This window comes from Lethenteron reissneri, chromosome 20 (assembly GCF_015708825.2).
Source record: "Lethenteron reissneri isolate LAM-NWPU_2019-01 chromosome 20, ASM1570882v1, whole genome shotgun sequence".
Lineage (NCBI taxonomy): Eukaryota > Metazoa > Chordata > Hyperoartia > Petromyzontiformes > Petromyzontidae > Lethenteron > Lethenteron reissneri.
This window is the reverse complement of record NC_083798.1, coordinates 11552378-11619974: the sequence shown is the minus strand read 5'-3', so window position 1 is coordinate 11619974 and position 67597 is coordinate 11552378. Positions and strand designations below refer to the sequence as shown.

The 67597-nt window shown below is 48.5% G+C and overlaps 1 protein-coding gene across 1 annotated transcript; it reads right to left on the bottom strand.

Annotated features, from left to right (window-relative positions):
• Positions 1–32516: 32516 nt before the first annotated feature.
• Positions 32517–44152, bottom strand: LOC133344758 (Krueppel-like factor 7). Its single transcript, XM_061554893.1, has 4 exons — positions 43699–44152; positions 36912–37620; positions 35405–35528; positions 32517–34834 (listed from the first exon to the last, which is right to left on the bottom strand). Exons 1-4 carry the CDS (start codon positions 43798–43800, stop codon positions 34783–34785), a joined length of 987 nt encoding a protein of 328 aa, XP_061410877.1. The 5' UTR covers positions 43801–44152; the 3' UTR covers positions 32517–34782.
• Between the last annotated feature and the right edge of the window lie 23445 nt (positions 44153–67597).

Here is a 67597-nt window from a genome sequence, read left to right as displayed (position 1 = left end):
GCTGTGAAATGGAGGTAAATCATCCAGAAGCTGACGGTGGTCTGATGGGATTTATCCGGAGGTGAGAGCAAGACACACACGTCCTGTCACATGGGCCGTCGAGACCTGTCGGTGAGTGGAATGAAACTACAGCAACTATTCATAACCACACGAATACTATACTCGCGATTGTTTTGTTAAATCCACTGCTGGATGAAGGCCTCCCCACACTGGATGCTGTTTTAGCATACTTTGCCACGCTGGTATGTGCGGGTTTGTGAAAAGGGCGCCCCAGAACCGGCTCTGCGCGAGATGTCACTCGCCACTGAAGTTAGCCGTGACCGGGAATCAATCAATATCCCTGTCAGCTACTCAATGCGGATTTACACATTGCAACATCCCCCCCCCCCCCGCCGATGCAAAAACTTGGCAGTACCTTCCAGAATGAGAGACTTTTAACTCAGCCAGGCTTCTCTGGGTTAAAATAAGCGGCACGTTAAATGTATGAACTCAAGTCGCCAGGTTTCATGGCGCAGTGCGTTAACCGCTGCGCCACCGCTCTGCCCCCAAAGTGTAAAACCATTTTGGGTCGTTAATGCGACAACATCTCAAGAAGCGCTAACAGACACAGTGGGCATACATACGGGACTTATAGAGCTCGGGAGGGAGTCACAGGCCGAGGGAAATCAGGGAAGGGGTGACACACAAAAGCCGCATGTTGCTGCAGAGTTAAGATATTTTTTATCCACTTTGAGATGTTGTTCTAAATTGGTCGGTGCGCAATACAGAGACGGGATCGTGTCGTTCTAGATTTGTATTTGACATCCGATTAGTAGTTTATGCCCTCGGCGTTCAATGTGTTCTTTTAAAGCTGGTAATCGTCATTGAAACCTAGTGACCACGGGTTTCCCTGAATGCAGTGGCTTTGCAAACCTTACAGTAATTCCTGCTGGGTGACCTGACAACCGAATACATTATATCCGTAACTTTTTAATTATTAAATATGAAATTGTGTTGTATAACCCGATGCTAACTCCACAGGTACATGAATACATAAATGCGGCGCTCCTTTATAAACTACTCCGGGCGCATATAACAACAATTAACTCGTTTGTCGATGTAGTTAAATATTTATTTGGACATCGCCAAACAATCACGCCGTTTAATCAAACGCGACCCTCAAAAATGCAGGAGATACGGACCGTGAAAAAAAAACTTCTAGATTTTTTATTGACATCCGATGAGTTGTTTATGCCCGCAGCGTGCCGCGGTGTTCACAACATGCCAGGATTTTGCAGGGAATTTTTTTTTAAACTGCACCATCCAAAAACATTTCCCTCCAAGCTACGAGTGACTGAGTGTGCGGCTTGGACGGCGATGTGAGCGCAATTCCGCGGCGTGGCCCGGCACGCCTTTGCCTCGTCAAAGACGATGTGGCAGACGAGCGTGCGACTGGCAGTACTTAATGTCCTAAGTTACAACCTAACCCTCATCCTCCAGCACCTCTCCTTTGGTTCGCCCCTCTCTGCTCCCCTCCCACCGACGCGTTCCACCAAAACCGCGCGCACTTCCACTCAACTCCGTCCACAACTGCGAAGACGAAACGATGCAGCAACAACAACAACAGCAGCAGCAACAACAACAGCAGCAACAACAACAGTGGATGTTGTCTGCCGTCTGTCTGTGTGTGTACCCATCCTGCCTACGCGCCTGGCAGCGTGCGGTCGCGGTGCAGCCAGGTCCGCACACGCCACGCGGCCTCGACGAACGCGAAGGAATTCCCAACTCACAAACTCTTCGGCTCTTTCGGTAAAGTCACGTAGATAGAAAAATAATAAAATTAAAATAATAAACAAAAAATTAAGAAAAAAAAAACTCACGACGTTTCGATCGCGACACAAGCGGTCGTCATCAGGTGGAGAGAAAAGTTAGAAAGCCAGAATTCCGAACTCTTTTGCGTTTATACGCATGGAGAATGAAACAACAAAATCACCGTGGCTTCGAAGGTTGTTGTTATTTTTGTTGTTTTGAATGTTTCTTATAAAACATTTTTTAACGAAGTCAACTCGTAACATTTGCGCAAGAACCACGCGATCTCGAATCGGTCCTGTGAGTCGCAACACGGATGAAAGTCTCTCTCGGGCATCGACGTGTGACTTGCACCACGTGCTCATGCAGTGTACACCGCATTTTCTTTCTCAAACGCGTGCTGCTTTGCTGCGTTAACATCAGCAGGTGCAGCGGTGGTGTTGGCTGCTCAGACACACACACACACACACCGAGTAGCCAGTTGTGCTCAAGCGATGGCTATCACAAATACAGGGAAATTAGGATTGAGTAATAGAAATAAAAATACGAGTTGGCCAACGTTGAAGCTGATAGGCATTATCAGGAGTCGGCAAAGAAAACAGAATTTATAGATTACTTGGATCGAGAGAGGTGGGGGTACGTTTGCTAACATCGCTTTACAATGGCAGGAAACTTGGAACTGTTTTTTGTGTGTTTAGTGTGTTGTCCTTCCCCCGCACCTACGATTAGCACGGTTGGCTACGTACGGTGCGAAAGAAGTTCAACATTTCAACGTAATGCTGATTTGTATTTCCTGTTGGTGTTTTACACGATGGCGTGGGGTTGTAAAGCTTCAACGTCTACGCGAAACAGCAAGAGAGAGAGTGAGAGAGCGAGCATGCACTATTCTGCGGTGCTCGCTCTGCCCGAGTGTCAGCCCGTACCATTACAAACACATTCCTCTGTTCAACCGCTGCGTGTCGAGCAGAGGGCCACGCAGGACCCTCCTGAGAAAGAGTCTTGAGTCTCCTGAGTAAACGAGCGTAAGTTAAAATAAAAAAATATATAAAAGTACAAGTGCCAGTGTTCCATCGAAGGTAACGTTTGATTTCAGAGGCGTTGTCCTTGACTCTGTGTTCCTTTTTGCATGCTAATTGCTGCACTCTGGATGTTCTAGCACAGCACAAACAAGAAAATAACAGACTCAAGCCCGCAGGTGCCCAGATCTGCGGATAGTTGGACAGGGGCTCCACTCCCAACGAACGCAGCAGCCGCTCCCGAGAACTGAAATTTCGCATGGGAGTCTCGTTTCGATTATAATGACACCCCTGCCCAAACCCGCGACAGCTCCTGATGCGAAGGTGCCAATTATTGCACCGTCCCCCACCGGTGCACGCACAGCACAACTCATTCTTCCGTCGTCGTCGCAGTCACAAGCCAGAGCCCCCCCCCCCCAAACCCTCATCCACAGTGCGACTCCCAACCACACCAACAGCGCGTTTGGCACCACGCAGAACGCGAGCTCGGCGCTCCGGGGATGCTCCGTGCGCGCCGTATCTGCCTGAGTCCACCCGCGCGCACGCCGCATAACTCATCCACAGTGGGGGGTGGTGGACGGGGCGGGAGGCGCGACTCTGCCACAGATTAGCGGCTCAAAGGAAGAATGTAAACACGTGAAGGTAGTGAGAGCGTGCGGGGGGGGGGGTGTGGGCGAGAGAGGTTTGGTGTTGGTTCGCCGCTGCTTTGCCAATGGAAATCGAAGGGGGGCACCCTCTGTGCCTTTCACAGCGCTGAGGTCACTTCTGGAATGAGCACAGAGAACCTTCTGGTATTTTAGAGTTGTTTTAAAGGGATCTACATTGACGGCGGGGGGGGGGGGGGTGCATTTGTGAGTAAGTCTGCCAGTGGCAGCAATACCTTTAGTATTTTTTTCTGTCATTTTTCGTCGAGGAATTACTCGTTCTGATTCGAAGGAATTTAGAATCTATGGTGGTGATGCTAGTGCACTGTACACAACATAATACATAAGCAGACTATATGCCTCCTTCCCACATCTGCCTCTCCAAATAAAAATCGAAGTACTCTTTTTTTATTCTGGGAGTGATTTTTGTTTAACCAGCATTATTGGGTTAATACAAGCAAACTCTGGACCGCATTCAACATTCAGTGTCCTCATCGGCAGTCAGGCTTGTCTCAAACCAATGCTGGTAAACTTCGGGATGTTTTAATAGGCAAGAACCCCCTCTCCGTTCGACTTATGATTCCTTGACCTTGGTTATGAGGAGGGGAAATCGTGACAATAAAATGTAGCCATCTTTGAACTCTTCTCTTCTCAAGCAATTCCTCAACATTTCGTGAGTTGACAATTGGGGAATCACTATGGGGACCTCATTTGCCAGTAAAAATATGATAATTGGTTCTTTACCCTTCTATCTGGCAACAAAACTGACACCTTTTTGCAAGGAGTCATGTTTGCATAGACCGCAATACCTGCAGTCATAAATACAAACAAAAGACATAACTCTGATAATGTGCACTGTCCTTGAAGTTGATTGGTCCACACCCGAGACAGCTTTCCTTCGCCGAAGGAAAGCTGAAGGAAAGCTGTCTCGGGTGTGGACCAATCAACTTCAAGGACAGTGCACATTATCAGAGTTATGTCTTTTGTTTGTATTTATGACTGCAGGTATTGCGGTCTATGCAAACATGACTCCTTGCAAAAAGGTGTCAGTTTTGTTGCCAGATAGAAGGGTAAAGAACCAATTATCATATTTTTACTGGCAAATGAGGTCCCCATAGTGTAGATGCTTGCCCCGAGCTCTCATACTCTGATGGTGCATTGTCCTTGAGTTGTGCGCCTTTTGGCGTCATCTGGTCCAACCCATATGAGACTAGGCTCGAAGGAAAGCTGTCTCGGGTGTGGACCAATCAACTTCAAGGACAGTGCACATTATCAGAGTTATGTCTTTTGTTTGTATTTATGACTGCAGGTATTGCGGTCTATGCAAACATGACTCCTTGCAAAAAGGTGTCAGTTTTGTTGCCAGATAGAAGGGTAACGAACCAATTATAATTGGGGAATCGTTTTGTAAAATGAAGATCACTCCAGGTACCACGTGGGTAGGAAATTAAGCTTTTGGTTGAAAGGGGGGTGGGCATGTTAATTATGAAATGTCGTGACTAATTTTTTGGGTCATGTGCATAACAACATTTGCACGTGACTGGAGTGCCCCTAATGCCGCCATTCGATGCAATGTTTTGACCAATCGCATGTTACGTAGGCACGTTTACTTGCTAACCGGATAATTGTGTCGCAGATGCTGCATCATGCACATTGTTTGAGAAATGTGTTTTATAACTACAAAACATATTTATATATATGTGTGTCCATCGGCACCTTGAAACGAATGATGACAATTCCATCTTTCTATTGCAGGAGATATTGTTGATTTCTTATAACACGATGTCGTCATGATTAACTTTTTTTGTGAATGAAACATATCAGGTGTTGTCATTGTCAGCCTATAACTTACCCCTATTCATCCATTCATTTCTATCCTAGTGAGACTATGCGGTTCTGTGCGAATACAGAGTCTACGTGGGTCTCTGTGTGAGTCTACGTGTCTCTGCCTGAGTCTGTGGGTCTGTGTGTCTCTGTGTGAGTCTGTGGGTCTCTGTATGAGTCGGTGGATCAGTGTGAGTCTAAGTCTCTGTGTGAGTGTGGTCTCTGTATGTATATGTGTGAGTCTGTGGGTATGTGGGTATCTGTGTGAGTCTGTGGGTTTGTGTGAGTCTGTGTGTCTCTGTATGAGTCTGTGTGTCTCTGTGTGAGTCTGTGGGTCTATGTGTGAGTCTGTGGGTCTGTTTGTCTCTGTGTGAGTCTTTGGGTCTATGTGAGTCTCTGGGTCTCTGTGTGAGCCAGTGGCTTTGTGTGATTCTGTCGGTATCTGTGTGAGTCTGTGTGTCTCTGTGTGAGTCTGTATAGGTATATGTGTGAGTCTGTGGGTCTATGTGTGAGTCTGTGGGTCTGTGTGTCTCTGTGTGAGTCTGTAGGTATCTGTGTGAGCCTGTGTGTCTCTGTATGAGTCTGTTGCGTCTCTGTGTGAGTCTGTGGGTCTATGTGAGTCTCTTGGTCTCTGTGTGAGCCAGTGGCTCTGTGTGAGTCTGTGGGTCTATGTGAGTCTCTGGGTCTCTGTGTGAGTCTGGGTCTCTGTAACCTGCCATTGCTGGGCAGCTACATCCCCCATTTTCTTCCATTGTTCCCTTTCCTTCGTTACTCCTGTCCAGTATTGGTCTCAAAGTGCAAATCGAGAACCACTTAAAACCTCTGCATCAATCGTGTATATCTGGGAAGTCGTTTAGCCTTCAACTAAATCACAGCAGCATTGTCTTCTTCTCCACTCGAACAACTCAACGCAACGCGTACAAATAGCGAGCAGTGCCGACGACGACTCCCAACACAGTTCGTGATTAGTTGCTGTGACATAATTCCCGATGGCACTAATCGGGGCGGAGGGGCGGGCGGGTTGCAGCCTGTGATTCTTGTGATGTCCAGCCGCCGCTGAAAGCGAATGGAACTTGGCTGAACACCACGGCTGCAATAACAACACGGCGCGTGCCTCGCTTGATCCGCGTGTGCCTCACTGATCTGTGCGCTTTTGTCCAAAGCAGAGCCTGCCGACGTCAGCTGGTGCTGCTCATCCATGCGACGATAATTGAAACAGTGTAGGGCGAGTGCGCTGACGTTGGATTTCATATGTTATTTCAGACACACCTGTTTACCCAGGAATGCCTTTGCCGAGTCTCAAGACTCGCGTTCCAGAGGGTTCCACCCAACTTTCGCCGCACAAGACGATGTTGCTCTGTGTATTCCCAACAGAGTAATTGGCAGTTAACGTGTATGTATTTCTAGATTTGAAGTTTTCGTGACTGCAAGGATTATACTCTTTGCTTTTTTCGGTAAAGTCACGTAGGTGAAAACAAAAATAAAATCACGTCGTGATTTAATTTAATTGTTTTATTTTTATTTTATTTTGTTTTCACCTACTTGACTTTACCGAAAAAACCAAAGAGTATAATGTGTATGTACGTTTAACTTTTTTTCGCACCGTACGTAGCGGGGAAATCGGTAGGTGCGGGGAGTGAGCCAGTGGACGGCGTCAGGAGTTAGCCTGGCGAGAAGTCTGAAACGCTCCCGGCGAATGATTCGGAGTGGACAGGCGTGTTCCTCTCTCCGTCCGTCGTGGGTTTATTTTGCAAGTCAACACTTGCAAGTGCCTCTATGCGACATAGATGACATCGTCGTCGTTGTCGGGCGAAACCAACACGCTACCGCACTCAGAAACACTGACTGCTTGTAATGGAGAAACGCACAGGTAAGTAAAAGACAATTGTTGTATTTTTTGAGAAGTGAGAGAGAGGGGGGAAGGGTAAAAAAAATGTGCTCGCAAAAAAATGTACATCTCATCAATTATCGACGTTTTTTCTGGAAGTGCAAAAGCCTCGAGAGAAGCCGCCCTGTATCAGGTCCCAGGGGACTCGCGGCACCTGGGCTGCCGTGTCAAGGCGCATCACGTGTGGCTCACGCCCGGGGCAGGTCGGCATCCCAAACAAAGACACCGGAGGCCGTCCCCACGGCGGCGGCGGCGCGCGGACAAACCAGCAAAGTGTGGCGCCCTCTAAACAACAACAACAACAACCGCCATTCGCCACTAAGTGGTGGTGGCGTCACCATGGCGCTTGTGCCAGGCTATTTGCCCCTTGAGGCCACGTGAAGTGTCGAACGCCCGCTGACAGGAGGTCACGGGGCAGACCCAGCAGGTGCCACGGGTCGACTGACTGAGATGAGTGGCCGATGCACCACCTGTGCCCCCTACTGTGCCAACTTGCTGTGCTTTAGCCACCCGGCGCTCCGCTCGTTGTTGTGAGCGTCGCTCCTCCGCCCTCCGTTATTGTTGGAGGGCGACTGCCTCCAACTGCCCAGTAGCGTCCTTTACAAGCCTCCTCCACAGAGGCCGATCTTGGCACCGCTGGAACCAGTCATCGGCAAGCCCACTCAGCCCCACATCCACCCGTACCACATCACTCCATCTCCTCTCTATCCGGCCGGACAAAAGCTGTTGAGGCATGCGGTGACTGGGCATGCAGGCTACATGGCCCAGCCAACACAGCCTTGCCTGCCGGAGGAGCTCACCAATGGGACTTTGTCCAGATCTTTCAAGGATTTGTGAGCTCCTCACACAATCCAGCCTGGTTAAACCCATGATAGATTGTAGGCAGGCCAGCCTAAATGTTTCTAACCGGCGAAGATGTTCCATTAGGGGGGTCCACGTTCCGCAAGCGTAGAGAAGGGAGGGAATGACTGTGGCCGAGAAGACCTGAAGCTTCGTGCAGAGCGACAGACCAGGTAGCTTCCACACAGCGTTACGCAACCAATGAAAAGATAATGCCGCTCGACTGATTCGGAGTGAGACCTCTGCTGTTAAACCGGAGCTGGTCATAAGCACACTGCCCAGATATGGGAAACTCTCCACTCTCTCCACAACTGCCCCATCACCAATTGGGAGTTGTGGGGGTGGAGTGTCCGATGGTACAAAATACCCTGGCAGGTACTTAGTTTTGGTGGGGCTGATGGTAAGGCTCCACTTCTTAGTGGCAAGCTCCAGGTTTAGCAGCAGCGCCTCCAACTCCTCCTCTGAGTGAGCAGCAATTACCAGATCATCGGCATACATAACATGGTTGAGCAATAGGGAGCCGTCCCTTGACCGCGCCCTGGCATCGATCAGCCTCCCATTATATCTGTACCAGATGGAAATTCCTCCGGTACAGCTATTGAAGGCCTCACGAACTACGTGGTCAAAATAGATGTTAAATAATGTGGGAGCCAGAGGACATCCCTGTCGCACCCCAAGGTGTAAAGGTGTAAAGGTGTACAGCAAATGGCTCTGACTCCCGGCCACGTAGTTTTACCTGGGCCCGCTCACCATCATGAAGGTCCTTAATTATCGTGAGCAGAGGGTCAGGGACTCCAAAAGCACGAAGAACAACCCAGAGCCGAGGCCTACTGATGGTATAATAGGCCTTGACCAGGTTAATAAAGAGGGGGACCACCAGGGCATCCTTCCAGTCCTGCGGAACCCGTCCAGTGGTCCAGACTGTTGTTATGATATCATGTAGGGCAGTCTATGCACAAACGCCACCCTCCCTCAGCATTTCGCTTGGGAGATCATCTCTGCCCGGTGCCATTCCTGGTTTCCGACTCTGGATCGCCTTTAGCACTTCCTCAACAGATGGCACCTCAGCCAACCACTCACAGGGGGTGACTTCTTAAAATATTTGAGGCACCGCAGCCTCTGCAGGGTCATCCCCACTTTGTCCCACAATGTTTCCCATGTCGAGGGATTTCCCCTCCCCCAGGACTTCACAGAAATGATCAGCAAATCTGCAAACCTGTTCCTGGGGGTCAGAGATTGGATTACCGTTTTTCCCCCAAATGATGGTAATAGGTGTGGCGCTGCAGGTTACTTTTTTGATGGCGTTAAATAGGGATTTGTGATCGCGGGCCATTGAGGCAGACTCCATCTCCACAACAACCCGCGACCACCACCCATCCTTGCAGTGCCTCACGGCTCTCCGAACCTCTGAACGAAGGCTGCGGTAAGCCTCCTCATTCTCTGACGTGGGATGCTGTAGACCAGGGGTCCTCAAACTTTTTAAACAGGGGGCCAGTTCACTGTCCCTGAGACCGTTGGAGGGCCGGACTATAGTTAAAAAAACTATGAACAAATTCCTATGCACACTGCATATATCTTATTTTGAAGTGAAGAAACAAAACGGGAACAAATACAATATTTAAAATGAAGAACAAGTAAAGTTAAATCAACAAACTTTCCAGTATTTCAATGGGAACTATGGGCCTGCTTTTGGCTAATGAGATGGTCAATGTCCGGTTCCATATTTGTCACTGCTAGTCGTAACAAGTGATGCAAGTGTGTATCCGTTAGTCTAGATCTGGTTGGAGATTTCAAATGTTTCATTCTGGTACAAGTCTGTTCACAGACATAAGTGCTGCCAAAGATGGTTGCCATTTTGAGTGCATGGTTCCTGAGATGAGGATATGTCTCAGAGGGGAGAGATGCATAGAAATTATGAAGGCTGCTTGACTTGAATGCGTCTTTCAGAGAGTCACAATTCTGCAGTTCAGCCAGTTCCATTTGGTAAATTGTATCCACATTTTCAATGTCAATAGAAAATGGGTTACGGAAAAGCTGTATGTCCTGTTCATGGAGATGAGGCTCTTTAAATCTAAATTGGAACTCCTTTTGCAATTTTTCCAATGAATCCACACATGTTTTGTTTGGGAATGCAACCAATGGTTTTTCTGCTAACAGATTTTGAGTTGTGGGGAGATGGCAGAAGTTTTCCTCCTTCACTTGTTTGATGAGGAGGCCTAATTTTACTTCAAATGCTTTGACATGTGATTGCATATCACAGATGAGCTTCCCCTTTTCTTGAAGTTGCACATTGAAACTGTTGAGTAGCTCTGTTACATCTGTCATAAAGGCAAGGTGCCATTTCCATTCTGCATCATTGAGCTCTGGTACTTCTTTGTTTTTTGAAAGCAGAAAAGCTGTAATCTGTGGAAGTAAGTCATAGAAACGTTTCAAAACTCTCCCTGGACTCAGCCAACGGACTTCTGAGTGGTACAGAACATCTTCATAGTCAACATTTAGCTCAGACAGAAATTCCTGAAATTGTCTGTGGTTTAGTGCATGAGCTCTGATGAAGTTAACACAAGATACCACAATTTTCATAACAGAGTCCCACTTCAGTGATTTACTACACAGCGCTTGTTGGTGGATGAGGCAGTGTATGGCTATTGGATGAGAATGGTTATGTTTGTCCATCTCTTGGTTAATGCGAGCAATTACTCCTTTCTTAGACCCCACCATGCTAGGAGCACCATCAGTTGTCACACTGGCTAGTTTAGCCCAGTTCAGCTCCAAACCATTCACAGTTTGGCAAACCTTTTCATAGATATCCTCTCCTGTAGTTGTTCCTTTGATGCTTTGCAGTGCAGCAAGCTCTTCTGTGACTTCGAAATAGTCATTCGTCCCACGAATAAAAATTAAAAGTTGTGCAGAATCACGAACATCATTGCTTTCGTCGAGTGCCAACGAAAAATAGGAAAGTTTTTTTGTGGAGTTTTGCAAATGCTGATGCAAATTGTCTCCCATTTCTTCAATCCTCCGTGTAATTGTAGGTCCTGAAAGACTCACTGTACTAAATAAATCGGCCTTCTCTGGACACATCTCTTTGGCAACAGAAAGAAGGCATTCTTTAACAAATTCTCCCTCCACGAATGGTCTGCCAGTGCACGCTATTAGCTTGGCAACTTGAAAACTTGCTCGCAGTGATGAAATATTTAGCTGCTTCTGCTTCACAAAAGTATTTTGCTGAGTTGTTAATGTATTTTATCTTTTCTCACTTCTCCGACCAAACAATCATATTTATCTTTATGTTGAGTTTCATAGTGTCGACGTAAATTGTATTCTTTGAACACAGACACTATATTCTGGCATATCAGACACACAGCTCTTTCCTTGTACTGCATGAAAAAGTAATCATAAGTCCACTGTTCTTTGAATATCCTACACTCCGAGTGCATTTTTCTCTTTCTTGACATCATTGTTTCCTAGGGAGTCAAAATTGATATTAGTAAAATACCAATATATATATACAGCGCTACAAAAACAATATACCAGTAATAACTTTGCCCACACAGAGACATACAGACTGCACTGCCCATCAATGTAGTCTGATTGGGGGAAACTCCGCCCCCTCTCCCTCTTCCACCAATGACCGTCCTTCTCATGCAGAAAAAAAGTAACAGACAGGCAGCGGCGGCAAAAACACCCGGCGGGCCGGATAAATGTCCTCGGCGGGCCGCATGTGGCCCGCGGGCCGTAGTTTGAGGACCCCTGCTGTAGACGATTAGAGTGGACCTGTCGCTTTTTCTCAACTATCCTGAACACCTCCTCCGTCAGCCAGAGTCTCTGGGGAGATTTGGACCGCGTACCCAAAGCAGCCATTGCAGCTGCATGAGTCACAGTCCTACACCTCACCCATTTACCCTCGACATCTGGAGGAGTGAGGGACGATGCCAACCCCAGCTGCAACTTTCATCAGCTAGCTGAGACCAGGCCACCTTAGGTTGGACTGGGGTTCTGGGTGTACACCCACCACTGGAGTGGAAGAATGACAGGCGCATCTTACAGATGACAAGTCGATGATCAAAGGGCAGATCAGCTGCACGGTAGGTCCTGGTTTCAAGGACATGGGCCCATATCCGCTGATTCGTCACTATGTAGTCCAGCAGATGTTATTGCTTGGACCCGGCATGCATCCATGATGTTGTGTGGATGTGCCGATGCCTGAACAGCGTGTTGGTAATTACAAGCCCATGGGCTGCACAAAAATCTAGCAACCTCTTACCGTTGTTATTGAGCTGATCTGGCCCATGCCTTCCAATCACTCCAGACCAGGTGCCAGCATCATGACCAACTCAGGCATTGAAGTTACCCAACAAGATGACTTTATCCCAAGGGGCCACTTTAGCCATAGAAGGCATCTGATTCATCGGCCTTGCCTGCATCCCTCCACGGATGTTCGTCTTCGGTGGGGGCATAAATAATCATGAACACCGCTCCTCGCCTCCGGTTGATGGGAAGGCGAGCCCAAAGTAACCTGGGGCTTACAGCTTCGCACACCTCACCGCCACGCTCCCACGCCCCCTTCATTATTTTGTTTAGAAGAAGAGCCACTCCCTGTTGTTTGGTAGTCTCCTGCCCCGAGCAGAGGACTGTCCACCCCTCATGGTGGCAGGAGCCAGAGCCGGTCCACCAGACCTCCTGAATGCCACAGAGATCCAGGCGGTACTGGTCCAGCTCCTGACAGAGGAGTGGCAACCTATCCTCCGCAGTGAGCGTTCGAACATTCCACGTTGCCATCCGTAGTGGCTTTTTTTTTTGGAGGAGCCACGAGGATAAAGATTCAATCTCCTGGCTCCGCCAAATGGGGTTTGGCCAGGAGACGTCATAGACGCTTGTCCACCCAGGGCCTCCTGCACAAGCTTATTAATAAAATATTTTCGACGTGGTTTAGTGGTAATTTATTGAAGGTTGAGGGGTTACCAGACCCTCGCACCCGTCCAGAGCCCCCATTTAGCCACTGTGGTGACTATAGTGCTGGATTATCCAAGTAGCACATTTGCTACGGGCCCCACACTTTCAAGGGGCCCGCGCTAAATGCTTTCAAGCTATCAGTGATTCTGCACTTGCTCTATTGCTATAGTACTATACCGCCTTTAACTTTTATGAACAACTGCGTGTTTAATGTTAGTTATTTGTCGTATTATCTGTCTGTATAGCAAATGAAAAAATACAATTACTTTACTATGCAAGTTAAACATTTGTGTTTTAATATTTATGTGTTTTTTATTTTTTATTTAGGGCCCCTTTATAACATATGCTACAGGCCCCGCACTAGCTTAATTCCAGCACTGACACGGTGTTGAGCTGAGAGGGCACCATATGGGAAACATCATCACCACAGAACAGCTAAACCTCGCTGAGGGCATGCGTCATAATACATTTTCTTAGTCACTGCGTAGGTTGGTCGGGTTAAGTATCATGCCTCGGCCTCAACTGCCCTCGCTGGCCGTGGGTCCACTCCACCCTTGGGCTGGCATAAGCGATGGGACGGCTCAGCGAGCAGCGGGTCTGCGGTACAATCATTGTTGCTCAACACTGGGTAGGCACTATCGTTATAACTCAGGCACTCAAGAGGCACGGTCATGATAACTTGACACTCTGCAGCATGATATACGTATGTAGAATTTTTTTCGCACCGTATGTAGCCAACCGTACTAATCGGAGGTGCATTATTATTGGCACTTGTCCACACAATCATTATTACAACGTTAACCTCCGTTGAGTACACTACGCTGTGTCTGATTGTTTTCGCTGCTGTTCACGTTGTTTTTCAATAGTTGCTCCTTTTTTACACGCTTTCATTTAACTCATTCTGTCTGTTGTCGTTGTTGTTGTATCCTCAAATCTTGTAACTCAATTTTAACCCACTTCCCAATGTGGTGTCGACTGCAAACTTGGTATTATTATGCCATACTGATGACAACACTATATTCTATCATAAAAAATAACAAAGATATATTTTTAAACATAATTTTTACATATTATGTTTCGGCTTGGGTCCAATTGTCCACGGTCAATTGACGTTGGCTGTAATTGGCCACGGTCCCAATACGTTATGGCAAGCTTCGGGGCCACTTCCTGGAGTCATGGAGTACTTCCATTACTAGTACATTTCATAAAAGCGTGTTTAAAAATAAGTTGTTTTAAATATTACTTATTTCCCCCGTGCCTGGAATTTTTAAAACAAATTTCTCTGCTTTCTGTGCTTTTCAATACCTCAGCAGTTGCATTTATCGCGCGCAAACTCTCGCAGTACTTTCCCCACTTTTAAAACTGTCGCTTATAGCGACCATTATGACGAGCGGACGATACAAATCACTCACGAGGATTGGCGCTGCTTGGGGATATATAAAAAAATTTTGTGTCGTTGCCCGTCGGGGTTTTTTTTCTTCCTGCACGAACACACAGACAGAAGACGGCAGACCCCGGCGGAATTGCCATTGCTCGTCGAGAGCAGGGCCACACAATCGCAGCAGCGAATTATTTAACGCAACGCTACAACACCGGGGTCGGGGGGGGGGGAGTTAGGCGCTTGAAACCGACCGCGTGCCGAGTTTTAATTCGACAATTATAATAACGCAGCGTAAAACGAAACAAAAACGGCATTGACGTCGTTTCGCACAAAATCACCCGCGGTGGCAGTCATCCCCTGGGCTTGGCACACTCACACACACACCCGGCCTACCACGTGTGTGTGCGCCAGGTCGCTTGCCACCGCGTGTGGCGAGTTGCCCTCTCGGAGTGACACCATTTCCCGTGGAGCCACACGCGGCAGTAGCAGCAGGAATGATAATCAGCAGCACGCAATTTGTAAAGCGCACAAATATGTCACGCAACATATGCGACCGTGGCTCTCAGGCTCGTAGCCAAGCTCAGTGTCCCTCTAAAGTCAGGCAAGGCAGATGATACGAGTGGCCTTTAAGAAGAGGTGGGGCCTTTTGGGTGTCTCTTGAAATCAGATTCGAAGCTTTCGTGACTGCAGGAATTACTCTTTGGTTCTTTCAGTAAAGTCACGTAGAAATACATGTAATTAGTTAATATTTGCTATTATGGAATTTAATTTCTTACTACGTGACTTTACCGAAAGAACCAAAGAATGTCTCTTGAAAGTCGGGTGCAGATCGAATGCTCCCGCGAATTGAGCGGGGTGGTGGCCGCGTTCCAGACGGCCGTGGGGCTGCCAGTGACGGTGCCTGCTGGGCCACGGTACATCTGTAGAGGAGTGAAATGGGGACGTGACGTCAGGTGTGCCGTTCAGTGTGATAACGTCACGTCTCCTAGAGTACTTAAGGGAGACCCCGTGACGAGAGCGGGGTCACTGTGGGTACGAGTAGAGTAAGCAGGGTGAAGAGGGAACCAGGGGTAGAGAGAGGGATCGAGTGGTGAGTCTGGGGAGAAGCCGGTGGTAGCCGTAGAGGTGCTTCTCTCTCCGGTTGGTGCAGTCGGCTGAGTCCCCCATCCGACACGAGAGAGAGAGACCGGAGCTAGCCGAGCTGGGACCAGACAGAGCAGGGTAAAGTGTGGCGGGACTCAGTGTAGGACCCTAACCCCTGGGAAGTTGTATACCCTGGTGTGTGTCATTTTTATATCCTTGATAAACCTTTGGCGGAAGCCTCTCAACTTACCTGCGTCTCCGAGTGCGTCCGTGGGAACTCCTCAACACATCCACACGGCACCCGCGTGGCGCTATTAAAGCGTGGAAACTCAACGGTGTCAGCGCATTTCTTACAGAGGGCTGCTCAGCAGCAGCAGTAGCAGCAGCAGCAGCTGCGTGGTTTTAAATTCGCCTTATCTGCATTACCCATGGACAGAAACCCACAGGCAAGCCAACTTCCAGCTGTGCGTGCCAGTTCTTACGAAGCCCCACCGCTCAGGGGTGACGTCTGCTGTGGACGCAGGCGCTGATTACGAGCTCAGTGGAAAATACCCCATCGCGAGCGTGTGCCAAGGCAATTGTCTTCACTCAGACTGCGGGCTTTATCTTCATCAAGAGCTGGTGTGCCACCCTGCGATGATTTATTTTTAGTATCATTGAAAAGCAACTTTTGGAAACAAGATCGCTTGTTTTTTTGGATTTCACAACACCACTGTGTACAGGTTCGCGTCGACAAATAAAATTTATTCCGCAGTGTACATTGACTGCTTAGGCAGGAGACAAATCCAGAGTGGGGATGATGGGCCATTGGGCAATACTAATGACGGAGTGGCAGCCAAAGGGGTAAAAAAAACACGCCCGAAAGGATGTCTGCCATGGAGATGGAACGATGAAATCAACTCGTGTCCTGCAGCGAGATGGACTGTTGCATTGCGAGACTGTTAGAGATGATAACGGCTTGGAGAGGCGTTCACACAGCAGTGGATTGACCATGGCTGATAATGATAATGACAGGCCGTCAATAACAAACTTCTGTGTAACATTGGAACCCTGAAGGACTCCAATGTTATCCTCAGTTCTATTAAATCATTTTTCTTGGCGTAGCTTCCCTCCCAATGGTATTCCTTTTGTGCTATTGCCATCATATCATGAGACTAACAGTCTCTTCAAATCTCTCACGCATCAATGTGACCCTTTTGTGTTAGAGAACGGCCCGCATAAGCGGATATAATTGAGTTAGGGGCCGTCCATAAATGACGTCAAGCACCTGGTGGGGGGGGGGGTCAGACATTTGTGACGATGTGTGACGAGGGAGGGGGGGTGATAAATGTGACGTCACATCAAAATGCGCAACTTTAAATAAATATAGACAACACGTTCTACTTGATTAAATAGACTTTTTAATAAATGTTTTCTCCTACAACATCAGAGTGCAGCGCCACATTAAATACGCACTACAATGACAATAGTTTAAAGCGATTTGAAGCATGTTTTACTTTTTAAATGGAAATATGGTTTGGGGGGGGGGGGCAGAGCTTTGTGACGTCATATTTGAGGGGGGGTCTGACTTTTTGTGACGCCGTGTGACGAGGGGAGGGTCAAAATCGTCCAAAATCGCGTGACGTCATTTATGGACGTTCCCTTACCTCTGAGATCCCTTGAAAATGACCTCGGATATCTCACTTCTCAGACCTTGAATTTAGCCAAATTAAACGCAGAACCAAATTGAATGTTACGGAGGTTTTTTTCCTTCATATTTTGGCCCAGTCATTGGTGTCCTGGCGAAGAACATCGACTCGCCGCACTTGAGAAGCTGTTTTTAATCACAGGCAGCCGCCTTCGATTCCAACCCACGGCATCTCAGCCGCGTGGCCACGAAAAGTGAAAAAAAAATTGCTTCGAGCAGCGGCAGCATCAGCGCTCTAGTTGTTGATGTAAATCTCTAGGGACCGCATTAGCTGTCATTTGTGTTTCTCCCTCTCGTGACATTGTCAAGAGCCGAGCCAGAGGCACCTACTTACTCTGTAGTGAAAGATTTATGGACGTAACTGGGAGGTAAAATCAAAGAGCAAGCTCTGCGTTAAGAATGTTTTTTCCCCTTAACGCCACAGGGCCTGCTATTTATTTTTGCATTTGTATTCCTAATATGGCGGTCGTCGACGCTGATCACGAGACTCTATAAGGCTTTGTCTGGTGCCACGATTGAAACGATCTGAGAAATTGTGGTCACTAACAGTGGTGGAATGATGTCAGTTTGCTTAAATAGCGGTCATGCAAAATGCCAGCAATAGCAACCTCCTCCCATTCGGGGTTCGACTAAACACCAGGATGTATTTTTAGGGCGGCGTAGGACGCGCTGCCTATGACTAAACCACCCAGAATGCCCCTGATCCCACCTCGTCTCAGAAAAACGAAGCAACGGAGTGAGCCTGGGTAGTACTTGGATCGGTGACTGCCACGCTTGATATTATCCACTGTGGAGCTATGTTTGTGGGCAGAGGAAGGCGATGCAGCCAACATCCATTATGGTGCTGTTCTCCTGCGCTCCCTGCTATCACAAACCCATGCTTTAGAACGTGTTTTTATGTTTAGTGTGTTGTCCTTCTCTGGCACCTCCGATGGGCACGGTTGGCTACGTACGGTGCAAAAGAAGTTCAACATACAGTACATCCTGACTGGCGCGGTGTGGGGAAACTTCTCATCCAGCAGTGGTTTCCCGCTGGACAGACTGCTAATGAGACAAGCAACGGCGTGCAAGTCCAGTGCTGCCTGTGCTGGGCACGCATCTAATAGGCCCAGTGTATTTACAACAACACAACCCCCTCTGTGTCCATGCTCCCAAGTCTAACGTGGATAATGGGCTTGTGTTTAGAGTTGTACGATTGTTAGCCCTCGATGCCATGCGATGGGTGCGTAACACTGTGACGCTTGTGCGATGAGTCGGGGGGGGGGGGGGGGTGTTCCTATTTTCTCACTCGCACGCCACAAGTACTTTTTGGCTTGGGTCGGAACAGTGAAAAGGGGAACGTTTTGTAAACCATCTTTGTTTATATCTCCTGCCAGTGGCCATGGCAACGGTTTAGCGTTGCTGGAAATGTTCCTCGTGACACGACGATCCCAGGCGTGGCCCAAGGGCAAATGAAGAGGGAGAGAAGTTGCTATGCCAAAAGACATCGCCCCCCCCACCACCCTCCTCCTCCTCCGCCTATCCCGTAAAAGGTGTCACATTCCACTCGCAAGGTCAACTCTGCTGGGAGTGCGTCAGGAGCCTCCACCGAGCGGCACCGCAGGTGCGGGCCATTGTGGGGAACCGCGCAATTGTTTTGAGAGATGATGAATTTCCGACCGGAGTTGGGAGCACCCCACCGCATCGGCTCGTGACACGCGCGCTCTGCTGCTTCTCCCCTCCCTCCTTTTTTCTTTTCTTTATTTTAACGATCAGACGAGAAAGATGCTCGGTCTTTCGGCACTTTACTTCGTTCATCATGTCGGTTTTTTTTGTATTCTTTTTGGTGCTCCCTTTTTTAATCAAAGATATAACGCGGGTTTCCCGTGTAACATTTAGGGTTAGGGTTAGTCCCATTGTGTGTTACTGTGTTCATAGATACCAACAAGAAAACAAATCACCCTCAAAAACCCATCACCAGATCCCCTGCTGCTGCGCTACCAGCACCATAGCGGCGAAGGCACCTGCCTGACCTCCCTCCCTCCCCTCCCTCCCCTCCCTCCCTCCGCTAGCCCCCCCCCCCCCCTTTCCTTCCTAAGCCACTGCCTCCCCGTACTTCACCGTAGCAGATGTCACCCAGGAAACGCGGGGATGTCGCAGGAACCGCGACCAGGGAGCGTAGGGGGGGGGGGGCCAGATCCCCCACGGGCGATGGAGGAATTCGTTGCCTGTGAGTGGGGGAGCATTTCGCTGGGGAGATGCGTTAACGGGCGGCTGGTGGCACACTGCTGCGTTTGTGTGCATGTTAAATGAGTCAAATATTAATATATTAATGTATTTGGTGAGCTGCCGGGGTGTAATGGTTAACACACTCCACTTGCACGGCGGTTGGTGAAAAAAAATGGTGCGAGTTTTTTTTTAAATCCCCCGACCCCCACTCATTCTTCTGTCCACCCAGTTGGTCGATCGGCATGCGGTGGGCTAAAGTGTGGGAACTATTCCCAGACGTTCCCGGTCAAGTGTGGAAGAGGAGGTTACAACAACAGCACCAAAATCATTCTCCAGAGGGGCTCCCTCGCGTTCCCTCTCGTGAAAAAGGCCCTTTCCCTCCACAAGCGGTGACCGTTGAGCGAGCGACGATCGCAGGGACGTCGCTCTTTAAACGGCGCAGCGAAGAATGTTGCGCCGGGTCACGGTGGGCGCGCTACGCGCTCGTAACTCCATAAAGCCCCTCGGGGAATTCCGTCCGCTAGAGCCTCCCACTGCACGGCGGCTACACTCGCAGCGTGTCCCGGCTGGTACACCGCACCGCCTCTTCGCCCCTTGGCCCCAGCGGAGTTCGTAATCGCAACATGTTAAATACCCTCCGGTGACCGCAACATGCCGGCCGATCTCATTCTTCGAGGACCTGCCAACGCACGGGGCATGCTCCTCCCCAAGCACGGCGACATCTGGGAACGGCCTGCTCTTTGAACTGCCCTCGCTGTCAGGGAGATGTTATTTTCCGCGTAATTCCAGAATCATTTTCCACCGCACCACGGCCTCGACTGCACCGAGATCCGCCCTTCGAGCCCTCGGACAGCCGGTGGTGTCTCATCCCACATACACATGGCCGGATGAGACCCTTCAGCTTCTGTGAAGTTCCTTTTCCATCGCAAACAAGAGCTTCTCCTTCCTGTCAGCTCATGCTGTCAACAGGAAAGGAAAGAAATTGCCTCCCACCCCCCATCCCTCGCCGCAACCCCCCCCCCTCCAATACCCCACTCACTGTGAATGTGAGACACTGGGTCACAACTGCACAATGCACGACAAGGAAATGTCCAAAAATGAAATGCGGCGGATTCAATTAAGTGGCCCGTATGTGCAGGGATATCGGGTCAACGGAGGATATTACACACACTGCAGTATAACGCGTATGAACAATGCCAGCATATTGTGTTTTTTGTTCAATTGCCTTATTCTCTGGATTTGGGGGGTGCGTCACATAACATCCGGTAGGTGTTTGCGTGTGACCAGATTTGTAAAACTTTAATGGAACAGGGAAAAGTTGTACTTATCAATGCGCCTAATAACGTGGATAATAAAAGTGTATATTTATATGAGTACAATATGTCGGATACAAATAGCTTACAAGTAAGCCTGCAAGCATGTAATGTGTATCCGATGTATTGTAAACTTGACAATACACCGGATACAAGCTCAAGCTTACAATACAGTGCATTTGATATATATCTAAAGATCTAAATCAGCTCAAGCCCCCCGTACATCACGTGGCTTATATGTGACCGACCCCCGACTCTGAATCCCTGTGGAAACAGAAGCTGCTCTGTGTGTCTCACGTCAGCTTGCTCCTTCATTTTCTCTCCCTCTCTTCCCTCCCCTCTCATCACCACAACCACGTGACTTTTCTTTCGTGTTGTGCGCGGTGCTTTTAGCGCCACAGCGCATGGATTTGTAGCGTTTATTTCCATTTGTTTGCTGGTGACTGTATTTCATATCGAAGTGCTGTTGCTGCTGGCGGCAATAAAAGTTGTTTAAAAGTCAAAAGTCTCATCCCCGACATCTTGGCCCGGTCATTCCCTCTCCCCCTCCTCCCCCTCCTCCCCTTGCTGCCCCGATGATCCTTCCTTCTTCCTGCTGCTCACATTGAACCGTGCCCTCTTTCTCCGTCTTGAGGACTTCCGTCCAGGCATCCCTTCCCATTATCTTTCCCCAATCATTATAGATCCTTGACTCTACTCTTCCTCCGTACAAATACATCATCGTAATGGCAAATGCTAACTCCATCTGTTCGGGTGCAAAGCAAGTTCTAAAATACCATTTTCCACAAGTCCAAAATGTTCAAGTTGCTATAGGGACAGATTGCCGCCAGCATTGTTAGTGGTGCTTGGGTTGCACGAGCTACAGGACACGCCGAGCAGGGCGCTGCTGGTGCTGGTGTTGTGAAACGTGAGCAGGAAGTGCCCGTAATCTCTTCCGAGGAAGCACTAAAGGGATTGTTTGTCCGGCATGCATTGTGCTGTCCAGTGGTAATGCACGGAAAAGCACGCACAGCTGTGAAAACAGACAGAGGTTTGGCATTCCCCTGGGACTTGCAGGTCCGCGTGTGTGACATAAACCGTAATTAATAACCATCGACATAATCAGCGATCATCATTTGTCATCATCGATTATCAAAGTCATCATAATGTTAAAATCACGCGTTGCAAACGTGTGCACATTTTCGGGTAGTACAAATGACACAAATCATCATTAATATATCTACTGCTGGATATTGGCCTCTCCACGTAAGCCACAGCCATCTTCCACGACCCCACAATTCAACAATCCATCAAACTCCTGAACGTTGATTCAATCGTATTGCTCCATCTGTAAATAATTGAATAAAGAGGCAGGCGAGAGACCGGATTTGGAGTCATTTTGGAAAACACATTTGGTATGAAGACAACAATAATGTTTGCCTGTTTAAGAGGAATAACTTTTTTGGAGGTTATGCTTGGGTGTATGTTCAGGACTTTTGTTGATTCACCCCTGGGTAAGGTCCTCGCCACACCGTGCCGATTGTAGCGGTTAGTTATTCAACCACGCGGAAGAATAACAAAATATTTAAAATTTTATTTTAAACAAACACGCATTCCCACACTCTGCGGCACATTATCGCAGCCCGTTCGATAACTATGGCATGGGAAATGTCCATTAAGGCCATTAACACTCCACTCCAGCATGGATAACACGACAGGGCCCACAGGGCCAACGCCATATCTCTATTGGGTGCTTCTCAAGTTCTCATACATTCCTCAACCCTGAGCCTCGCCCAGCCAAAACGCTCCAACAGTCCGGCTCCCGGCCGCCCACCTCCCCATGCTCCCACCAACCCCCCCACCCCCGCCAGCTCCATCCCACAGGACATTTGTGCGTCCTTGTACAAACGATCCTGGAGATTTTCTTCACAGATGTCCTCATCGAGGAATGGGAACCCCACACCTCTAGCACGGATCACCCCCCCCCCCCCTCCGGGTCTCCGTGGCACCGTGTGAACGTGAAAACCGCGGACATTTCTCTGTGACGCAGTGACTCCGCTTCACCGCACAAAACCGTTCGCATAACCAGCTCGTATTTGGTAGCCAGCCCGGCGCTTTTGTTTTCAAATGCCAGGGCGCCCACTCTCGAGCAGTCAGCCAATTGCGCCCCAGTGGATCGAGGTGGGGGCCATCCAAAGGCTGGCTCTGCCAAAACACCTTCCCGTTGCACAACTCAAACCCGTGAGTTTCATTTCAGCCCAAACAAAGCTGTCCACGCGGTAAAACAAAACACAATCACACAAATGAATATTCGGTGACAACAATGACAGCGTGTAAACGCTTTACAGTGGCTCACATTGTGTTTAAGAATTCAGACCCCATGGCAAACAATGACGATGTTATGTACGATAATTTAGTCCGGCGACTTCACAATGAGCTTGATTGAGTCATTAAAGGAGCTTCTTTGACTATGGACATTGCGGCCACTGTGAAATCACATTAGATCAGCCTACAGCGAGCACGATTAACGAACCATAAAATGTCTGTTTGCGAGCCTCTCCGCTATTTCTGCCATTGCCTTAAGTGGCACACTAACAAACGCATTTCGATTCCGGATCACAAATGCATTTTTTTGGTCAAAACGCATCACGTTTGGTGCCATCAGGATATCGCGCAATTCACAAGCGCAGAACACTACACAACAACAAGAGACCGCACATGCCGTGTGAGTTTAGTGGAAGCTTGTGGGCCCCCCTGGAATGGATTACACTGCAATTTTGCAGTCTCTACACGTTTAGAATTCATAACTGAAATTTTAAGTTCCTCAATTCCAGATGCCAATTGTGTACAGTAGAACAAGGCAGGGGCATCTAAAGACTGGCTTTGCAAACGCCTTCCCATGAGTTGATTCATTTTGTCAGTCCACCCTGCCGCTATAATTCAAATTAAGGCAACGCTTTGGAGGGAGGTCTCACATGAGTGGGGATGTGCATCTTGTTACAGTTACAAAACGGCTTTTTATAGCCAGTTCCGTAATCTTTGTGATTCACGCGGAAAAAAAAAACCTCTCTGCTTGGCCGTTTGAGTTGATTTCCTGTTAATTACTTACATTTTCCGAAGTTCTTTCTTATAAAATAAATAAATATCCCCGATATTTCGGGGTTTTTTTCTATTTCCAACGTCTCTTTTTTACTTTCTTTCCAAAAACAAGAATTTTCCACGGGCCTTCTGTAAAACCTGGCGAACTTGGCGAGCATGTGAAGGAATGACTGCCTCCTGTTCCACTGTGATCCCACTAGGAGGTGTGGTGCTTAAAGCCTTGAACTTTGACCCTTTTTCGATGTGAGCTTTGGCAGCAAACAGGTTTAGGTTCTCATTTGGAATTTTTGCAAAATTTCAAGAGCGAACAAAAACGGTTCAAAACACCCCCCCCCATCCCACCCTCCCCCCAATGAAAATAAACCAACATTCAGCTCGCACACAAAAGGACTGCAACATCCAGCCCACCGCGTTTCATCAGGAACAATTTTACCAAAACACCAACGAATGTTGGAATTTGCTTTGGTTGTCTATGTGTATGGGCATGAATACCAACGACCCGAAAAAGCATTTCCAGATAAGGTGGGCATTTTTGAAGGAGTTGGGCTGGCTGAGAGACAGTTGTAAGCCATTGATGCGACGCCTCAAATGTCCCAACGTCATCCCTTCGGAAAACTTCAAAGCCCCCCTCATTTTGTCCACGGGCACACAAAAGCCAGCGCCGCCGCTGCAGTCGTCTGCCCTAATTGCGCTGGAATTTTTAATGACGCCACGCTCACGATGCCTCTGCTGCTGCTACTGCTGTCGCGTGGCTTGTCGGAGCGGCTTTCCTCCGGCTACGACTCACTGCAGCCCACCGCCACCACCACCACCGGTTGTCCACCGTGTAATGGGTCTCGACTTAGTATCGCAAGGATCTTATAAACTGGGGTTGGGTGCCCCCTCCACCACCGCCCACTCCTTCATCGTTTTAATAAAGCCGTCGCAATGATAGCCCTCGTCACGCTTTCCCACGGGATGGGCCGATAGAGCATCTTCTGCCTGGCAGCCGAGACTTGTAAACACGGCAAAGTCTGGCGAAGTGGCATCGTGTGCCGAACAATCGAAGGCCCCCCCAACCCACACCCACCATCCCCACGTCTGCACCCGTCTGACTCTTTTATCCCAGGCACAGACGCACAGCTGCCCGGGGGCTAAGCACACATCTGCCATTGAATTAGTAAGCACCGTGTACAGTGCTGTGTGCTCTATATTCAATGATCGCAGCTGACTTGCAATGAGAAAAACAACATCCCACCCCAGTTTCGGCTTAGACGTTAAGCCTTTCGCGCCGTAATGTAAAGCAAATTAATCATGCACGTATCAAGCCAAGTATTATACTGCACGTGTTTATTTTTTAAAGAAAGTTCACGTCGTTTTTGCCTTTAGTCTCAATCCAAACCCTCTTCCTAGGCCCTTTCATAGAAAAAAAAACAGCATGTGACTCACACAAGCCAAACTGCCTCATGGTGTGTGTGTGACTGAGCCAAAAAACTCAAGTTTCTCAGCCATGCGCTATTGCTTTAATGATTAATTTCATGCTTTGTAGAAAATTGCACGTCCTTTTTTCTTAGTCTCGCGGTCCCACTAATACCTTGTAAGTCGTGTTGAACGGATGACACGAATATGAACAGCAGTCATTTATAATCAACACTGTACTCATTATCCCATCTGATGTGAGATGTCACGTCACCTGGAGGCTGCGATTCTGCGTTAGGAGGCCTTGCTATGTGGACTCTAATGTGTACTGTGTGCGTACTGTGTGTGTGTACTGTGTGTGTACTGTGTGTGTGTACTGTGTGTGTGTACTGTGTGTGCACTGTGTGTATACTGTGTGTGTGTACTGTGTGTGTGTACTGTGTGTGTACTGTGTGTGTATACTGTGTGTGTGTACTGTGTGTGTACTGTGTGTGTGTACTGTGTGTGTACTGTGTGTACTGTGTGTGTGTACTGTGTGTGTGTGTGTACTGTGTGTGTGTACTGTGTGTGTACTGTGTGTGTGTACTGTGTGTGCACTGTGTGTGTATTGTGTGTGTACTGTGTGTGTACTGTGTGTGTGTACTGTGTGTGAACTACGTGCACTACTCGGCAGGCAGCTGCCTCGTGTGGTTTAGCTTTGTTGCGCCCCCCCTCCCCTTTTTCGGAACGCATCTACTGCATAGAGCATCTACCGCATGGGACGCTGCATGTGGAGCTCACAAGCACTCGAGCTAATTCATATCTTGGCATTCTCTATGCGTCCGTGATATTCTACTTTGCATGAGACACTCCCAGTTGCATCCAATTGTTCAAATTGCTTACGATGTAACTTCATTCACTGTCTTCCCCAGCTTCTTGTACCTATGATTTTCCCAGTCAAAACATTATGTTCAGTCTCTTGTTTTCTCATGACATGTCCAAGAAATATGACTTGCGTTTCCATCGTTCTTATGAGTGTCCTGTTTGTGTACCCCACTGCTCGCCATAAATGCATTCATTTTACTCATCGTGTCTGTCCTATGAAATGATTTACATCCTCTTAAAGACCACATCTGCTACTTCTAGTGTTTGCTGTGTAGGGTCTTGGTATTTCATGGCTTTTAATGGTAAGTGTTTACGCGTTATTCTGCAATCTAAATGCTCTATGTATTTGTTCGTATTTTTAATGGTTGTGAGATGTGGTTGTGTTTATAGGCGGTATGTAAGTTTAATTGTGGGGTGGCTGGGCTGTTACAGACAAAGATCACCCACGCGAGGGGGTGGGTGGCCAGCACTATGCTCGGCCGCCTTTGTCTCCCGAGTGGAAAGCCCAGGACCGGCTTAGATAGTCGTCGCTAACGTCGCTGCACTACCGCTCCACTGCTGAATGACCCAATACAACACGCATCGTACTCTGGTGTGGAACAAGCGAACTCCCCGAAGCTACCCCGGGATGACAGGGAATGGTTTACAAAATGAAACGTACAATTGTTAGCCCTGTTGCTTTTCTGAGAATAAGAAAAACAACAACTGTTGTGAGATCGCACGCAGCCACTTCAGACAGACGAGTCTCTAGCCACGCAAGGCACACAAAGCACCGATGATGACTCAAAAAAATAATGAAGCTGGAAAACAAAGAATCGCATCCTGTGGTTAAAACAAAGCTTAATAAAATAATTCTCACGACGTTTCGGCCACAACGCAAGCAGCCGAGGACGGCTGCTTGCGTTGTGGCCGAAACGTCGTGAGAATTATTTTATTATGTTTTATTTTTATTCTTTTATTATTTCCATTCTACGTGACTTTACCGAAAGAACCATGAAGATGAATCCCTGCAGTCACGAAAGCTTTAAATCGAAATAAAACAAAGCTGTCACTGTACAAAGCACACGAGCCGTGTTTCTGTACAGCTGAACCCTGAACCACAGAGGCCTGACCGCCACAAGATGATGGCAAGGACTGCAGGCTGCCTCCACTCCTGCCCCTCCCTTTTCTACTCGCTTCTTCGTCATTTTAATGTGTTCCCCTTTTTTCCCCCGACTCCACTGGCACACCTCTCTGCGTCGTGACCTACACCATCTGGGCTTCCCCAACGCGGATTCCGTCCGATTCCCGGACGTTACCGGCTTTGCCGTGCTGCCGGGGGGGGCTTGGCCTTCCGCCGTTACCCTGGGCCCCTTCACCGGCCCACCTCACTGTTTTTCGGTGCTCGACCCGCTTGTCGGGCAGTCTGGTCGGGCCTGACAACTCCATCGCCTCCACCTGGCAACTCCATCACCTCGACCTGACAACTCCATCACCTGGCAACTCCATCGCCTCCACCTGGCAACTCCATCACCTCGCCCTGACAACTCCATCACCTCGACCTGGCAACTCCATCGCCTCGACCTGGCAACTCTATTGCCGTGACGCACAGCCCTCGGACGGCGATCCTTGCTCTGCCCGATTGGCAAGAAAGGTGGTGGTGGTGGGTGGTGGTGGGTGGTGGTGGTGGTGGTGGGTGATGGTGGTGGTGGTGGTGGGTGGTGGGTGGTGGTTGGTGGTGGTGGGTGGTGGTGGTGGGTGGTGGGTGGTGGTGGTGGGTGGTGGTGGTGGTGGTGGTGGGTGATGGTGGTGGGTGGTGGTGGTGGGTGGTGGTGGTGGTGGTGGGTGGTGGTGGTGGTGGTGGGTGGTGGTGGTGGTGGTGGTGGTGGTGGTGGTGGTGGTGGTGATGGTGGTGGTGGGTGGTGGTGGTGGGTGGTGGTGGTGGGTGGTGGTGGTGGGTGGTGGTGGTGATGGTGGGTGGTGGTGGTGGGTGGTGGTGGTGGTGGGTGGTGGTGGGTGGTGGGTGGTGGTGGTGGTTGTGTCGACCTTCTCATCCCCTCTACCTAGTCTCCTTATCTCTCCTTTCTCTGTCGTCTCTATCTCTCCCTCTTTCGAGTACTAACTATCTTACTTTACCTTCCCTCGTTCAATTTCTTATCATGTGTCACCCACCTGGCCCTTCTTGCATCCCTCTCTGACCACCTGGATCTGCCTTCTTTCCTCTCGTCTCCCTCTCTCCCACCCCCTCATTCTCTTGGGGGATCTCAACCTCCACCTGAGTTTGCCCTCCATCTCCGCGGGTTCTCCTCCCTCTAATCGGCTCCTTTAATCTCCACCTCGCACCCCGCCCCCCTATCCATACATCGGGCAACACTCTGGTCCCAATTATCCTCTCCGATTGCACAGCTCCCCCATCCCCACGGATCTCACCCCCCCCACCTCTTCCGATCACCTTTTCACTTTGACCATCACTTTGCCCCCCCCTCCTGCCTCTATCCCCTCCACTCCAGCACCCCATTCTTCTGCCATGATCTCCGTTCTCTTGACCCGCCTTTGCTGATCCCCCCCCCCCCCTTATCCTCGACCCTCCCCCCACTTCCGACTTTTCCTCCCTTCACCCTGACGACGACGACTCCGCGTCTACTGTTGCTTTGGCTTTCTTTGTCTCTCTCTCTCGACACCCTCCCCACCCCCCGTTGCTCCATGTTCCTTTTCCCCCATCCCCCTCGAACTTGACCAGCACTCGGTCCGCCAGCTGGACACAACTGGAAAGTCGATCCCTCCCCAGCAAAGACCCATGCACTTGACCATTCTCTTCCCACGTCTCTTGCAGATCTGCAAAACAGCCTCACCTTCTTAAGTGCAAACGCATTTCTTGAGAACTTGCTTTTTGCGTTTGGTTTGTTGTCCTTCATCAGCACCTCTGATTGGCACGGTTGGTTATGTACGGTGTGAAAAAAGTTCAACATGCACACACACATACATGACTTCCTAATCACTCATCTCTCCCTTTGCCCCACACTTTCATCTAATCTTTTCCACCATCAACAACTTGCTGCATCCCTCTGCTACTACGCTTTCCTCTCTTGCCAATGCCCCTCTCATCACCTTTGACCTCCCCTCTCGTCCTATTCGTTTACAATCTTCTCTCTCTCTCTCTCTTTCCGTGTCCCTCCTCCCTGCACTCAATCTCGTCTTGGATCCTTCCCTGCACCCCTCCACTGGAATTAATGTCCCCTTGTACATCGAGCAGCCCACCTCCTTAGCCTCCTTCCAATCCTCTCTTGCCTCAGCCTCTTCTTCATTGTCCATCCCTCTTCCTCTTCCCTACCTTCGCCACTCCACTCCTTCCCGTTCCTCCCCTATAGGCCATTCCGTGACCCCCATTTGCCCTCTGTTGCGGTCACTTATTCCTCGGCCTCGGCACGCCCTTGCCATCTTAAATCACTCGTTGTTTTTACCGCGTTTAAACTATGTAAAGTGCCTTGCGCTAAGGCGCTCTATAAATCGAAATTAAGATAAGTGAAACTATTTCGTAAAAAAAAACCCCCCTACCAATAAAAACACATTTTGAGCCTCTAAAGATAAAAAAGACACCTGCACACACACAGCTTGCAGTCGCTTGCACAGGAGCACTGAGCTATAAACTTCAAACCTTGGCAGCATTTCCTCGACCACAGCGAACCGGGGAGGATTTACCTTGCCACAACACGCATGAGCACAGTGTGTTTGCTTGTCGAGTCGCTCATGTTGCGATACAGAACTAGCGGATCGTTATTCTGCAGCGTAAACTCGCCGCTGTCGGCGACAGTATCGTTTGATAAAATCGCAAGCCAGCAGTGAACCCAATGAGAGGTAAATGTTTTGAGAGAGGAACAACAATGAATATACAAATGTGTTTTCGGACCAACATTTTCCACTGGGTATATATTCATGAATGAATATCGACTCCTTATGCCAGGGGTCGGCAACCTACGGCTCCGGAGCCGCATGCGGCTCTTTACGGGCTGCTTCTTGACGATATGTACGTATGTATAGTATGTACTCAGATGCATTGCGGCTCTTGAAATACTGAATTTTGTACCGAATTGGAAAGAAATGGCTCTTCTTGTTATTTTGGTTGCCGACCCCTGCCTTAGGCTCACGAAACACGACATCAACTAGCGTGCGTGAGATGCCGATGTTTATAATTATGCAAATGACATGCAAATGTTACTTGGTGGCTAACGGAGTGAACAAAACGGGTGCGATCAGACAGAAATTAACCGCTGGAAAAAAAATAAAGAATATGTTGTCCAGTCGAATTACAACTCATTAACCGTGACAATTCATCCGATGCCTGGGGTGGGCGTATTAACAGTTCTAGTTCGTTATTTCACAACTCAGTGGCATTGTCACGCGCTCTATGGACGACATGCGTTAAGGTACAGAGTGCTACACCATATTTCCGCGATACACTTGCAAGCAGATTTTAAAGTCATCCAGATCTGTCCAGACTGGACAAGATTTTTTTTACGCCCAGCGCACAACATTAAGTATACACCTCTCGACAACGGCTGTGGCCACACTTACATCATACCACCTACTCCGGTCTGCCACCATGCAGAAAAATATTCATTGAGACATTAAGCCGTAGTTACATGTGTATTTCACAAATAAATTGTGGCACTGCCACACACTGCCTTTGAGCGACCTGCATAACGGTATGGTTGCACCTAATTCATATAAAATGATAATGTACGTCGAATGTATGTATGTTGAACTTCTTTCACATGCACAACTCTTCGAGTGTAAGGCTATCATGTATCATGAACGTGCTGTGTTCACATAGCATGCGGTAATTTCCCAGTCGCGGGTGAAGTTGCTATGTTTGTTTTTACAAATCGAGAAGTTTTGGGGTAACTTTTCAAATTTGGAATGTTTAGACTCTGACGTCAATACATGTCACGGGACATTCAAAGTCCAGTGTGAAGCAGACTGCGTGCATTACGGTCAACACGTGCGTAGTATTAACCAGGGTGTCCGCCGGCCTCGGATCGCAAACAAGCCACAGACGAGCTATCAATTGGTCATGTCACTCGCAGGGTCCCCTTCCGCCAAATTAAATAAAGGGGTCCCCATATGCCTCTGCTGAAATGGGGAGGGGGAAGTGAAGCAACCTCTCCTGGCTTGCCTTATAAGGGCATGCATCGCGTTTCAGTAACTCGCGCTCGAGCGAGCGAGCGAGCCCCCATCCTCTGCTTGCGCCAAACAAAACAGCAATCCATTCCCAGGCAAAAAAAAACACCGCAGTGCTTGGGACTCGTCCAGCTACCGTTAGCAGCTGGATAATGGCAAAGGGCTGTCTCTGTGGCATTGAATTATTAGCTAATGGATATGTAATGCACTTCTCATAGATTTGCCCTTACAAAGTATTTTACAATTAGATTTCCCTCTGTAAAAAAAAAAACACCTCGATATATTAGAAACTGGCAAATATTGAAATAGGCTTTCAAACTAGAAAAGACATTGGCTCTGAAGTACAGTGCAGTTGTATGATAATGTTAAGTGAAGTATTCGTATAGACCTACAGTGAATGATACGAAATCAAGAGAGACTTTTATTCCTATAACAAAATCTTCTATTTATGGTTTGACATTGCATCGATCGCTCCATAAATATAATGAATTACAGGAAAAGCTTTTTGGCAAGTCCATTAAAACATTTTCCATTAAAACGCTATAAATAATGCAATTGCTGTCTTCCGCTGGCCTTGGATTATGCCGCTTTCAGCAATCTGCACAAGGCCCATTGGAACGGCCACGTTGGTAAACAGACGTGAGAAGCAGCCAACGCAATATCCTGGCCCTCTGGAAACGACATAAGTGTAATATTATGTTTGCCACCTGTCCTGGTTTATCCCTTGACAGGAGATGTTAACTCCCTCGCCTAGCATGCAGGAGGTCGTGGGATCGATCCTATCCCTGACGCCTGTATATTTGGAATTTGCATGTTCTCTCCGTGGTCGCGTGGATTTTTCACCGGGTCCTTCGGTTTTCCCCTCCACATTTAGAAACACGCGTTGAGAGTATTTGACTCAAATAATGTCGACATGATAAGCCACTTCGTTGAGCTATCATTTGTGGCCAAGTCGCTTCTGAAAAAAGAGCTGTATAGCTCAAAAAAATTATAGTTTAGGGTTGCCACCTGTCCTGGTTCATGCCAAGATCGTTCACTTGTTGATGCAGCCATCTGAGGAAATTTGCAAACCGTCCCGGGACATGAAAAGTTCCGGTCTTTGTCAGTTGCGTAACAAACCACCAATCGAGACAATTCACTTACGAGTATTTGTCCCCTCTTCCAGTATTGTGAGATATTCATCTTGCCACGAGATGTCCCGGTCTTTTTGTACGTCCGAAGGTGGCAACCCTCTCGTGAATATCAAAGGCAGGTGTGCGCCTTGACTCGGCGCTTTAGAAGTTTTGTTCTGACAAGGATAAATACCGTGCAACCATTGACTGCAAGCACGTGACACCTTGCCAAGAAACGCACTGCACTTGTGTGTGCAGTCAAAAACAATAACAGGACACTTTACATTTCGTGAAATGCCACCTACTTTAATGACACAAATAGGCTTACATTCATCAGTCTTGCCAAAAAAAAACCTCATATACAGCCATTTTTTTGTAAAAGGACATGTACAATGGTAACCAAAGATCAAGACGAAAAGACTTACAACGCCATAATCTTACAACATGTACATGTTTTTTATTTTTACATTTTTTTAATATTTTGTTTTACAATTTCTACAAAACAGAGTGCTATAACCAGCTATGGCAGAATGTCTTTGGGAGTTGTTGCTTTGCATAAGGTGCAGTAACAGGAGCTTAAAAAGCCTGATTGTAGGCCTCTGGAACTTGTGACCTAAGGGCCACGGACTTTAAAGACTCGTGCAGCTACGTACCCCCCACTGCTGTGGACATACTGCTGTACCTGGCTGGAATCGTGTATATATGAAGGGATGACCTGTGTTGAAATATTTATTTCGAATTAGAACTTTAACGGTGGTGACCTCCTTGGTGTGAATTTTGTACCCATTTGTTTTTTTTTTAAGAAATTTCAAATAAACCATTGCATTTCGTAATTTAGCTACAAATTTACACAAATTTACAAAAATAGTAAACAAAAATAAATTATTTCTTTAGCAATAATTTTAGCTGCTTTCCACTTTGGAACTCATAAATACCCATTTGTGGCCATTTCTGTCGAGTGGGAATGTACAGTCCTGTATTCCTAAAACATTAAGGCAAGAATTCACATCCTCTATACAGAGAATTGTATCAGTTAGTGCGTCATGTTCAACATGCTTTTCAAACAATATTAAAATAAAAATCAAATTATGAACTCATAGTTGCCAAAGAATACCTTTAAACATTTGCATTGCAAAGATATTTTAAGTGGGTCTTGTGACCGACAGTCAAATCAGCAGACTGGGTTTGGAGTGTCAAACCAGGTTTCAGAACGATTCCAATATTTGCCACTCCACGTATCTAAGGCATGAGATGTGCCGAGGGTTACGATGGTACATACGTTCAGCTTTGGTAATAAATACAAGTGTACAAAAAGGGCATCGGCTATATTACGATACATACATTTTAACGTGTCTTTATAAGTACTGTATAAAAAACCCAACATTACTTACGAAGTGGATAGAGGAACACACGCGCACACACACTGCGAGTGCGATGCATGGCTCCAGAGATTCCTTTAGTGTAAGGCACATACGTATGTTCATCAAGTGGCCGTGTTTGGTACATTTATTGTCCGTCAAGTATGCCGACGTTGCACCGCACGTTTCCTCTTGGATTTTGTTGCCGAGCCACGCACCTGGCTCCTGCCGCCAGGTTGTGGCGCAAACCGGAGCAGACCGCACAAGTTACACGCGCCGCCCCTGTTATCTTTTTTGAGGAAAGACCAAAACCGAGGTGGGTCATTGGTTGCACGTGGCTGCAAATATACGGGTTCGTGTTTCCACTTCTGCAGTTGCTGCTCGATCCAGAACGAGGCTGTCGAGCAAAACGCCCCAAGTTATGCACCGCGGTCCAGGTGCTCGCTAAACTTCCCTGCATCAGACACTGTTGGCTGGACCCAAAAAAAGGGAACGTGGTGGGGACAACCGTTTTACTACGAATCGGCTTTTAACTCGTCGCATACTGCTGCTTGCGATGGATTCAATGTCAAGTCTCGATCCAACAGCCTTGTCAAGACGCCCAATGCAGCTCAACCTAGGAACACATCACCCGTCCGGTTTTTATTTTATATCGGCAACTTAAAAAGTGATATTGACATAAAATGGTACGTGGCGATGCATCTTGTTTAAACGCAAATGCTCCTTAAGGACCCAGAAAGTCCCCGTACGACGCAGCGGCGCCTCGCTCACGGCAGGTGCTTGGGTCGCCCTTTCTGTTGGAATGTCACAATTCGAACAGGAAGTTGAGCGCGCGCAGATGGCGGGGCAGAGGGAAGCCTGGTGGCCGTGTTGAGAGTTCGGAAGTGACGGCAGTGAAGTCACGGAGAAGCAGGAACACGAAGGGGCGCATAGCCAGCCAAGGTGTCACTGTCCATGACAGCCGCAGCACAGGCCAACACAGCCGTTGTGCCAGGAGAGCTCCACGTACTTGAAATATATGTTTTTTTGTTTTTTTATTTTATGGTTTTTTTTTTGTGTGTATTTTTTGAATTAATGTATCATCATCATCATCATTATTATTACAGTATTAATATTTTATTGCTATTATGGCTTTATTTCAGTCCTGGAAATATCCACCGATAAAAATGGCGCTGGCACCAAAGCACCGGTCGTCATTGGTGCCTCTTCATGTGCAGCGCCAGGTGATCAGACCTTGAGAATGACCTGTGAATAAAAACAAAACGAAATTAACAATCGATCTTGGTGTTGTTACTTTGATATGTTAGCCTTGCCTTTTTTGTTTCGTAAATATGTGCATGGCTGGACTATTAAGAGAATGCATTGCGATTAAACACGCACATGATGCGTGTGCATGAGAATCGGTTATTTACAGTTTGGGAAAATTACACGTTTTACATTTAAGCTAATGGGTATATATATAATGTACACAAAACTGAAATTTGTTTGCAAACAAAGCGATATACGGTAAAACTGGGATGTAAAATTGATTGGTTCTTGAGTTGAATCGTGAGCCAAAAATCACGACAAATTGTAACATTTATCGGGGTGACAAATCAGTACTGCCCAAGAGTCGTACATGCCAAAGCGTCTTGGGATCGCAGCTGTATTTCAGACGCTACATTTTAAAAAACGCACAACTCGCACTGTGCATTACAAAAGCGCAACTCGTGTCGGTCGTGACGAAACACCGAGAGTGTTTAAAACATGAAGGCTCAGATTCGCCCACCCGGGGGGCTCCGTGACCCCGATCGAGAGCACACCACACCACCACACCTGTCGCAGTGCGCGCACTTGAAGGGCTTCGCCCCCGTGTGCTTGCGGTAGTGCCGCGTCAGCTCGTCGCTCCGTGCGAAGCGCCACTCGCAGCCCTCCCAGGAGCACTTGTACGGCTTCTCGCCTACAAAAACACCGCAGGAACGATTCCATATTCTCATCAAGGAGCGCAAACAAAGTCACACGAATTCCGGGCATCCTTGCAGCAGCAGCTTTTGGTTAACCATCGAGCAAGGACGTTCACTGCATTGTGCGCTTTTCTGCGGCCATCTAGAACGCACTTCCTTCCGATATTAGGGAGCCACTGGAGCTTTGCACTTTTAAATCAGGATTGAAAACGTATTTGTAGAGAACTGATTTGTGTGTTTAGATTGTTGTCTTTCCCCCCGCACCTCCGATCAGCACGGTTGGCTACGTACAGTACGATATAAGTTCAAGGTGCATACATATTCTGCGATGAGACAACGCTTCCGCCATTCCTGCTGGCAACGCGACAAACACAAGCGCAACGGTATCCAGCCATCTGTACCGCCCCGGTGTTATTGTGCTGTGGCGGGGCAGCGTGGACCAGCTGAGGGCCGCATCATCAATCACCTGTGAGCGTTGCTCGTACTCGAGTGCACTCGACCCAAATCATGCACGGTTGTCTCGGAGGGGGTTCCCGTAAGCGCTTTTCACGATGATCAGAACTCTGCAATACCTTGAGCAACTGTAGGTACAATTTCATATCTGACATCTGTGCCAAAAGCCCTCGTCTCATGCGTGTGGTATTTCGAAATGCTGCAGTGGACGCCCTGACCACAGGCCATCTCATATCCGTTTTGCGCAATTTTTTAATTCGATAAATCGTCTGCATTTATGCACGCAATGATGAAAGCTAACAATTACTGCATTGGTAGGAGGTGACAAGTGTCCATCAAAGTTGTGAACTTCCATTTGTTTCTCCTGCTCACAGCTTTGTGTAGCCACCAAGTTGCCAAGACAAATAAAATGTGCCTTCCTAGTGAAGAGGTGAAGAGGCATTTGCTTAATTACTGGCTAAGTCTTCAAGTTTGGCATCGTGCACAAGCCATCGCAAGAGTGCACCCTCCTCTTAATCCACAGTATACATGATATCATGGAGCTGTATTAAGAAGACTCTTGTCATGAGATATTAGGATGTTTAGGATTGCATGAATCACCTTCCACTGGATGGTGTTTCTACAGTGAGACTTTAATGGTCTGTCCAGCCAACTTACGGATTTCATTCTCACCAAGGCCAGAAAGCCCCATTATTTCTAGTCCGAGATGCCTGGCAGTTCACAAGTCTCAGTTCTTCATCATTAAACACACAGCCGTCCCTGAAGACTGACCATTTAACCTCCCAGGTCTTTGTTTTTCTTCGAGGACCAGATCCGGCCCAATGGCCTCTTCGTCTCCGTAATTCGGAACAATTACAGCTGGCGTCGTAATCGTCGCCAGGCCGTCACCGCTCAATACTTGTATTCCGGTTCGTGCGCTTCCTCACCTGTGTGCGTACGCTGATGAGCCTTGAGGTGCGAGCTCTTGGTGTACACCTTGCGGCAACCGCTGAAGGGGCAGCGGTGAATTCTCTTCTTGATCTCCAGCGAGCCCTCGGCCTCCCCACCGACCCGGCACGGCTTGGCGACGGCGATCGCCACCGCCTCGGCCACCGTCGCCACCGTCACCTTGGCGACGCGGTGGTGCTGGTGGAGGAGGGAGACGGTTCGCGCCGGGTCAACGTCCGCGCCCCCCTCCGCGGGGGTTTGCACCCCCTCGGACGGCGAGTGTTCGGGAGAGGACGGCGGCGTGAGGCTTCCGGCGTCGCTCAGCTGCTCGGCGCTCGGTGTGCGGGGCAAGCCGGGCAGGGAGACTCCGTCGCCGATGACGCTCTCCCACGACGCGTCGCTCTCCGTGGGGCTCACGCTCTGGCAGCTCCGCTCGGCGGCGTCCTCCACCGAGTCGGAGCGCGCGAGCATCAGGCCGGCGGCATGGCCGCCCGGCTGGCAAGCGAGGATCGTCGGCGCCGCCACCGTAGGCGTTTCGCTCTGCTCTGAGCAGGCGGCGAGAAAGCGCTGCCAGGGATTGCCCTCGCTGTGCTCGCGCTCGCGACGCTGGCAGGGCTGGCTGCTGCCGCTCCCTCCGCCGCCACGGCCGCCACCGCCGGCACCGCCGCTCGGCTCCGTTTGGAGGTATCGCTCCATCTCCAGACAAATCTGCAACCGAGAAATATTTCGTTGAGATATCATCGTGGTTCCACAGCTGGCTCGCAAAACGGGGATTAATCTTACAGCTTGTAAAAATAAAATTAAATAAAAAATATCTCAAAGCGTTACAGATCGTGTAATTAATTGGCCGTGACTTCAAAGCTCTCATATAAATGGACAACCTTATATCAAATATTGATTGTTTACTTAATGGAAAAAAGTCAACTCATAATTGTCTGTTGAAACATTAATACAGATGAGGTCATACTTGCAGCAGCGAACGCTTTTTAAGCCAGGAAATGTGACACCACGTAAACATCATGGCCAAGCACAGCAACGCGGCCCTTTTACACGGCTCTAGAGTTGCCAGCACCTGGAGCTCATCAGCCGCGTGCAAGGTGTGCCGGCAATAATATTCAACAATGGACAAACATGACTCGAAAAAAAAAGTCCACAAAATGTGTATTGCAAACGCGTACGAGATCAAAGCAGCGCGATATTGAAAATAAAGACCAGCAGTGCCCGTGACATTAAATCCAGCGCTATAATTAAATTGGTCGAGTCCCACACCCACCCTCACCCTCTGCCCTCCCCTTTTGCTGGAGCAGCTATGGCAGTTTTTTTGAAACTATAAAATTGCGAAAAACTCATACAAACCTCTCTGCCATGTTTCAACTTAAAACAGAATTGTTGTGAAACTCTGTGTTAAGCAGTTGCCTTGAAATGATGATATTAAGTGTTAACATGATAAAAAAATATAACAATAACCATCAGCACATTCATACTAAAACCCCACCATCCCCCCCCCATAATCCAAAACCATGTGCCTCATATGGACGATGTTGACTCTGGAAATACTGGTGACATTCCAACGGAGCCTCCCTCTTACAAACATACAAGATGACTCAACACCGCTTAGCCTACGCTTTGGCTACGATGCCTAAAAAGAAGACAAAAAGCCAGGCCAACGTCTCACTCTTGAAACGAGTAACACAGAGCTCCTTGCAACCAAACTCCGCCTGCCGCCTCCATCCATGCCCTCCCTCAACGCTACGAGAAGGGCAGGACAAAAGTCGGTCAAAATGATGGAACTTGGCCAAGATGGGATGGGTTGGGTGGGGGTGGGGGCGTGGGGGTTTTACAAGGAAACCCACCGCCGAATGTTCAGGAACACCGCGTTCACCAGCCGCAGGCACGCACTGAGCGAATTGTGAACATGACCGTCAGGCAAACAATCGCTCCATCAGCATGTGACCGGTACTGCGACTTTTTACGAATGTTTTTTTTGTCGGGAATTGAATGTACGTGTGTATGTTGAACTTCTTTCGCGCCGTACGTAGGCAACCGTGCTAATCAGACAACAAACTAAACACACACACATGTACACTATGAGACCTCCTTTACCAGTGGCAAAATATAGTAGTAGGTTTTTACCCTTAAACTGGTACAAAAACTGACACCTTTATACAAGGCAAAAAGTCAGACCCCCCCAATCAACTTCAAGGACAGTGCATATCATATTATCATTATCAGAGTTGTTTATTTTTGTTTGCATTTTGACTGCTTGTGTTGTGGTTATTGCAAACATGATGCCTCGTATAAAGGTGTCAGTTTTTGTACCAGTTGAAAGGGTAAAAACCTATTACTACACACACATGTGTTTGGCCAAATTCTTAACCAAGCCATCTCCATCGCTAGCGTGGACAGTACTACTGGCTATAATTATCCCAGACTCAAGTTGAAATTACATACTTCCACAGTTCCAATGCTGAACTAGTTCACAGCCGGGAAGTTACTTTTAAGGGGCCGTCCATAAACGACGTCACGCGATTTTGGACGATTTTTTTACCCCCCCCCCCCCCTTCGTCACACGGCGTCACAAAAAGTCAGACCCCCCCTCAAATATGACGTCACAAAGCTCTGCCCCCCCCCCCCAAAAAAAAACATGCTTCAAATCGCTTTAAACTATTGTCAGTGTAGTGCGTATTTAATGTCGCGCTGCACTCTGATGTTGTAGGAAAAAACTTTTATTAAAAAGTCTATTTAATTAAGTAGAACGTGTTGTTTATATTTATTTCAAATTGCGCATTTTGATGTGACGTCACATTTCTCACCCCCCCCCCCCCTCCTCGTCACACATCCTCACAAATGTCTGTGACCCCCCCCCCCCCCTAGGTGCGCGACGTCATTTATGGACGGCCCCTAAGCCAACGACTCAGGTGACCACTGCGCATAGCACAGATACAGCAGGCGTTGTGCATGGGGCAGTAGCTGATGGTGCGGCAACATCTAACGTGGGGGGTTTTGTTTGTGTGTCGTTGTTTGTCCTAGAACTCCCGCCGCATTTGGCCAATCTGCACCGACCTGCGCGGTGAAGTACGGTCAAATATCCCTCGTTCGGAAGTGGATTGGCAAACGGGCTGCTGATGCTGCTGCTACAAGGGGCCACGTTTATTTCCCATCCCAAGCACCGAGGAGGGACCGGCCAAAGGAGCCCAGCGGCACTCTGGGTCAGGAGGGGAACCAGTTCACGTGTTCACACCCCCCCCCCCCCCCAAACTCCGCTCACTGGTGGTGGTGTTTGCTGCACATTAGCCTAGCGGTGGAGCGCATTGTGCACGGTGTCTTCTCATCCGTAACGGGGAAATGCAACAGCTGGTTATGTGCACAGTGCAGCATTTCCCCAATTACAGCCGTGCGGGTGTGGTGGGGGGGCTTGCCATTACATACCCTGTCCCATGTTTGTGTTTGTCATTCGTTCTGCCTGTATTGGGACAGCCCATACAAACACCCCCCCCCCCCCCCCAAGCACGTGGGGCTCGAACGTTTTGCAAAGGCCTAAAAAAAACTCCAAAAAAACCACATTAACAAAGCGGCTGCATTAGTTCCAGTGTGTGTCTGGAGTCTTCGGTGCATATCTAAGTGCGTTATGAATGCACGGCACCTGTACAGGTGCATGCACTCTAATCTAATGCTTCTTCAGCGCGGCTCGGCTCACCTTTACAGGTGCACAGCCAACTGGCAGCACACACAAACACCATAATAAACTCCGCTGCTATGCAGTACACAGACACACGCGGCAGTTACTCTGTCATTAAATTGGCCTGGCTCCTGTTGTGTAATCTCCCTCTCTCTCCTCCTACTCTACTCTGGCTCCTCTCTCCTCCTCCTCGTCGTCATGGGGCACGCGGTTATAACTCTGTGATGGCACCCGTGAAGTGGCCAAGCTCCTGGCTACGTGACCCATTTACAGCGTTCTCGGCTGGGCTGCGAGGTGTCTAGGAGATGGCAGTACAGCAAGTGTTGTTCTTAAAATCCATCTGTGCGGACCTCTGAACGCGACACCTCTCCGATGCGTGGTGTGTGTGTGTTCTCTCTCTCTCTCCAGGTAGAGCAACTTCGGTATCATCCTCACACAAGAAACAAAGCGCTGCTTACCGATGGAGTTGGTCGCACATACCGATACAGCAGAACCCTCCTGAAAAAAATGTTTGAAGACTCAGCAATGTTTGCCGGGGTAAAAAAAAGAACAATTCTAACCAACTCCTCACACTGTGATGCATTCAATAAAGAGCCCGATGATGCACGAGCCAGCAAAAGCGCGCGTACACCACCACCAATTTATACAGCCTAGCGTGGGGCACCAGATTGGAAGAGGCGTTCATCCAGCGGTAGAGAGAAACTGACCGCGTGCGTAACGCGGAGGTGTGAGGTTACACGCGGGGTGCTGCGCCACACGCGGTCATGCAATTAGTTTTTTCTCTGGATGACATCACCCCGCAACCTCCCTCCTCCCCCCTCCCCCACAAACCCCCGGTCGGAACTCTGCAGCGCAAACGCGAAAGTTTGTGAGCGAGATGCGATGGCTCCGTGTGATTTGCGAACGAAGCATTGGCAGATTTCGCGTGCACACGCGGAACTCGCTTTGGCGGTGACTCATTGTGGAGTCTGTTTAAAACAACTGCAATGTGTCTAACGACCGGTGGTGAGATTGGATGACCAATTATTTGAAGCCACTCGCTTGCGGAAGTGACTCATTGTTGAGTCTTGTTTAAAATAACTGCAGCGCGTCTAATGACGAGTCGGTGGATGGCCATTATTTGAAGACGGAGTTCTGCGGAGGCCTTCATCCAGCAGTAGATTGGTTATGCTTGCGGGGATGATGATGATGATGATGAGACCATTGGGTAACAAAAAGTACAGCATGCAAACGTAAACGCAGGAACGTGGTAATGTGTCGCAATAAAAAAGGGCCATTTCACGAAACGTCACCCATTGTTTTATGGCAGCGTTATTGACCAATTGAGTTGAACGTTTGTTATCTGTGCGTGTGCACCATCGCCCAAGCTGACAATCTTCGTAGCGTTGAAAATGTGTGCTTTTTTTAAAATCAGGCAACAGCTCAAAAGCACTTGCAATTCATATTAGTGTTCCGAATCGTAAACCAAAAAGCCAATTAAACATATTACCCACCAATGACTAGTTAAATTTTTTTGTATTTAATAAACAGCAAATGTTGCACGTGTGAGGCTCATCATTTAGAAGAAATCTGACAAGCCTGAGCCTGCAAAACAGCTGTGGCCAGTTAAAGGCGATACGCATTCTTTTCCGATTCCCGTAATGGGAGATTTTTTTTAAGTCCATTGGCCAACTCAACATTGAACATCATTACGGTAGAGCTATTCCCATCCCATTTCAGGACGGTGATAGATGTCGATTTGTTGTTGGGGAGGCCTTCCTCCAGCAGTGGTTGATCACGGCTGATGCTTATGATTTTCACGACTGGCAGGCGTGTTTGCATCGGTTATCAACAGCCACCACAGTTGTATTCCCATGGCAGCAGATTCTTCTGGGCATTGATTCACCGACAATAATCATATATGATGATAGGTTTACACACTTAAAAGCCAAGCGTAAGTCTCCAAGGCCGGATAGCATGGCGGTGAGTTCACTCAGATGTTCTGCACCTGAGCAAACATCACAAACAGTAATAATGCCCGTCGCTGCTGTAGCAGCGATCGTTTGAAGCGACTTGTGTGTCGGGTCCTGACCCCCTAACTCACCACAGCAAGCGATGGACAAACATTCATCATCATCAGTCATAGTCAATCTACTGCTGGATGAAAGCAGCCCCCCTCCATCACCACCACCAACCTCTCCCCTCCACACCAAGCCGTCACCACCTATCACCTCGCGCCTGCACACGAGCTCATTCCATCGCTCCATCTCCTCGGTGCACGGTCCCACCTCTCGGCAGCGTTCCATTCATTGGCTGCCACTCCGGCCATTATCTCCTCCACCCATCCCTTCTGCTTCTTCTAAGGACCGATTCCTTTCCAAGGCCACTCACCTCTCTCGCTGCCTCTCTGCAGCGTGAAATCCCATTGACCTGCGCGCGTTCTGCGTTCCATTCACTTTCTGCTACTCAATGCAATCGCAGCGACTCACGAAGCCCTCACTACACTGCGATATGACACGAGTGCTTACAGGAAAGACTCACGACCGAGTTTCGAGGTTGATGAGCATGAGGGTCTCTCTCTTCCTCTGAGAAGTTTGGCTGATTTTTAAGAAGTGTTTTGCATACAGCAGGAAATAGGTGAACCCCCCCCTCCTCCCACGCAATCCGAGTCGATTCTGCTGCAGGTCGAAACGTTTGCAGGTAGCAAGGCACATCATTGCACACGTACACACATTCACGTTACTCGAATTCTGCAACTCTTACCACCCCACGGTACCTCCGAATAGTTTCAGCCGACTTAGCAATTGCAAACCTACTCCAGAACCCCCCCCCCCCCCCCCACCAGGCACACATACACAAGTGTTCACCCAGCACATGGCAAAGTGGACACGCGTGCGTCCCACTCTGGAACTCTCTCTCGCCCGCTCAACTCCCTCCCCTCTGCACCCCACGCTTCCCCTCTCTCTTAACTCTGATGTTTGTGTGAAGAGGTAGGCAGTGAGAGCCACCAGGTACCCACAAAACTCTTGCGCAATACTTGCAGTGTACCCAGGTGTGTGCCAGCCATCAGACCACATCGACGCACGCACCTCGAGCCACGCACACCACCAACCACCTCGGCCACCCACCTGCTGCCAGGTCTCCTCGAGCGACGGCATCGCAGAGAAATATCCCGTGTCGTGCACCACCTGGAGCTCGTGGAAGATGCTGTAGCTGGGCAGCACGTCCATAGCAGCAGACGCGGCACGCAGCTCGCCACCACCACCTCCTTCACCTGGTCACCCACCTCCTCCGCCAAACGTCCCCAAACCCACCTCTCTCTGCCCTTCTCTCTCGCTAACCTCGCCCGGTCGGGTCGATCGCTTTGGACGTTTCAACAAGCTGGACGGATGCTCAGCAGGCTAGCAGCTGCATGCGGTGGTGCACGGAGGAAGGTTCCGTGGCGAATGCTCTTGAAGATCCGCTTGCAGAATTACTCAGCTGCAGCCCCATGCGATTGAATGAGACTGTCGCTAGCGAGCTGCCTGCGTGCGCCACCTCGTTTATATTTCTGTTTTGGGTTTGTGCGCAAGAGCAGAGTTCGTACTCCCAGACCCCCCCCCTCTCTCCACCCCCAAGCACATCCTCCTCCTCCATCCACCCCCCCATCACCTCTCACCACCACCAAACTTCCCCTCCCCTACCGCCCGCCTCCTCCCCCCCCACCAACCCCCACCCACCAACCCCCCCCCACCAACCCCCCCCACCACCCCCACCCCACCAACCCCCCCCCACCAACCCCCCCCCCACCACCCCCCCCACCACCAACCCCCCCCACCACCAACCCCCCCCACCACAACCCCCCCCACCTCGCACCCTCCACAGCCACGAGCGAGGTGATGTCACCGCATTGGCAGCGCAACTTTTTGCAAACAACCGGAGCCCCCCCCCCCCCATTGGCTGAGGCGGCGTGGTCACGTGGCCGTGGATGGGGCGGGCCAGGCGGCGCTATTAATAGCGGCGCTATAAAAGCTCGCGGCGAGGCTGACGAGAGGCGAGAAGTGGTGCGCGCGCGGTGACGTGAGGAGCGCTGATCGCTGATCACGATCACGACGATGATCACGATCATGACGACGATGATGATGATGAACACAATTGCCTGTACGGCAATACGAATTATCCGCACGCCCGGCAAGCGATGCAGATGTCGTCGCTGTCAAATATAACGTCATCGGCCATGGTCGATCCACTGCTGGATGAAGCCCACCCTCCCAATGCCGCCAGTTGTCACGCAGCTGTTACAATGATGTCGACGCAAGCCCCTTTTGTCGATCAGCTGCTTAGGTGAAGGCCCTACTCGCGTTGTCAGTCACGGAAGTGGTGGGGGGGGGGGGGGGTGACCATACTTCACCATGCGGGTCAGTGCTGGTTGGTGTTATGCCACCGATGTGATGGCTGTAACCGGGAGTTAGGTGTTTGCAATGCCTCACGATCCCAACGAGTACGACTAGATGGATATACTCCTACCGAGGCTATGTTGAGGGTGGTATGTGCATGTGGAAAACAGGGTACCAAGCGGCACGCTTTGCATGTCAAGACGTCACCGATCTTCAGCGAATGCACGGCCCGCTAAGTGACAGCCATCCGCCCTCAGAGGGCCAAGATTGAGGCTTTGTGTACACTGGTGGTTTTAAACTAATTGGTTTAAACTTAATTGATTACCCCAGTGATTGTGTGAGCTTTGTCTCGGCTGCGGCAGGCCACGTGCTCCTAGTTAATTTGTCTCCCGAGATTTATTTTTGTTTTTACAATTGTACAAACAACTAAAAAAACCACACGCGTTTATTAATTTAGGCCAGTGCCCTAATGTGGACCATTATACTGCGTACCGACTTCCTCGACAAACATAACAGGAAATGCGGAGTTTGATGATGATTTGTTTAACCCATTCATTGCCGATCAACTTATTGCAGAACGATCCATTGATACATTTATAGATAAACCCAGCGACGTAACGCTTGTCGACTTACTCCTTCCCAACGGGATCCTGGATGGTGCCAGGGAGAATATCTCTGGCTCAAGAATATCTTACACTGAACCTTAACATACTGGACGTGTTTCGAGTTATTTAAAAATATTATTTTCTGGAGACGTTTGTTTGTGAGGCTTTCGAAAGATAAATGTAAATTTCTCAATGATTACATCCCCATATATTACGCCGGGTACCTATACATGCATGTGATACATATTGCATTGTGTCATTCGCTAATGGGATTCTTCTTTTCTTCTCCCAGCATTTAGCAGAATCGCATGCGTTACAATGTGAGTTCTTCAGCAAGCAACGCGTGATGACTGAACGGGCTGAGCCATGTGGAATCTCTGGACCAATGGGCGCTAACTTCTCTTTATCTAGCCGCTACAGTGTATTGGAACTTACTAGAAACCTACCAAGGCACCCCCGCCCACCTCCCCTTCATTTTCCGTGTTGCCTTGGTGACCACGAAGGTGTACATTGCTGTTTGTGATTAGACAACAACCGACTCACAATTTTACGAATTATTTGCTGCTGCTGCGTTGGCAGTTGGGTAGCACAAACGCATTTTAAGGAGAAAAAAAAACCACAATGCATTCGTCCATAGCATTGTGTGTGTGACGTATGTGGCCTTAAAAATCAACAAATACATCCACAAAATAGGAGACATTTTGGGCAATGTCCCTTCTTCACATGGCATATAAACGTTTTTTTTATTTCGGGGGCACTCAAGTGCAGAAGGCGTGGGCGGTGTAGTTTGATCTCCCTGGCTATCTGCTGACACGTCAACGTCGCTATCATCGCTGTCATATTTTGAACGTTGCGCATCTACGAAGTCAGCTTCTGAGCATGCCATCCGTGTAAAAAATGATTTCAGATCTCGAAGCCAATAAACAACTGCAGTGTATTAATATCTACGTTGCTCAGCGTGGCAGCACATTTTTTTTTGCGTCCCAAAAATATTGTACGTGAATTGCATGTCACGCTGGAAACCCAACAGAGCGTGAGAGGGACATTCTAACCAGGTCTTCATGTCGCACTGAATGTTTTCCCCGCGTTGCTGCTTGGCTGAAGTAGTTCGGCTCTGGCCTGGCTCCAGCTCCCCTCTTGGAGTGGGAGGGGGGGCAGTTAAGCTGTTGTGGGGGGGGGGGGGCACCATAGCAGTGATTCACAGTGATTCACACCGACCTCACCGAGAGCCGGTGGCCGCCGTGTACGGCAACAGGCACGTGGCGAGTAGTCACAGCCGTAGCGAGAGGGTATTCTGGATGTGGTGTACTGTGTGCGCGACACATTTTCCGAGTCACTGATAGACCCAGCTGAATTCAAGCCCCAGGCGTAAAGCGTATACAGTAGAGGCCACGAGGTAGTGTTTTACTACCGTTCATAGTGCACAGTGGATTTGTTTTGAAAAGGCGACGTTGTCATTGAAACGACAAAAACTTGCGGGGGGGCCTATAATCGTTTGAGAAACGTTTAATAAAATTCAAGAGGTTTTTTTGTCCAAACAAGGCAACAAGGCCGAGCACGTTTTGTAAAGGGGCCAATTTCGAGCGCCGAGGGCTCGGCCACGCTAGGAACACGGACATTATCCAAGTGTCGTGGGGCAGTCTGCACTGTGTGAAAACAAATACCATATACAACTTATTCGTGGTATTACACAGACTTTGGGCATCACCGCACAAGGCTACTTTGGATGCATGCTGATTAAAGCAACACTCAAATATAATTCACGACTGACATGGACTTTGCATTTAACCACATGGCACGAGCTGTTAAGCGTCTTCCGGAAAAAGGCAATGAATGTGGCAATTTATAAAAAAAAACGATTGGTTGGTTTCAACTCAGAAAATAAAAAAGTTCAACTGTTGCCTATGCCGGCAATCAGTTTTACCTGGTGCACCTTGGTCGATAATCAGGTGACTTTACTGCTGCGACTCATTGAGTCTTCTCGTTTCTCACTCTCCGGAAATGTGCCATTTCAGCATGTGCTCGAGTATCTGTGGGTTCCAACAAGGGCTCAGATCCCCCCGCCCGCTCAAGCTGGCCTGTCTGCGTCGCCTGCCGCGGTTCGGCGTGACCTCGCTCAAATGGACCCCTCCAGTGGAATTCAGACGACGATAACGACACGCGTGCTCGTGTCCTTTCATCGTCACATTCGCCAGCCGCGATCTGTCCACTGCTGGATTAAAGCCTCCTCAAGTGGTTGCCATCTCCCATGGCCTTGTCATGCAACACCGCATCTGGCTCCAGCACACGAGCTGGTTTCATTGCTCCATTTCCGCGGTGGACGTGCTTTCGAAGTGTGTCCTCTCCTTTTGGCTGCCATTCCGTCAATAGCCTTGACCGTCGATCATCGTCCCTCCCTGCGACATTTCCTGCCGAAGTCCCTCCTAATTTCACCTCGCTGATCTCGTCAAGGGAGCGTCAACCATCACACAAACTCTGGTCATCCTCGTAGCAGCGGCTTTTGGCTCACCGTTGAACAAAGACGGTCACCGCATCGCACACTTTCTTCTGCGGCCGTCTGGAACTCTCCTCATTCCGATATTAGGAAGCCACTAGAACGATGCACTTTTAAATTAAAATTGGAAACGAATTTCTTTAGAACTGCTTTTTGTGTTTAGTTTGTTGTCCTTCCCCCACACTTCCAATTAGCACGGTTGGCTACGTGCGGTGCGAAATACGTTCAACATACATTCCTCTCCTTTAGGTTACTAGCTTACTAGCTGAAGACCCTCAAGATTATAATTAATCTAAATGAGGGGTCCAAGTCACGAGAGCGGCTCATGCCTGATACCCCTCCTCGGGACAAATGGGGTCAAGCCGCTCGTTGACGCTCGTGGCGTTCAACGGTGCAAAGCAACGATTTCACAAAGCTCGCCACTCGCCAACAGTTGGCGGTCAACACCTCTAACCACAGAATTGTCAAAACGAAAAAGCGTGCCCGAATAGAACGCCTTCCGCGGAGAAAGGGAGATAGAATCGGCCCGATCGATTCCTACAAGCGCAGGACCACAAGAATCGTTGATGGCGTGGTGCTTGGTGAGGCCTTCGTCCCGGTAGTGGGACGGATTATGGCCGATCGTTACGAGACCATGAGACAATGGCGGTTCTGGCCACCGCAAAGCCTTGGCACCGCCATCGTTAAGCCCTTTCAGGTGGTGGACGCGGGGATGTGCTTGAGCGGGTTTGTTGTGGATGACTTGCTAGCGGAGCTCCCTATTTGGGGGGGGGCGGGGGGGGGAAATGCTCTTATACATGAAGTAAAAAAAAACACCCGGTCGTCAACGCAACCCCAACGCTTGGCAAGAGGAATTCTGAGTCACCGAGTGTGGAAGGATGTGGATAGGCAGTTTACAAGATGTACACGTGACCTTTGACCTTCACAATGTTTTTTTCCGACTGTTGGCTAATCTCTGTCACAACCGTCAAACTTATTTTTCGCCGCTCCTGGACAAAGCGTTTCAGGTTAACGTGCAACGACTTTACTTTTTGCATTCGAACTTGTAACGATGGCAAACGGGACCCGTGTGAGTTGGGACAACTCGCACACGCAAATGATGCTCTATTCCAACCGCAGTGTAATTGGAGCAAGTGGAATAGATTGTGTAACTTGGAGAAGGAAGACGCACATACGTTCCTTATCTCTTCTGGTTTGAAGATTTACCAGCGAGCTGACAGAAGTAGTGTTAGACTTTAGTGCTACAGTTAGGGTTGTGCAATGACTAGCGTTTGCAACGTATGCATTTATAGTCTAATAAAGTTTGTCGGTCATAGCGTATGTAGTAGGTCACCATTGGGAAGGATATTGAAATGTTCATGTCAGATACAACACACCACAGAGAAGAGGACAGTGCCATAAAAATATAGCCCGTACCAATGTATCAATTCCCCACTTTAGAACTGATTCTTGCGCAACCCATGCACACCCGAGACAGCTTTTCTTAGGGCGTCATCTGGTCCAACACCAATGGAGACTAGGCTCTAAGAAAAGCTGTCTCGGGTGTGGACCAATCAACTTAAAGGACAGTGCATATCATTATCCGAGTTGTTTCTTTTTGTTTGCATTTTGACTGCTTGTGTTGTGGTTATTGCAAACATGATCCCTTGGATAAAGGTATCAGTTTTTGTAACAGTTGAAAGGGTAAAAACCTATTACTACAGTATGTTTTTTATTTGCATTCTGACCACAAGCATTGTGGTTAACCCAGACACGATTCCTTGTAAAAGGTTTCAGTTTGGTGTTTTAACATCTTAACTCCTGTTTTGTTGCCAGAAAAAAGGGGAAAACCTATTCTCAAATTCATCACCCTGTAAGGAAGCCCATTCGTTACGTGCCTATTACAATTAACATTTAAATTAGTTAACACTTATACTGTAGGAACCTCCTGGTTACACCAGCCCACAGGGGATTATTGTGTCCGTCCGTCCGTCGTGGATCCAAAAATGTGAGGGGTGGGGCTGGGTGGAGAGGGGAGGGTGGGGAGGGGCTGGGTGGGAAGGGAGGGGCTGGGTGGGGAGGGTGGGGAGGGTGGGGCTGGGTGGGGAGGGTGGGTTGTGGGAGGGGTGGGGCTGGGTGGGGGAGAGGCTGGTCACCCCGTGGTGCCCTTATAAAACTCAACGTTTAACCTACTCACGCCGGCTTGTGCCCGCCCTCACAGTCGGCCATATTTGTGGAATACACCACGCCGCCATTGACCCTGGCCATTGACCGAGCAACCCAACGTTCCTACCAGCTCCCTCCGCAGGAATGTGTTTTACACATTTGAACTCGATGTAATAAAATACATTTAAAAATTACAGTTTATTTTGTTCAGTCCACTACTGGATGAATGGCTTCGACACGCCTTTATCGGGAATGGGGGTTGATTGACCATACTTCACCTCGCTGGCCAGTGTAGGTCGGGAATGACGTTCGGTGCCACGATCGGTTCAGATGTCACTCGCAACCGAAGAAGAATAAGAAGACCGATGTTTGCTATGGACAGGAAACAAACTTAGGTCATTGGTTTCATAGCAGAGTATGATAACCACCACGTGACCAGTCTGGCTGGCCATCGAACAAAGACTGTGGCCACCGCATCGCGAGTTTTTGGATGCGCTTCTGCGACCGTCTGGAACGCTCTTCTGATATTAAAAAGCCACTGGAGCTATGCATTTTTAAATCTAGATTGAAAACTCATTTCTTTAGAACTGCTTTCTGTGTTTAGTGTGTTGTCCTTCCCCCGCACCTCCACTTAGCACGATTGTCTATGTATGGTGCAAACGAAGTTGAACATACATACATACGACCCAACGCCAATGCCCCTTGATTCATTCCGTGTGCCCCGTTGCAAATGCACCGCCTGCTCACTCGATCACAACACCACTGGCTTCAAGGCAATCCATCATCTTCCACGTCTGTTTCCATGAGGTGGACATATTCTAGACACCATCACGCCAGCGACAGGAGAATCTGGGTGTGTGCTGCTTGTTTCAGTATTCAAAAAGCCTCCGGTGGAATGCGACCTCTCGCCACGCCGCTGCTGGTACCACGGCACTCGCGAATGCGGTTCTGGAGATGTACTCTTTGGCATGCAAGTCAAGAGCATCATGACAGCTCGATAAGATGTGAGCCGATTAGACGGTGGCCCCTGACAGAGGCAGAGGTGCTTGCAGGGGGACGATGAAAGGATCGCTGTGGGAAGGACTTTGAAGTGTCTCTCCAGAATTCACTTGACTCAAGGGCCTGTTTTCAAATAGTTCAATAGTCACAGTTAACGTCGTTAGAGTTGTTTACACTGTGGCGATTTTAACTCTCCGACGGGGGCCGTTAAAGGGTACATTACCACGAGGCTGATGTCAAATAACGTCTTACAGTTTTGAAATGTTTTGAAAAATTGGATTTGACTTCAAGGAAAAACAAATTATTGGCATGTCCCAGTCACAATTAAAAGTTGATCTTCTTATCACTCTTCCATGGCGACTGTTGCCGTCAACTTCACTTCCTTGAGTCCTCTACCCATGTTGTGGGCTTGGTCTACCAGACACCAGCTGTTCCGAGTCCTCCACGTTACTTTGTTCAACCACCACCACAACAACAACCACCACAACAACCACAACAACCACCACCACCACCAGACTGCAGGTCACGGCGCCTTTCTTTCTGCTTCCATTCCGCGATTTGCTCAATTTTGGAATTCCGTCCCATCGCCTCGTTTCCAAAGTTCATATAATCTGTCTCAGTCCAAGAAATGTATTCACTCTTATCTATTGCGCCTTCAATGGCACTGTTTGTTTCTGGCTGCTTGTCAATTTGGGCTTTGAGCCTGTGCTCAGCAACCATGATTTGGAAACACGTGTACAGTACTTTTGTCTTCATAATAATTTACACCATAAAATCACGAGCAGGGGTCATGAACAGAGAGCCACATTCTCCATTAGTAGCTCACAGACTCAGTCCCTTTTAAAATTTAATTCCATAAAATTGCATTGCCACATGTCCACACAACATTTTTTTTGCGAAACGAAACATTGCAATGGTTTTATCAAAATTCTACAGACACAGCGGAGAGAGAGAGAGAAACAACAATCGTAGAGGTCAGACTACGCTATCTCCTGCACCAGTTGACTGAATGGAAACAAATTGAAAAGGGCCATTGTGTGTGAGATGTTTGTCTGTAATCATTCACCGCTGGGGTCTCCATCAATACTCAGTGCCCAGAGCGCCCTCCCCGCAAGTGTGAAAGGTGAGATATTTCTTCTTGAGGTGTGGTTCTTGTTGCTGCTGCTGCTAACTCTGATGTGTGTGGCACCCAGAGAGAAAACAATTACGTTGAATTAAACATCACAAATATAGGCCATATTGGACATAGCTAGCCTCCCCATATCTAACTCTCTATGGATATATAATCATTAACGTACAGCCGTTTCTCAATCCATTGATGGATGAAGGCTTCCCCATGTTCTCTTAGTCATGTACAGGGGTCGGCAACCTGTAGCGCACCATCAGAGTATGAGAGCTCGGGGTAAGCATTGACAGTTTGAAACCTCCTTTTCCAGTAGCAAGATCTAGTGATAGGGGTTTACCCTTTCATCTGGCAACAAAACTGACACCTCTTTGCAAGGGATCATGTTTGCAGTTTTGTTGCCAGATAAAAGGGTAAAACCCTATTACTATATCTTCCTACTGGCAAAGGAGGTCTCATAATGTGCATGTAAGTCTAGTTGACCATAGAAGTCCACTTTACCATGGGATTCCAGTTTACCATGGGCAGGGATCGCCAACCTGCGGCTCCAGAGCTGTATGTGGCGTTATTTATTCAGGACCACCGTCCCGTATTCACCACAGTGTATTGCCACAGTGAATTAAAATATTGTTTTTACTTACCGAATACCAAAAAAATTACTCTTGTTATTTTGGTTACCGATTCCTGGTCACGTGGATTGTGTTGACCCTACATCACCACGGCTGGTCAATGCGGATTGATGGTGGCGGGGTGGGGGGCATCCAGGACCGGTTGAGATACTACTTGCTACTAATGGTAATATCTTCATCGCTGCAGAAATCGAACTCAGCTCCACTGGGATTCTAAGCGCAGTGCGCCTACCAACTGCGCCAGCACTCCATCCCTTTGTGTGTAAGGAAGCGCTAATCACATGCTCAGCATCTCGACAGTAAATTCGTGTGTTCAAGCCACCATCAATGGGATGCTGTTTGACAATGCACTCATTGTGAATTTAAATGCATACCGATCTTCTGAAGTCACTGTCTGCAATTGCATAGCTGTTGCATTCTTTTCATTTTTTTCTGCTTTTGAGAATCCATCACTCGAGACACCCAACTTGAACATGAACAAAAACTGCCACCGTAAACACCACCGCGTGTATCGCGCCACCGCGCGTGCCTACTGGATGGCAGGATATCCCGCAGGAGTGTAAATGGATCGATCTCCTGACGTGGCACTTGCAACAATAGTGCAAGTTTCTCATATTACTCCCCACCCCCCTCCCCCAGCTCGATCCACGCAGCAGTATAAATGGTTGCACCACAGTCAGTCGGTCCTTGTTCTGAGATGTCCGGCCAATATTGCAGCGTAAACCAACGCATCCTATAGAGGGGCTCTGTAGAGCTGCCTCTAGCGGAGACCCCTTTGCCAGCAGTGGCGTGAGTCAGCAATTGCAGGGCTCTGCCTTTGTCTATTTGCTAAATAGCAGAAGGCTCAACTGGTTGTTGCAGCCCGTGACTAAGCAGGCACAGGCCAGTGAGATAGAGGACTCGTATCATTCCATCTGGTGTACAAGGAAAAAGGAAGTTTTTTTTAAACAATGCATGTTTGCTCTGCACTTGACACACATTACGATATAAGCGATCAATAACTATGTGCATAAGTCACCAAATATCTGCAATAGTTTAAAGGAGAACTGCATTTTGGGTCGAAAAATAAACATTGGATTAAACTGGGTATCCAATTGTCCAATATCACATTTTGTTATTTTTGGTTTTTTGAAATATTTTAGCTCCAAGTCCATGTAAGATCGATAACCACAAAAGCACATTGGCTGCAAATCATGCGTTGACTGCAGTGGTGAAGGAAGGTGAAGGACTACGTTGAAAGAGAGACGCAGTTGAGTGTATAGATGTGTGTTGTTGCAAACTGGCCAACGGACCAGTTTACAGAAAGTTCATAGCTTCTACAATGAATTAACCCGATGATACGAGATGAAATGATAAAGATGCTGAGATATCTTGAGATAGACAACCCATGGTCAACCCGCTGTTGGACAAATGCTTTTCCATGCCGTATCAGTCATGACCATACTTAGGGCGCCACGGTGGCGAAATGTTTGCGTGTCTCTCTAACCGTGGACGCGTGGATTTTTGTCCGGGTCCTCTGGCTTTTCCCTCCACATTTAGAAAGGTGCGTTTAGAGTATTTGGATACATTTCCACGTGATCAGCCACTTCGTTGAGCTATCATTTGTGGGCAGATCGCTTCTCAAAAATAACTATATAGCTCAGTGGGCCTTACCTGGTAATAAAAACTTCACCATGCTGGTCCGTTTAGGTTGGCGAAGGAAAGTGTCCAGTCCCAGTTCACAGTTGAGATATTTACTTTACACTGCTGTTAGCGGTGGCAAGTTACCACGTGTTGTTCGGCACGATGCCCGACGTTTCGCTCCACGTGCTGGGAGCTTATTCAGGAATTGAATTGGACTGCCGTGAAGAAAGGGAGGCGGCCACGCCGTGCCGGTCATCGACGAGGTCGCGTTGGGTGTGTGCTCCTCCCTCAGCAAACGAATTCAGTTCCTGCAGAAGCTCCGAGCGCGTGAAACGAACCGCCGGACATCGTCGCCGGTGGTTCAACATCGCGTGGTTGGAACCCGAATAAACATCGAAGATTACAACAACAAAAAACCCCATTCCCCGTTTCAACTCTCCGGTCCGGATCTGCGTGAGCGTGTTGGCTGGCCAGGACGTGGTCCGAGCAGCAGCAGGAATGTTTGGGAGGCCCCTTGGGGCTGCCTGCCTGGGGGAGTCGCCTGGCAAAGCTGCCGAGGGGCAATGTTGGGGGGGGGGGGGGGGGGTTGCAATGCTTGTCACAGGGTACAATTAATCTTAGACACATTCCGTTTTGCACATTCTCAGCATTCCCCCCGGGCGAACACAGAGAGATGTGTACAGAGATGGGGACGCGAGCCTCCTCGTTAGTTTCAGCGATCCCCCCCCCCCCCCAATACCCCGGACACCCCCCCCCCCCCACACACTTCCACAGCTTCCACAGACGTCGACAACTCACGCATTACGAGGCGGACGATAATGGCGGATGAGACATGCGGCCAAGTGAACTTTTCACACGGGGGTGTGCGCTGTATTTTTTAATGGCATTGCCCATTTGCAGTTACTCCAAAAATGCTGCCGACTGATGAATTGTCACGCAAGCGTGAGCCTAACATACTCGACTCAATGGAATGAGATGGAATCTGACTGATACGGCGTGTTTACTGCGTTGTGCAAAATGCTGGTATGCAGTGATTGGAATTTCTCAATGAGTACTCCAACGCATCGGCCCAAGATGTGTACTTCCACTTCATCGTAGCGAAGATGCTTTTGTTGCGACCAGTAAATCTGCATTCTGCGCAGCAGAGATGGCAAAACAACATCTATTCTGGTGGCAATATTTGACAACACTGTACTTGTCAGAAAATAATAAAAACCTAATGTCGTTGGGGGCATGTTTCATTAATTACAAGTTGCTACCTGGATACTTGAGCTAATAAAACACGTTTCGTAAATTACTTTCTTTGGTGTGTAGGGTGGTGGTAACAAGACAGAGTGCTGAAGCCGTGCGGTTTAATAAGGTAATGTCTGAACTCCACATCACGTTGATCATCTCCACTCACAACAACACCAGCAGCAGGCCTTATTTATGTGCTTCTGGATGAATACTGATTCAAAAATAACAATAATAATCAAGTAGTATAATAATCAACTCATGAAAGGATCTCAGTGGGCGAGGTTGAGCATGATGATATGAAGTAGATAACGGTCATTGATGTGACCGCATACTGCCCTAAGATAATGTTTGCAATGTGTATACGTTATAGAACGTGTCAGATGATGTTAGAGCACGCAGGTCAATAGAAACATCTTGCAGAGTAAAAAATGCATCAACCAACGTCGTTTTGTAAAGCCGAACGATGTCGGCAGATCGAATCAGATGTGTAAGAATATTTGTTTTCCCAAATTGTAGATGTTGTACGCAATTGATTTCGCTCGACTTCTCCAGCCACGAGAGGCCGCTACACTGGCTCGTCTCCAGCGGCGTTCTTCATTGCACGGCCCGCAGGCCACTAGCGGGCCCTCGGTGGCCTTTAGTGCGGCCCCCGACAATGCACACAATGTGAAAACACCCCCCCCCCATCATCATCGTGCTTCTGTCAACTCCCCCCCCCCCCTTCAAATGTGTGGCGGCCCTCACACTGATGATGTCTTATCGGTGACAGTGCACCACCGACCTTTCCTCTAAAAATTCGTGAAGAACGCTGGCCTACACGATTGGTAAAAAGGGGGTCGGTTCTTGAAACGAATCGTGACCATGCGTTGCAACAATTCGCTGAATCATGAGGGAGGCGTTCGGGGGAGGGGAGGGGTCCCGCAGAATATTGGCCGCTTAATTATTCACTAAATTATTGTGTTGTTCGCTGGTGGGCCGGCAGTTCGCACGCGACGAGTAGCCCACAGTCACAGCGAAAGGTTTACTGAATGTGGTGTTCCGGGTATATGCATATTTTACACGTCAGACCCAGATAAAATTAAGCCCTGATTAGGTCCCCGAATCAAAACTATGCCCGGAGTCTGACACCATATTAATATTCAGAACTGATTTGTTTTGGTCAGATTGCCGTACAAGTCAAATGTGTGTCGTAAACCCTCCTCCACCCGACACAATCAGTTGATTAAGTTTTCACGAGGTAATGGACACACGTGCCAATTGATAACTTCTTAAGCATTTTAACAATCGCTCTCCGACACACCGGTGTGCTGAAGCAGACTTTTCTTCACGTGAAAACTTTACTAATTAGCTGTGTCGGGTGGAGGATACATTAAAACACACATTTTGCACACGCGGTCTGACCCTGGGGGGAAAAGAAACAACAATTACGAGCTCTGATTTTGACAGAGTACCAATTTTTGCGATAACGCAAGCATCGGAAAGTGCTACTTTCTACACAGTTGCAACTGGCAGTGCAGGTAATTATTGCCGGGTTGCTGCACGATGGGTGTTGCAACAGCTGTCATCTTCATTTGAGGAAAGAAAAACATAATGACCGTGTAATCATAATGATGGCAGTGGAATGACGAGCCAGCTACGGATATTGCTCTAAATAGTTGTGAGTGTGCTCACCTTCCGCTTTAGAAAGTTTCGCAAACACGAATGATCTCATCTCTAGCTCAGAGATAGTGTGGTAGGCAATAAATTGCGAGGATCAGCCCCATGAGGTCATGCACTCGATGAGCCAAACAGAACATGACCAACGTATGCAAATACAGGGTAGGATTACGACTCACGGCCTCTGTGTATGTACACACACACACGCAGGGCGTCCAATTTCTGCTTCATTGACTTATACATCACGTAGCAGGTGAGTTCAATAGTGATTGGTTTCCTTGAATTGTCACCGAGATGAGAGGAAAGGTCTCGACGTTTGGGCCCAATTATACTTCTTGAGGAAATGCGTCGTTTGGCTTTGTGTAAGACTCTTGTGTTTTTACAGCGCCTTTACCAAATAACAAAGATCCCCCGTATAGCCTGAACAGACTGTTGGGGCAAGTGCTGTTAGCGAGCACCTATAAAGGCCGGCACGGCACACGAGAGGGGTGGGTGGCCAGCACCACGTCCGGCCGCCTTTGTCTCCCAGTGGCGGTGTTTACTACACACAGCACGAGGTACTAATTTGAGGCTGATACGACCTAGGGGAGGCCCAGGACCGGTTCAGATAATTGTCACTGATGTTGGCCGTGAGCGGGAATCGAACTCGGGCCGCCGGGTTCGTAGTGCAGCGCGCTAACCGCTGCACCACTGCTCCCCCTATCAAAAAACACACGCACCAAAACGTAAAACGCGTGTTGGTGGGAACGTTTGGTTTTCGGGCCCGCACTCATCTGATTGAACTTGTATCGTCATTTGCCAGGTGGGTCACGGTGGGGAAGGGGGGTGACCATACTTACTTCCGGACGAGGGGTTATTTGACCATACTTCACCACGACAGTCAGTGCAGATTGGCGAAAGTGGCTGGAATTACTGGACACAAAAAAAAACCTCCCGTTGGGTTTTTGCTGCACTGTCATCGACTGCCCACGACGCCTGTTTCGTGCACAGTCGTCACCTGTCCAATCGCAATCCACAGGCTCAAACCTGCTTAGCTTCTGGTGTCTCATAGGATTGGGCACATTTACTGGTGATTTGGTCATTGGCTTCAAGGTATCTTCCTGGCTGTAGTGAACGAGTTCAGCATTGGAGCTGTGAAGTATCCCGTCACCTGCGACTAGCACGGTTGGCTACGTATGGTGCTAAAGAAGTTCAACGTGTTGGTAAAGTGGGAGGCGGTGTCGGGACAGTTTTAGAGATCACCACTGATGTTAGCCGTGCCTAGGAGTCACACTCGAGGAGCTTAATCATTCATAGGTCAACATTTAAAAAGTAAATTCAATGTAAAATACGAGCCTTTAACCAAGCTAATCCGATCTTAGAAGTTAAGCAGTGCTGATCCTGGATAGCGTTTCTATGGGTGATAACTGTGCATGCACCCATGCTGCAGATGCTGTTCCATTTTATTTAGTATTCATTTTAGTGGATCGCTTACGTTTCCTTTACTTTGCGCTCCTATCGTTTTTTTCGTATTTGTTATTGTAACTTTGTGACCCACCCCTACTTGGGCATCTGCAACAAAAACAACAAACAGAGCTTCATAGCTCATCGGATTTCTCCTCCAGCCTGAATAAACATCCCGATTCTGCTCTACAGGCTGAAGTGGGGGCTACGTCTTCAAGCAGAGACGGCCAATGCGGCATCAAAGACAAACCCAATCGGTGTCCTGATCTCTCTCTCTGCTCCAACGTCTCAATGCGCCCCCAAGGGCTTCCCGACCCCACCAGGACCAGCGCGTACGGCGTGACCCCCGCATGACACCGCGGTGATGTCGTCTGACAAGTAGAGGCAGTAAACACGTACGTGCGTTGGACTTCTTTCGCACCGTACGTAGCCAGCCATGTCGACGCAAACACGGGTCAGGAGTCGGGCTAGAAAGACCGCGGGTTGTTTTGCAGGTTTTTTTTACGTCTAGAAGGTACCGGAATTATGGTTGCCAACGGGCTGTTTGGTTTCTAGGGGAATCCGTACGATGCGTTGTCGAAATGATATTTCACAATAGACAAACACACTCCACGATTATGACACCCTCCCCCCCACCACCACACTGCACAGTTGGCTGGCCCCATTCACCCACAGAGATCGCTTGCCGCGTTCGCGGCAGGGGTTCAACGCTGATATTGATGACAATGCTCTATTTGTAAAGCTTTAGCGGCAGAGCTTATTAAGTAATGCTTGAGCAATAGGTTTGAGTCAACATTCCGTTCAGAGTGGGGCATTCATCGCTGGCTTGGCTTTGATGCTCTGTTTGTTTATTATATATGCACTGCCATTGTCGCGGCTTTGTTTGAATTGCCAAGTTGGTCCCAGCCCTGCAGTATCGATAAGCAATCTCCAGGACGCGATGCACTGCCATCGGGAGAAGCGCGTGTGTGTGTGTGTGCGGTGTCAAGATTGGCCTCTGTGGAGGAGGCTCGTGAAGGACGCCGCTGCTGCTGGGCAGTTGGAGGCAGTCGCCCTCCAGCAACAACGGAGGGCGGAGGAGCGACGCTCACAACAACGAGCGGAGCGCCGGGTATATAAAACACAGCAAGTTGGTGCAGTAGGGGGTACAGGTGGTGCATCGGCCAGTCATCTCGGGCAACCCATGGCACGTGGGTCTGTCCCGTCACCTCCTGCCAACGGGCGTTCGACACTTCACGTGGCCTTATAGTGCACCAAGCCTGGCACAGGCGCCGTGGTGACGTCAGCGCCACTTCGTGGCGAATGGCGGTTGTTGTTGTAGTTTAGTTTGAGTGGATGGGGAGCGGTAGTGTAGCGGTTAGATTCCCCGCTTACGACCCACCACCAGTGACGATTATCTGAACCGGTTCTGGGCCTCCCCTAGGTTTACTCAGCCTCAAATGAGGACCTGGTGCGGTGTGTAGACATCGCCTCTGGGGGGACAAAGGCGGCCGGGCGTGGTGCTGGCCACCCACCGCCTCGTCTGCTGTGCCGGCCTTCATAGGTGCTCGCTAACAGCACTTGCCCCAACAGTCTGTTAAGGCTATAGAGGACAATCCGGCTCTGCCCGTGTATACACGGGCAGAGCCGGATTGTCCTCGTAGCAAAAGTATCTACTACTGTAGTAGCTACGGGCCCCGCACTTACCAGGGCCCCGCGCTAAATGCTTTCAAGCTATCAATTCCGGTTCAGTGATTCTGCACTTGCTCTATTACTCTAGTACTATACTGCCTTCAACTTTTATGAACGCCTGGGTGTTGAAGGTTAGCGATTTCTCGTATTATCTCGCTGTATAGCAAATGAAAACATACAATTACTTTACTATGCAAGTTAAAAATGTGTGTTTTAATATTTATATATGTTTTAATTTATGGCCCCTTTATAACATATGCTACAGGCCCCGCACTAGCTTAATCCGGCACTGTTTATATTCAGTATATACGATAGGTCCCGATCATTATTTGTGCATGATAACTCCACTTGCATTTGTGTATTCGACACACATCGTGTGTCTATTGACATATACTGGCGGTTTTAATCATCACCCTCATCCCATTGTAATGTTTTTTCACCTGTGGTCTTTATAAAAAGCAAATGTCGTCCGATACAACTTTCGTCAAATAAAACGTATTTCATGTTCTATTTGTTTATCTTCGCGCTGTAGTTTCGATATCTTCAGGTGAGGCGTTGATGTTGTTGTGTGTTTTGGGCTCTTCCTTTTGATGTTTTCAAATGAGACGATTTCCTTTCCCTGGCCTCTTGAGTTCTCAAACCGAGCTGAACAAAAATAAACCTGACACCGTGTTTTTAGAGGGGGGAGGGTGTGCAGTGTGTTGTCTTAGCTCCCATCACGCGCAGCGAAACGTCGGACATCAAATCCCGAACCGCCAAGTAGTAATACAACCAGCAAAACAGACCGGAGAACGATGCAGCAACACGGAAAAAAAAACACGCTGTGGGTGAATCGTTACGTAACTGCATTTCTTCATGCACAGGCGCTCGTCCCGATAAACATGTTCTATCTTATTCTTGGTTATTTCGGTAAAGTCACGTAGAAGGGAAATAATAAAATTATACAAATATAAAACAATAAAATTCTCACGACGTTTCGACTGCAACACAAGCAATCATCATCAGGTGTGAAATCGACAGCAAAAGCTGAGTTCTACAGAAAAAATTACGATGATGATGGCGATGATGATGCTGACGATGATGATTGCTTGTGTTGCAGTCGAAACGTCGTGAGAATTTTATTGTTTTATATTTTTATTATTGTATTGTTTTCCTTCTACGTGACTTTACCGAAAGAACCAAGAATATGAATCCCTGCAGTCACGAAAGCTTTAAATCAAAATGTTCTATCTCCTTCTGGCCCTCGGCAAAGGGACAGGATGTGTGAATTATACCACCGAGTTTAGGTTCGTGAGCCATGTGAATGATAGCTCGAGGAGGAGCGCAGAATGAAGTGGCCCATTGTTGGGATCGCTTGGCCACAGTCCCTGCCATTGAGTCGATGTTTAATAATCCCACTCGCGGAAGAGGTGTGCCCGCTGCAAGGGGACAATATGAATCCGCGATCGAATGAATGATACGTTATTTTCATGTGATAGGCCCATATATGGAGTCATTGGTTGTGGCTTTGCCTATTATGAGGAATCGTGGAACGGGAATCTATGTACTTTTAACGATCCGCATGAATATAATTTTAATTATGTATGCTTTTCCAGGCCCATACATTGAGTCATTTGACGTGGCTTTTGCCAAAGTACGGGTTGACTGAAACGAGGAATCGGCTGATTTTTAACGATCCAGTATTGGTGGAATTTTTGGCGAAGCCCGTCCATTGACGCTAATTGGCTTCCCTGAGCATGAGCATCATTCATCATTTATCTGTCGCGGATGCATTATATCCTGATACCTGTCGCTCCACGTGAGAATAAAAACGAAAGTTTTTTTTGTACAAATCCCATCGGCCGCACGGCCTTCTGGGAGTGAATTGTATCGGCGTAATTGGCTCAAAACAAGCAAACTCTGGACCAGTGCCGACATCCATTGTCTCATCAGCAGAGCCAGACTTGCTTAAACTCAGCCCTGTGAACTGCCAATGACTCTTTTCTGTTAGATACGAGTTCCTGCTAGTTCGACGCAATACTCCTTCCTAGCGTTGTTCCCGCTGTGGCGCAGGGTCCGCTTTTCGGCATTGTCTTCTCCATTTGGCTCGACGCAATACTATATCATCAAAAACACAAAATAATCCATTATACAGGGTTTTTTGGGTTAGATCGCATAAATATGTTTCGTTAAACCCGCCACCACCCGGCACAGCCAATTACTAAGGGTTGTCACGCCAACAGAACATGCCCATTCGTTGCTAGTACATCACACTGGTGTGTTGGAGAGTAAATCCACAACATTTACATTTTGAGTACGACGTTTCGCCAGTAATTACAACTAGCTTCACGAGACGACAGCCACATCTGGCGAAACGTCGTACTGCTCAAATTGTAAATGTTGTCGCTTTACTCTCCAACACACCGGTATGATCATATTTAGCATCGTTGTGGAGAATATATAAACATGAATACATGTGAAGTTATTTTACGAGTGTTATGATCATGGAAGCTATTAAGTTTAATCTGTTACAATATGCTGGTATGCGAATAAACTAAATTGGTAAACCGAAACGATTAAAAGAGCTGTTTGTCGTAAACCAGGAATCATTAGGCTCACAGGATGCGGGGACTGCATTTCCATGGCTCAGAGTTGTAAAACCAGCCAGCTTGCTTTCTTCACGTGTGACTTTGCGCCAGCCCCGACGCGACATGCATGTTCTTCATGCATTTTAAACTATTCACAGCATATACTTTAGACATCACGTGTTGCACATATTTAACAGTCTGTACCTATACAGGGTTCAACAAAGAACCGTGTGAACAAGAGACGCTGTGGATATATATTTACACCTATCAGGAATGTACAGCAATGTGTGCATGAATCACGTGCGGCCCTTGTTGTCAATCTATTGCACTGGTCAACAACATAAAAAACATTTTTTCTAGCCTGGACTTTTGCAGCTGTTTTAGACTAATTTCAGAGTGCCGATTCCAAATCTGATCTCAGATTTGCTCTATCACATCTCATTTTTATTCGATCGGCATACCCCATTTTCATTGATTTTACCCGAAATTAACTCTGTCACTTATGATTGCAAGTTGTTGCGAGTCAGTGACTGCTTTAGTGTTAAAATATGGTGCTGTATTTTTAGGATAGTGTGTTTATAATATTATTTACGTAGATATCCACAATTATTTAATATTTTTCCTCTGCAGTTTTTATTGAAAATGCAATATTTGATATCTCAAAAACCTCCTGATGTGATAGACAAAAACTGATGCCAGATTTGGAATCGGCACCCCAAAATTACCTTAAAACCGTTGGAATACCTTGTGCCAGAAAAGGTGTGTTGACCAGAGTTGTGCATGAGAGGGCCTCCCCTCACGCCGTGTGGCCCGTGGGGATTGTCCCGCCTCACGCCCCATCGCCAAGATGATCAGCGCAGGTTGGCGAAGGTCGTAAAGCGCAGATGGGCCACCTCAACAAAACTTGATTTAAAATGTATATACATTTAATTTTACCAGGTAAGGCTCAACGAAGTGGCTTAGCATCATTTGGAAATGTATAGCAGCCAAATCATGTAAACGCACGTTGATTCTAAATGGGGAGGGGAAACATTGGAGGACGTGAAGAAAAATCCACGCAACCACAGGTAGAAAGAACATGCAAACTCCAAATACACAGCAGGCGTCAGTTGGGATAGAACCCACGACCTCCTGCATACCAGGCGAGGTAGTTGATATCTCACCACCGTGACGCCCCTATTTGCACAAGTCAGGAAGTGTGTCACTGTGGCTTCCTGTCTAAAAAGTGATCTGCCCAAGGGAAGGTCCATGGCTCAAGCTCTTCCCATGCGTAGGTTATTCGGCCACAACCAGGGAAGGACGCATGACTGAGGTGGCGTCCCCTTTGCCTTCCTTAAAAGTACTTGGCTGCTCCAAATTTCCAAACGATAACCCCACTTTGTTACGCTATCATGTGTGGCCATGTCGCCTCTGAAAAAGAGCTATTTATATATAGTTCAGTGGGCCTTACCATGGAAACTACATCAGGTGATGTAGTTTACATGGCAGGCTCAAAACAACCAGAGCTTCCGTGCTCCCCATTTTTTAAGACTTTGCAGTGTCTCCTCTCACTGTCCCGTCGAGTGAGTTAGTACGTTGAAAAAAAAACTAAACTACCAAATCACAAATATTACTTTGTAGAACATCCATATCTACATTATTGTGAGAAGACGGTTTGAGATTAAAAAAAATATTGCGTCTTTTATCGTGCACGAGAAGGTCGGTGAATTCTCAATGTTGTCTGCAGCGATAAGGAAGGCAACTACAGCATAGTTCAGTGCGATAGAAAGATTCCAAAGTGCAGGGGCGCCTGTTGCTCCTTTTACTGCCGCTTGCTGACTTCTCAAGAATGTGCCCCTCCATATATTCTGAAACCTTTTATAAGGACTGCAAACATGTTTGCTTGGGCTTTGTAGAGATTTTATTCTTTTATGCTCCTCTACAAACAGTTGTAGATTATTGGCAGGATGTTGGTAATAAGACATTGGACTTTTTTTATTGCTATGTTTTTAAAGAAAATATTTAATTGTTATTAACAGTCCTTTGTTAATCGACTGCTGGATGAAGGTCTCCCCACGCAGTGTCGGTGATGGGGCCTACTTGACCATACTTCACCATGCTGATCAGTGTGCATTGGTGAAGAGGTCGAGCGATCACACGGCACTAGTCCAGATGTCACCGTCTTCCTTCGCGCGGCGTGTTGCGGTGACAAGCAACTGATTTATGGAACAGCAAACACATGCTATAAATCGATGTCTGGGATCTTTGGCCGTTCAGTGCCGCTGGTTTTTGGTGCCACGGCCCCGGGTGACCGCATGCTCCACCGTTCGTTCCGCCCGCGCAGTCGCAGATTTTACCGTGGTCCAGAGTTTAATAAGGGGGGGGGGGGGCAAGAGAAGGAGACACCAGGGAAGGGGGGGGGGGTTCTGTTGGGTCACAGATGCGGTCTTTGTCGGTCCACTCGTGCTCCCCTCCGTTCCGTTCGCCATCTCTCCACAAGGCGCAACGCTGTGGCCGGAGTTTTGAATCACTGACCAGAAAGGGTGTTGTGGGGCGGGAGGGGGGACCGAGTTCGTGATGAATCGTCAGCTCAGCGTTTGACGAGGCCTCGTCAGATCCCCGACGGTGATGCCGCTGTTCGGCAAACGTGGGGGGGGGGGGGGCGATGCTCGACAGCGCGGTGGGAGCCGCGGAGATGTTTGCGGTGATTTCAGGGCGCCCGCGATCTGACGCACCGCCGTGTTGGGTCGCGCGTCCACGATCTCCGCTCGCTCGCTGCGACCCCCCGCGACAGGGAGCAAGGCTCGGCTGCGGAGTAGACAAGGGGAGCAAGGGGGGGGGGGGGGGTCGCCCGTCCAAAGGGCTGTGGTGAAACATCACTTGTCACTGGAGATAACGTGCGGCGGAAAGAGAAAAAAAAACGAACTCGGGACCGCCGCGGTCATTGCGCGGTGCGCTAACCACGGCGCCACCAGCGACAAATACGAACGATTATTGAGTTGTTCGACAAAAGGCGTCGTGGGCATGGGTAGACACGGTCGCGTTTCGCTCTCACAAAGACAAAGATAAAGATCCCCCGTATAGCCTTAACAGACCGTAGGGGTAAGTGCTGTTAGCAAGCACCTATGAAGGCCGGAACGGTACACGAGGGGGTGGCCAGCACCGCGCCCGAACGCCTTTGTCTCCCCAGAGGCGATGTTTACACACCGTACCAGGTACTCATTTGAGGTTGAGTCGACCGAGGGGAGGCCCAGGACCGGTTCAAATAATCGTCACCGGTGTTGGCCATGAGCGGGAATCGAACCCGGGTCGCCTGGTTCATAGCGCAGCGCTCTAGCCGCGACACTACCGCTCACACACGCACGGTCACACACATCGTTCACGGACATACGACACGCAATACATCATCGCCAGCCTAACAAGACAACAGGGACACAATAGAATCCAGGCTGCAGTGTAATGCAAATTAATGAAAACGATTCTCCCATCGCACATGCGCATGTTTAAAGTATATTGCACCATTCATTCCGGATGCACCTTCGTTGAGCAGCTTATGAGCAACGCGCATGTTTAGATTACAAACTGGAGCTGCCCAACTTTGATTTTCATAGAGGCATTATATATATATGACGGTGAGATAATTTAATCCTCTGTAAGTAGTGTGTTTGATGTATTTCTGGCCTCATGCGTGAGATATAGTATTATATTATTTTCTCATACCATGATTAATTGCTCATCTAATATTAGCTGAAGGGTATATGCGTTTAAAAAATAAGAATATTCAGCCCATTGTATGGAGCCCTCCCCACGCTGTATCGGTGATTGGGTTTCTTTGAACATACTTCTCCACACCGGTCAGTGGACCATGGGGTAGGAGGAGGCCCCAGGACCAGAAGCACGTGTTACTCATGATTGAAGTTAGTCGTTGCCAGAAATCTTACCCAGGTTTATGGGTTCATAGCACAGTGCAGTAACGACGTTGCCACTGCTCCAGGGTATATGACTGTGAGTAACGCAGTGCTATGTTTTATACTGCCACTATTTGGACGCATATGGAGGACGGACAACAACAGGACAATTAAAAGTGTGTTGTTCGGGAAAAATAGAAGGAACCGGAAAGAGATGAAGACCTCGCACATCGAATGGCTTGATGACAAACAGAGATTGGTGGCAGAAAGTTGTGGCCCTACTTGAGCAACACTGGCAGAAGGCAGAGGAAAGTGGAAACAAATGACGAGATCTGCAGCAGACACCTACAAGCTATCTCTCCGTGGATTGTGATGATGACGATTTTGTCATATTGAAGATGCTGGAGGATGTGTGTAGTGTGGAGCAAAGTGGCACAGTGGTTAGCACGCTGCACTTCGAACCTGGCCCACCAGAGTTCGATTCCTGGCCAGCTGCTAACATCAGTGGCGAGTGACATCTCAACAGTTCCTGGTTCCACACCCGCCCCACCCCTTGACCAACTCGTATTGACT

What these genes read in the sequence shown, in the direction of transcription:
- LOC133344758 (XM_061554893.1), bottom strand. Translation starts at nt 43,800, where the DNA reads ATGGACGTGCTGCCCAGCTACAGCATCTTCCACGAGCTCCAGGTGGTG. An exon ending in TCGAGGAGACCTGGCAGCAG is followed by an intron (nt 37,621 to 43,698) that starts GTGGGTGGCCGA and finishes TCTCGGTTGCAG; the next exon opens with ATTTGTCTGGAGATGGAGCG. An exon ending in AAGTGCGCGCACTGCGACAG is followed by an intron (nt 34,835 to 35,404) that starts GTGTGGTGGTGT and finishes TTTTATTCACAG; the next exon opens with GTCATTCTCAAGGTCTGATC.